Genomic DNA, 72,089 nt, shown 5'->3' on the forward strand with positions numbered 1-72,089 from the left:
GAAAAATGTTGGAAAACCACTGTCTGCAGATCTCGTTCAGTCAAAATGTATCTCGCCCAAGCGAGCATTGCATCGCTCAAACGAGAGCGCGCGGGGTTGAGGGGTATTTAAGAGATTTCCAGCATAGAAATTTTATTTCATTTCAAAACTCATGTTCCTTTATCATTTTCTCTGAACTCTCTCTTCCCTATTCTAGAGAAAAGCCTTAAAAACTCCGAAACTTCACCAAATCCGAGCTCAAACTCCAACTCTACGGAATCATGAGTAAGTATTTCAAAATTCGAACTCCTCATTTTCACTCCTATCTTCTCAGTTTCCTCTTTACTTAAAGAAAATTTTTTCTACAAGGTGTAGAACTACCTTGGTCCGTGAACCATCCTTTTCTCACCTTCTCATCACCAAACTTGTCTTTTAAGGTAAGGAGAGCTCTATCTTGTTACTAAAAAATAGTTGTGTTGTGTTTATGAAAATGTGTGATTTTGAGTATAGAATCATGGCTGGTAGAAGTAGACCCGTGGGAGTCACAAATGAAATTTTGAACCGTATGACTCAAGTACTAAAAGCTCTAGTACAGAATTAGAACGCTAAGCCGACAGAGTATCAAGGATTTTCGTCTTTTACAAAACACAACCCTCGAAGGTTTGAGGGAAAATTTGATCCTGAAGGAGCTAGAGGTGTATCGTGGACATCAAGAAGATTTTTAGTGCTATAGGTTGCCGTGAAGAGCACAAGGTGGGTTATGCCACCTACATGCTAAATGGAGAAGCTGAAAACTGGTGGAGGTTCACCAGCCAAATCTTGCCTCAAAAAGATGGGTATATATCTTGGGAGGCGTTCAAGATTTTCTTTTTGAGAAACTACTTTCCAAAAGACTTACAAAAGCAAAAAGCAAGAGAGTTTCTCGAGCTGAAATAAGGGGACATGTCTGTAGGAGAATATGTGGCCAAATTTAATGAGTTAATGAAATATTGGCCCCCCTTTCAGCATGAAGGTGGTGTGGAGGATCTATGCGCCCAATTCGAAAATGTGCTAAGAGTTGATATTCTCACTGCGGTGAGTGTATTCCAAGTGATGGACCTTCTGACGTTGGTAAGTAAATGCTGGGTCTATGAAGCAAACTCAAAAGGAAAGTCTGTAGACAACAGAATTGGGGGACCAGTGAGGTAAGATAGAAGGCCCTCAAGATTTCAGAGGAGACCCTATTCAGGCCAAGCTCAATCTCAAGCTAGTAGGTTAGGAACCATTGAAGTGTTTTCATTGTGGGGGGCCTCACATGATCCAAAACTGCTCACAGTCAACTGTTGCATGTGGTCACTATGGAAAGATAGGGCATCAGACTAGTGCTTGTTGGTTTGCAGCCAGAGGAGTGGAAGTGTCAGTGGAAGTAACAAGCCAACATTTAAGGGTATTGCGGGATCACAGTCCAATGTGTAAGGCAAGGTGTTTGCCATGACTAGTTCTGAAGTAGCAAAATCTGATGATCTTATCAGAGGTAAATGCATTCTGAAAGATAAGCTTGTAGATGTTCTATTCGACTCTGGTGCTACCCATTCTTTTGTCTCTTTAGACTATGTGAGTTGTCTTGAAATATTTGTTTCTTCCTTGCCATATACTATCGTAGTATCTACTCCTATAAATCAACCTGTGGTGACTTTGCATGCATGTTTGGGTTGTTCTGTGATAATTCATGGTAGAAATTTCTTGGTAGATTTGATTTGTCTACCCCTTTCTCAGTTGGATGTTGTATTGGGAATGAAATGGTTGTCATCCAATCATGTCTTTCTTGATTATAAAGAAAAAACACTAATATTCGGTGATAGTGTACCGAGAACTCCTAGGCTCCTATGTGAGGATGACTCAAGGAACATGGTCAATGTCAAAGCCTTTATGATACTATTTTCTACTGAGGTAGAAAGAAGTGTGAAGGCAGAGCATATATTGGTGGTGAATGAATTCTTAGAAATTTTTCCGAAGGATGTAACCGAACTACCACTAAAGAGGGAGATTGAGTTTACGATCGACCTTATACCAGGAGTAAGCCTAGTCTCCATTGTACCTTATCGGATGTTGCTAATGGAGTTGGCCAAAGTGAAAAGCAAGTTGAGAATCTGTTGGAAAAACAATTTGTGAGGCCAAGCGTATCGCCATGGGGAGCTCCTATACTTTTAGCAAAGAAGAAGGATGGAAGCATGAGAATGTGCATGGATTATCGCCAATTAAGCAAAGTGACGATTAAGAACAAGTACCCTCTTCCCAAAATAGATGACTTGATGGATCAACTGCAAGGAGCCTCGATATTCTCAAAGATTGATCTGCGATCTGGTTACCATCAGATTTGAGCGAAGAATGAGGATATCCCAAAGACCGCATTCAGAACTCGTTACAAACATTACGAGTACTTTGTTATACCATTTGGTGTGGCTAACGCTCCAGCCATATTCATGAATTATATGAATTGAATCTTTCATAAATATTTGGATCAGTTTGTTGTGGTATTCATAGACAATATTCTGATATACTTAAACAACCATGAGGAGCATGCCGAACATTTGAAGATTGTATTACAGATTCTAAGCGAGAGACAGTAATATGCGAACTTTTCAAAATGTGAATCGTGGTTATCACAAATACAATTTCTGGGACATGTAGTATCAAGTGAAGGAATCATGGTTGACTCAGCTAAGGTTGAAGCAGTGTCTCAATGGTCAAGACCTACTACTCCGACGAAAGTTTGAAGTTTCTTAAGATTGACAGGTTATTGACAGGTCTTTAGCATTTTCTTTCATGGATTTCATATCTAGTTTGCTAAAGACCAAGCAGAATCATGATGTCATATGGGTGATTATAGACAGACTGACCAAGACTGATCATTTTCTTTCAGTCAACATGAAGTACAAAATGGAGAGGTTAGCAGAGCTGTATATCAAAGATATAGTTAGGCTACATGGAGTGCCTTCAAGCATAATGTCTGATAGAGATAGATTTACTTCTAAATTTTGGGAGAGCTTGCAAGGATCGTTGGGAACTAAGTTGAAACTTAGTTCAGCATATCATCCTCAAATTGATGGATAAACAAAGCGAACCATCCAAACCTTTGAACATTTGTTGCAAGCTTGTGTGATGAAGCAATAAGGAACTTAGGAGGAGTGTCTACCCTTGGTGGAGTTTACTTATAAGAATAGCTATCATGATAGCATCGGGATGACACTGTATGAGGCTTTATATGAAAGGAAATGGAGAACACCGTTATATTGGTACGAGTTTGAAGAGACAGTTCTGTATGCACCTGACTTAGTTCAAAAGTAGAATGATTAGATCAAGATGATTAGGGAGAAAATTAAAGTTTCTTAAGACAGACAAAAGAATTACTATAATGGCAAGAGGAAACCTTTAGAATTTCAAGTGGGAGATCATGTGTTGTTGAGAGTTTCGCCCATTACTGGAGTTGGTAGGGCTTTAAAATCCCAAAAACTATCTCCCAAATTTATTGGACCATTCGAAATCTTAAGTAGAATTGGTCCTTTAGCATATCAAATTGCATTACCTTCAAATCTATCAAATTTGCATCCTGTATTTCATGTGTCTTAACTCAGAAAATACATCCCAGATCCATCTCATTTTATCAAACTTGATCCTGTCTAAGTTCGAGAAAATCTCTCTTATGATGTATTTCTGGTGAAGATTGTCGATCGTCTAGTCAAGCAGTTAAGGGACAAAGAGATATCTTTGATGAAAGTGATGTGGAGTGCAAATGATGAAGGAGATACCACTTGGCAACCCGAGGACAAAATGAAGGAAGCCTACCCTCATCTCTTTCTGAATCAATGAATTTCAGGGACGAAATTCCTAAAAATGTGACAATATTATAACACCCTCTTTTTCATTATTCAAAAAAATAATGTTTCATTTAAGGTTAAATAGTATTAGGATGTGTTTAGGAGTGAATAATAGAGAATCTTAGAAGAAGTGGTGTAGAAAATCTCGCTCAAGTGAGACTAAGCGTTCAGAAACACCTTATTTCAAGATAATCTCGCTTAGGCGAGATAAGTGATGATCGAAAGATTTGTCGTGAATTCTCATCAAAATATAAATAGAAATTAATGTAATACTGAGAGAAATCTCGCTCAAGTGAGACTAAGTGTCTAGAAACACCTTATTTCAAGATAATCTCACTTAGGCGAGATAAGTGATGATCGAAAGATTTGTTGCGAATCCTCATCAAAATATAAACAGAAATTAATGTAATACTAGGGTGCTAACCCCTATCGTCTCTCATGAATCATTGGATGAGTAACCAAATATCAAACATGTAGTGTGCAATGTATTTAGAAAGCAAGTAGAAAGGGAGGTTTTGTGATTTCAAGTTCGATCTACTTAAGCAGAAAATTAAATTGCAAAGTTCAATTAATAAAATATAATAACCCCTAGTTCATTCATGTAGACTCTATCCTTATTCCTCTCAAGATTTAATACTCTTCCTCCCTTCCCAGAATTAGGTTAATTAAACAAGCAAAAATCAACCTTAGGTTTCCATACAAATTAAGCAATTCAATGGACTCTAATCTCTTATCCCAAGATTACGCAACCTTAGAAATAAACCCATAATTAAGTAATTCAAGTTTAGAATCTCATTAAAATTAATTAGGGTTAATTAAGTAATGTCCCCCCTTATTAAACAATTAACTCAATTCAAGAGATTAGGAAGAAGATATTCATGAAAGAAAAGGATTTGTATTAGCATTCAAAAACTAAGGAATTCAAGAATTCATATGAACTCACTAAGGATTACAAAAAAGTTTAGCCCTCCATGAGGATGGATCTCACAATCACAAAGTAAAAGTTAAGAGAAATCAACAACATCAATGTAAAAATTAAAGAGAAGTAAGAAGAAAATGAAAATCAAATCTTAGGTTGGATCCTTGGCTGTCACCTAAGGCCGACCTAGGCTCTCCCAAAAGTATCCTAAAACCCTAAAAAATCTAAAAGAAAAGGTTCTGTAAAAATTTCCTAACCCTAATTTCCAAAAATCCATTTATAGTGAAGTGGTCATCATCCATAGTAGTTATTATGGTTTCATAGTGATGCAGTACTCCCATAGTAGCTACTATGGTTTCATAGTAGTTACGAGCAGGTCACCATGCTATTTACCCTCTCTAGAGTGTCTACTATGGGTTCATAGTAGCTACACGCAAGACTAGGTGACTTTGGCCTTCTCTGGAGTGTTAATTTTGGAATCAGAGTGATCACTTTGGTCTGCCCTGGACTGTCTACTATGAAACCAAAGTAGCTACGTGCATCACCTCTTCAAACTGGGATCGCACACGGGTCAAAATACACCTAATTACTATAGTACGAGGTAAGCAACTAGAGTCGTTTCTCAAAGAATCACAAGGACGAATTAATCTATTTAGAGAGTATATAAGATGGGAGATTTGTTTATAAAAGAAAAGAAAACATAACTAATTATAATTAGGATGAAGAGTGAACAGAAATTGAAATTCCAATCTAAGAATTAAGAAGAACAATGACTACTCTATCACCGGATTTTTAAGAGAATATATCAACAAGCAATTCGGTAATTAACAATGAATCTGAATGAAACCTCAATTCAAACTCAGCATTCACACAAAAACCTTCATGCATTCGATTAACACATAATCACTTAAAGTTCATAAAACTCTAGAACCTAATTGAATTGTGCCAATTTAATTTACCAATGTCGTTAATCGTAGTTTTCAAACCTAAAAATCTAATTCATGTTCCTTAAAACTGAATTATATGCATCAATCGAATAATACGTAATCAACCAGATGCATAATCATCAATCCAAACGATTAACTTCAATTCAAAAATATAATTAGCAAAAGGAGAAAATAAGGAAGAGATAAAACCGAATTTGTTATTGAATTTATGCCAATGTGAGACCAATCCTCAAGAGTGTCACGTCCCTTTTAATCCTTGAATTAGATGGAAATCTAAGCCTCCATTAATGGAGGAAAATAACAAGTCGTAAAGGTGAGAGGGCTGAGAGAGAGAGAGAACCTAATTTTTAAAATTTAAATTTTTTTTTAGAATTTCGTTTATCCTTTTCTTTCTATCCTTTTGGCTATGAAAACGGCCTCCTTTTGATTGGTGATATGAAGGATAATTGTACCCTTGGATGTTAGCTTCAAAACGCCACTGAATTGGGCTTAATCGGATGTCTGTGGAGTGAGATATGGCCCAAATACTGCACCATGCTCAGGATCCGCGACTACACCGCTTCAGTTCACTTCTAGGCGCAGTTTCAGCTTCTTAACATCAGAATTGAGTTCTGACCTCTTTTTAAGAATTATGCACCTTTCTCTTAGCTTTCTTAAAAATCAAGAATCACAATGAAATGAGCTCTACAACTCAAGATATGGCCCAGAAACCAAAATAGTATCAGAATTTAGCAAATACTAGAAAAATTAAATAAAGCCCAAATAAAATTCAAACATCATAAAATGATCCAATTCAAACCAATTAGGCACAAAAGAGGATTAATGAGCTAGGAATGAGGGGAAATAAGGTTATAAAAATCCAATTGATCAGATCTCTGTAGTGTCTACTACGGAATTAGAGTGATCACTTTAGTCTGCCCTTCTAGATCTAGCTTGTTGTAGTGTCCACTATGGAATCTAAAGTGATCACTTTCAACTTAAACTTTCTCAAATACTAAAAATCCATGGAATAAGTTTAGAAATTCCTGCACAATTATTCAAATGATGAAAATTACAAATTATATCTATGTAAATCAATGTAATATTAGGGTGCTAACCTAGGTCGTCTCCCATGAATCATTGGATGAGAAACCAAATATCAAACATGTAGTATGCAATGTATTCAAAAAGCAAGTAAAAAAGGAAGGTTTTGTGATTTCAAGTTCAATGGAAAGAGAAAGAAACAAAATTATAAGTTTCAATCAATAAAGAGTGGTAACCCCTAGTTCATTCATGTAGACTCTATCTCTATTCCTCTTAAGATTTAATACTCTTCCTCTTCTCCCATAATTAGGTTAATTTAACAAGCGAAAATCAACCTTAGATTCCCATACAAAATTAAGCAATTCAATGGACTCCAATCTCTCATCCTAAGATTACACAACCTTAGAAATAAATCTAGAATTAAGCAATTCAAGTTTAGAATCTCATTAAAACGAATTAGGGTTAATTAAGCAATGTCTCCCTCATTCAACCATTAATTCAATTCAAGAGATTGGGAAGAAGAAATTCATGAAAGAAAATGATGTGTTTAAAAGTGAATAATAGAGAGTCTTAGAAGAAGTGGTGCAGGAAATCTCGCTCAAGCAAGAGAAATCTTGCTTAGGTGAGACTGAACGTCCAGAAACACCTTATTTCAAGATAATCTCGCTTAGGCGAGATAAGTCTGGCTTAAGCGAGATAGGATAAATTTAGCTCAACTATCACCTTGCTCAAGCAAGAGTGATTTCGCTTAGGCGAGGACTCATAGGAAAAATATCATGCTCTCTGGACGCCATCTCACTCAAGCGAGATGGAGCTCGCTCAAGCAAGCATATCAGAAAAATACTGGAAAATCACTGTCTGTAAATCTCACTTAGGCGAAATGTATCTCACCCAAGCGAGCATTGTGTCGCTCAAGCAAGTTGTTCCTCGCTTAAGTGAGAGCGTGCGTGGTTGAGGGGTATTTAAGAGATTTCCAGCATGGAAATTTCTTTTCATTTCAAAACTCACATTCCTTTATCATTTTCTCTGAACTCTCTCTTTCTTATTCTAGAGAAAAGCCTTAAAAACTTTGAAACTTCACCGAATCTGAGCTCAAACTCCAACTCTACGGAATCATTGGTGAGTATCTTAAAGCTCGAACTCCTCGTTTTCACTTCTATCTTCTCTGTTTTCTCTTTACATAAAGAAACTCTTTTCTACAAGGTGTAGAACAATCTTGGTCCGTGAACCATCCTTTTCTCACCTTCTCATCATCAAACTTGTCTTTTAAGATAAAGAGAGCTCTATCTTGTTACTGAGAAACCGTTGTGTTGTGTTTATGAAAATGTGTGATTTTAAGTATATGCTGGATGATAACATGTTTTTATTATGTTTGATGTAACACGTTAATTTAATTTTTAAATAAATAATTTTTGCAAAAATACCATTCTATCATACACATCATCCAATCGCTACCATATCATATTCCACACGAAATTTCCACTAAGGTATGCACTTTCCTACCTTCTATCTCAACCACATTTCATCATCTAACGTTACAAGCGAAATTTAAACACAAGAGATAGGGTAGAGTTCTTCCTTACCTCAAATCGAAAACCAACACAAAATCTATGATGGAAGTGTTCCCTACATGAATTTTCATCCTAAATATAGAGACAAACCCTATGAGAAATCGGAAAGAACTAAGAAAGAATGGAAAATCATAAACCCTAACTCTCAAACTTACCTCCAAATGCTCTAAACGTGATTTCAACCTTCAATCTTGCACCTAAACGACTTTGGAGGCAATTTAAACAGTGAAATAGGGTTTGGAGTTGAGAGAATCGAAGAGATTTCAAATAGGGGAATGGGAAATGAATTTTCTAAACCCTAAACCCTTCAAATACTCCTTTGGTTGCGATGCTCTCGCTACAAAGACATCCCTCGCTGCAGCGAGGGAACCCCTTTCTCTCTCCAGCAAAATATCAGAGGAAACTGCACTTTGGTTTTTGCAAAATCTCACTACAGCGAGAATGCACTTAGAAATGCACCCCTCTCTATTGCCTTTTCACTACAGCGAGGAGCCTCTGGCTATAGTGAGAATGCAACAAAATTACCCCCTTCTCCCAGGGCCCTCTCGCTACAACGAGAACGCCACATACTCATAATCTATGCCCAGGGCCCTCTGGCCAGAACTCGAACTTGGAGAACTTTGCATACAACTACCTCTCCCTCAAAATCTGCAGAACAATCCTCAAGTGTTCAGCATGCTCTTCCTAGGTCTTTGAATAAATCAGGATGTCATCAATGAACACCACTACAAATTTATCCAAAAATTCATAGGAGATCATGTTCATGTGATCCATGAACACAGTAGGCGCATTGGTCACTCCAAACGGTATCACCAAGTACTCATAGTGACCATACTACATCCTGAAAGCCGTCTTAGGTACATCTTCATCCTTCACTTTTATCTGATGGTACACAAGTTACTGCAAACTCAAGTGATCTATATCTCGGATTAGATAATGATCTTGGCTCTGATGATATCGTGATGGCACAGGGATGACTAATGTCTCTTCGATCTTTTGGTGGATAGGCTACTCATTAGGACTTGTTATATTTGTATTTTGTAAATGTTGTGAAAAAGTCCTAATGTAATTTGATGTACTTTAATGTAAATTTTACTAATGTTAAACCTTTGTAAATTCGTTAGAACAATGTATATATATATTGATGTTGTGTCAAGACTTTTATTAAATTTGTTTAAATTTTCATTACTTTATATTTAAGTTTTATAAAGTTGAGTAAAATAAGTAAAATGATTTATCATTTCACACATTATTCAAACTGAGAAATAGATTTAATTTTATTCTTCCTTCTCAACTATAAAACTATTTCTTTATTATATTTAATAAAATAAGGATGTTACAGTACCACTACATAAGCAATAAGGGCGGCATCAGGAATATTCTAGCTTCTCATTTTGTGGTATGTTGTATGGTATCCAGATAATTTACTTAAACAATGGATATTGGTAAAGTTTAAGAACAAGTATTTGATACTCGTATTGTATGTAAGTTATAATGCAAGTTATTTGAGAACACTTCATTTATTTTTAAATAATCAATAATTAAACGATTAATTTTATGAGCAAGGCTAGCGTATTAGTTATAGTCAAACCTTGAGACAATATGTTAACAAACAGGTCAGGGCAAGTCAAACTTTGAATAACTATGTCTCACTTGTTTAATACTTTTAAATGATTTAGCACCTTAAACATTTGTAATAAAATCACATGTATTTATTGATCACTTTCAAATCACAAATTTCATTTAAATAAGTAAATTACTACACATAAATCTTTAAGAAAATTCAATAGTTTAAAGTTTCACACCTTAAATCAATAAGCATAATACAACTAAATAAGTTTTACATTTTAAATTAGCATGTACAACAACAAACAAAAAATTGAAATACAAAGTTTCAAAGTAAAGTATAAAGGTATAAATGAAAAAGATGCATCAAGCCAACAAATAGAAAGAATTAAAAATATGTCATCAAATCTTCACGGTGATTTCTTCATGTTGTTCATCAACTTTCAAAGTAATATATATATATATATATATATATATATATATATATATATATATTATTGAACTAAAAATGCTTTAAAAATAGTGATTTCAAATATTTTTAAAAAATATTGTTTTAAGAAGTTATTAATTTTAATTTTCTTGTTAAGTTATACTTGTGGCAAAGCTAATGTTCACTACAAATTAATGTCTCAAAAACTTCTCACTCAACCGAGAGTGATATTCATCAATAACTTTACCCCATTCACTAAATGTAGACTCTAATGCTGCAATTAAAATTAGAATGATAAAAATATATGCTACTATCTTTGACAAAACTTTTTGTTATTGTTTTTCTATCAGTCCAAGGCATTAAAATAGTTATCTCCATCAAGAATGATAATACGTTCATCAAGATAATCCTACAACTCAAATTTTATTAGAGGAACAACTTTTTCATGTACCATGCTCAAAGTTTAGTCTACTCCCATAATGATTAAAAATTTTCTATGAATATAAGAGGATGAATTGTTACCTCCAATATTAGTTTTGATAGATAATGATTCTTCTAGACTTCCAAACACATATTCATTATATAGTTACTCTAGTGAATCCTTCAACTTCTTTATATTCTCTCTAGCAACTTCATCAAGTTTATATATCAAGAGAAAACATATATATTATCAATATGAAATTTGCACCTAGGTTTAAAATGCTAGCAATTGCCATCAACATAATACATTCCCCCAATATTATATATATACTCTACTGCATCATTAATTCTCTAAATTTGCAAGGTACAAATTGAAAATGACATATTCACTACTTGAGATTACATGAATGACTAAATTAAATACTTCCAAAACTTGACAACTTGCCTAACCTTATCATAATCTTCATCTAAAGGTGCATAGTCATAATGTTACTCTCTCTGCTTTTCAACTAGAAATGAAATTTTGAACTTCAATGTTGTTGAAAACATTTGAAATGAGGAATTTTATCATCTTTTCATATAATTAAGTATAAACTTTCTCTACTTCAACCCCTTTCGTTTAACAACATCACAAAATGTCTTTAACATTTAATCATTGTAAATGATATACTTTACACTTTCACAAATATTGTAAATCACATCCTTAATCTTACTAAGGTCATCTTGCATAAAAAGATTTAATATATATGCACAACATCTAACATGAAGTAGTACACCACCAAAAAATAACATTATTTAATCACAAATTATTCTTAAGACTTCTTAGACATGAATCACTGTGTGATGTATTATTAATTGAAATTAAAAAAATGGATTTTCCATGATTTTAAACACTGAAAAATTGTATCAACCACATCAATACCATGCATTGGAGTAGGAACTTAACAAAACTCACACTCTCTTTTGAAGTTCTCACCCTACATCAATGAAGTGTCCAATAATAATCATATACTTTACTACTGGGTGACATGATTTTCATATATTTATAATTAAACTAATTTCATTAACACTTCTCAACAAAATTTTAAAAAAATTCTTCTTTATCTCATATATTGCTAGACAATCAACTGTTACTATTTTACATCTAACTTTTTGAAAATCTAGATTAGATTTACATATTGAATAGCCAACCTCCAAACTTCATCTTCAACAATATTAGAAAGATCTACATGTACAATAATGCTAGTAGCAATTATTTCCCACATTTTCTCGTTACAATATCTAACCTATAGTTAGTAAATAAGATACTTGAATTAAGTTACATTCACATACACATAACAACAATAATAATAATAATAATAATAATAATAATAATAATAATAATAATAATAATAATAATAATAATAATAACCATCTACATAAATGACAAAGCAATAGTGACCAATTGCAACAACAAAGCACAAGCAGTAATAATTGAAGAAATTACAATCTGCAATGACCAAAGAAGTTTAAGTATACAATATTTAATTAGCATATTTCAACGAGTGAAACTAATAGTGAGCAACATATATGAAGAAACAAGTAGGGGTGCTTTCTAGGTGGTAGTAAGGGACACTCTCCAGGAAAATTTGAAAAAATATGAGAAAAGGACTAGAGTTTTAAATTTTATGATTTTTTTATTCTATAATTTAATTTATTTAATATAATTTCATATTACAAGTATTTTAAATATTATTATAAAATTAGTAAGTCTTAAATAGGTCAATTTATTAAGTCTATAAGTTTTTTATTAAATTTAAATCTAACTTATTTAATTAATTAAATCTCTTAAAAATTTTAAATTAAGTATATTACTTAAATATGTTAAGTTTTATACAAGTTAAGTCGCAAGTCCTGTCTAATAACCTAACATATTTTCATCTTTTTTATTTGAAACGAATTCATAACACAATCCAAAGAACAATATAACATTACCAATATAGTTGAGCTTCAACTATAAAATATAACATTATTCAAGTTATGTAATAATAGTAAATACATCAAAAGTACACTAACACTTAATGTATTTATCATAAGAAAACATCCTATCATCCTTAAGATGTGAGCTCTTCCATATTGATGCGAATTTGATCCAATAGGTTTGGGAGGAATATTTGGAAAGTGTTTTGTAACTAGAAAATATTAATTGATTGTCACTTTATATATTCTTTGGATAAAAAAAACTCTTGAAAATATCTAACAAATGTGTTGCCTTTAAAACTAGGTCACACTAATGACAATTTATATGTTATTTGGTAGACTAAGGTATAAGGCAACATCTTTTAATGTGATTATTGTTTTGTTTTGTGAAAAATAAAAAATATGAGTCTCTAATCTCCATCATTCAACCAAAATAATAATAAGATGATAATTGATTGGAAAGTTAAAAATCAATGATGGAAGACCAAACGCTGCTAGATTGGTTAGTATTTGAACATCATCTTCTAAATCACCCTTATACACATACTTGTGCCTCGGTTTGACTTGTCGCTCAATCTTATTCCATATCTTGTTTGAGATATGATTATGCTATAGACTTAACAAGTTTCCCATCAATTGAACTAGGTTGCAGATGCTCCATTTTTTTAATATGATTGGATACGTGAAAAGCTAGCAACAACAGTATTAATATGTGAATTATTCATGAGTGAGACTTGAAATTTATTACCTCTAATTCACTCAAATTTATATCTATGAAAAGTAGAAAAAAAATATGCCATTAGGATGTGAAGGATTAGCATGTCCATTAAGAAGGAATTAAGTTAGATATTATTACCGTGTAAGGAATTTATAAGGTGTTATTTTTAAGTTTGTTCAATAAATCTTCATTCATATGTAAAACATTTATTGCATGTTTTTAATTTGCAATTTAAATTACAATTAAGTACATAATTTTTTTTAGATGGATCTTCATGTTAATCCAAACGATAGAGACATTGTAAGTGAATTTAGCGAAAAAAATGAAGGAATATATCTCCCTAACAATGATTATATTGAAACACCGTTAGGTTCATCTTATTCATTGTACACTAATATAGCTTGCAGGAAACACAAGATTCAAAATTTCTTAATTTTTATAGAGCGAGAGTTGAAGGTGTTGAAAGTATTTTTAATGATCTTCCAGTTGGTATACAATTTGATTCTAGAATCGTTACAATTAACTGCATTAAATAATTTCACATCTAACACTCCTTAAACTATGTTGTTAAAGTCTTAAGGCTAGGTAGATTTGTCAGCAAATGTATCAATTTGGAGATGAATGTCAATGGAGGATTCAGGCATCTTTAAGCAAGCAAAGCAAAAAAATGGGATATTAAAAAATTAAATGAAAATCATACTTGCACCAATACATCTATTTCACAAGATTATCACAAATTAGATAACTCACTAATATCTAATTTATTTTTTTATAAGTAGGTGCAAACCTTGGTGTTCCAATCAAGTCATTGATTGCAGAGGTGTGAGCTCATTATGGATATAATGTGACATATAGGAAGGCATGGATTGCAAAGCAAAAGGCACTCGCATACTTCTTTGGTGATTAGGAGCAATCATAGGTATTTACCTAAATTGATGGCTGCAATCAAACAATTTGTTCCTGGTTCTGTCGTTAGATACAAATCATCTATAATGTTATTGACAATGTAGAAAATAGTCAAAGTCTAATTTTAGATCGTGTTTTTTATCCTTTAAACCATGCATATGTGGTTTTGTATTTTGTAAGCCAAATGTTCAAGTTGATGGCACATTCTTGACTAATAAATACCAAGGCACTGCACATAAAATGGGAATAGAAATACCTTGCCACTAGTTTATGCAGTTGTTGAAGGGAAAATAAAAGAAGTATAAGCATGAGTTTTATATAACTTATGCAGACATGTGACACCATAATCTAATATCTACATAATTTCTAATAGAGAAAACGGTCTTCTAGCTGCATTGCTGAACAAAGAAGTTAGATGTGTGGAACCACATACACACTCTTATGTATTACATTATACACATAGCTAGCAATTTTAATAAAGAGTTTGTAAACAATGATCTTAAGAAATATATTATCAACATAGGTCAGTTGTTATTTCTTTTAAATTTTGTAAGCTTTAGTTTTGTATTTTTTTTGTTATAATATTGAACTCTTTTTTAACTCACAACATACGAGGAGAGGCAACCAGAAATGGAGGCAAAACTTCTCGCCTTACATGTAGAATTTTGCCAAGCTGCCAAATGGCTAAAAATATTTTTGAAGGACAAGTGGACTTAAGCATTTGATGGAAGAATGTGACACAATCATATGACCACTAATCTTGTTGAGTATTTAAATTCAGTCTTAAAAGGGGGCATAATCATTGCCAATGACTACTTTAGTTCTAAAACATTTTATAGAACAAACACTTTATTTGTGGAACATGGAAAGAGAACGATGAACATGTATATTGCGAAGAGTTGGCAACTATTGTAACAGAAAATCATCACCTTTGAATCAACCATTATGTTTGTAATTATGTGTAAGAGATCGGAAATTTTGAGGTCGAAGAGCTAGTCAATGCTCAAATTGGCCAAATTGGGAAGATTTACAATATTAAGTTAAACGAATAATGGTGTAATTGTGTATAATTTCAATTCATAATATATGGATCTTGTTTGTAAATTGAAAAATATATTTAAGGTTTATCAAATATATTTTCATCAACTAAAAGTGAAAAGCATTGTCATGAGTTATTTATGTACAAATCTTTCTAAGAGACGAGATACATGTAGATAGCCAAAAACATCTCGTATTCACAATGAGATGAATATAGGGAGTCAAGGTAACATTAAAAAAATGTAAATTGTGTCTAATTGAGTCAAAATAGAAGTAATTATCCACTAAAATAACATTTAGAAAATTAAATTATCATTATATAATTTTGGTTTATGTAATCTTTACTTTGATCTTAATTAAAAGATAATCTACCTTTAATGTAATTTTAATTATTTTTTAATCATTATATATTTAAATTTAAAAATATTAATAAATTAATGTTATATAAAAATAAGAACCACATTCTGAATAAATAAAATTATATTTAAATAAAAATAAAATACTATTAATTATTTTCATAATTAATTTATTAAAATCTATTTAAGTCATTATAATAATTAAATTATAAATATTAAAATAAATAAAAATTTAGTTATATTAACGGTCAGATATCGTCTACATACGACTTTTATTTATATAAAAAATTAATATAAGTCATATGTATAATATCAAGAGTTATATTTTGTAAATACGATATACTATTTTTGTGAATAATTTAAAAGTTATATTAAAACTATAATTATCATTTTATATTATGCTATTTTTAGTTAACAAAAGGTCAGGTTTGTAGTCGATGGATGGAAGTTTTCAGACTCTCCACCCATGCTTTTTTAAGGACCGATTACGTGAGCTGAGCATTTACAAATTTAATTTTACAAAATTTTGATTTTACAAAATTCATTTTGATTTGATTGAAGTGAAATAAATAAATTTATAATAAAACTAATTAACATTTGCTACGCTGCTACCCAATCCAAAAACACAACAGCATCTTCGTTGTTCAATCTACCCTATCTATGCAGAGTTCATTGAAATTCTCACGGCCAATACCCAAACTCAGGCGCTTATAGCTTGGTCCCGCAACCGTGGTACTGGCGCCGGTAACAGACATATGATAGTGTTTTTGATTATTGCTGTTGGTCTAAGGCTAAGGATATAGATTTCAAAATCGTTATTGTAATTGCGAATTTGTTTTTTCAGGTCATCCCAAGTTCAATTGGGAATTCTTTAACTAAATAACAGACCATGTGTTTGTATTTGTGTGGATGTGATGTGATTCGGCTTTGTCTTCCCTTAAACGATCCATGAACCACTTTTCATACGTTAAAACCTATTTCTCTCGTTCACTCTTCAACTTTTGCTCTCAACACGATTTTCTTCTCTGTCAATGTCACGTTTCACAGCTCACATCAAAATCTCACAAGAATTCTAATTCCCAAGTCAATTTCAGACCACCCAAATAATTCACTCTGCATTCGGTTGAGTCATTTGATGTTCGCTTCTTATAACTCCAATATTTGCTCATCTTTCATCTATCTCTCGTTTCTATTCAGTTACAGATATAGGTTTCCTGTTTTTGTTATTGTTTTGGTTGCTGTTTAAATATAATTACTGTTTGGCTGAATCCAACGAGATACAGTTTTTTTTTTTTTTTTTTTTTTGGATATGAACAGATCAGGTTTAGAAGAGGTTCAAGTTTCCTGAGAAGTGAGAACAGTGGGAGGTTTGTTGTTGGAGTTTTCTTTTCTAGTTAACCAACTTCCCTTGGTTTTTCATTTTGATGTAACACCATGTCAGTTGCTAGGAAATAAAGTAGCCACTTTGAAATGCATATTAGGAATTATGACTATAGTAAATAACTGATATCCTCTGCTTTTTGTGTGGTATGCTTTCGGCCAGTTGAATGGAGGAAGAACCAACTGGCCCATAGTTCCTTAATTAGTTATAGGATAATTAGTAATTGCATTAACTACTTGACCGCAAAATTTAAGCTATAAAACTGGATAGAGTTTAGGAATCTGCTGGGAACCCAAGGTTTTGAAAGGAGGAGGAATAAAGTCACTAAGAAGGTAGGAGACAGAGGCACCAAAAAGGGGAATGGGAACTATCAAATTAGAGTATTTGAGGGAGAAAATTGTATTTTAGTGACGTGAGGTTAGGATTTTTAATCCTTTTTTCATATTTAATTTTCTCCAAAATAATCATTTAATTCATTCAAGGCACCACCTCCTTGACCCAAAGTAGTGACTTGGAAAGAACTTCCAACTTCAAGTTTGTTACTCCCAATATAACCAGAATAACCTGGGAGTGAAATGTCAGTGAAGCATTCAGCATCTCTATTACTATTATTATTGCATGCTCTACAATTGAATCAGTTACTAGATTACAAAATGAAACACAAGGCATTATGTGTAAATTGTAGAAAGAAATTTGATGAATTATTAGTCCTAACAAAACATGTTAATTGAAAAACAAAATCCTATATATGGTTAAAATGTGTAACTTTCTTTATAGAAAGAATCCAATTCAATACTTCAAGTTCTGTTAGTATTAGGGTAGCACAAAACTCTGAAGTAACATTATCCCAAATAAGATTTTTGCTGAAGAAAAGAATAAGAGGTATTGACAAAGAAGTTGTAAAGATAGTGAGGTATCTTGAAATATCTATCCCCCACAATATCTGAGATTATATTGCATGGAAGGAAAGTGCTGCATAGTGTTTTTGAAAACCAATTCTATTGGACCGTTTAACCTACTAACTCTGCGGATATATTGGTACACAGCTTGAGAAGCTTGCACTGATTATTTGTATGAAAACAAAAGCAAGAAATTGTTAGTTTTGTCCTTGGTGTTAAAAGTCTTGCCACTGCCTAGCTACTAGTTTTGATATTATTATATTGTTAGGTTTTCCTATAAAAGCCATCACCTATGCATGTATCAGTTGTATCAATTTACGATTAATTTGTAGTTCATTTGAGTGAAAATCTTCCTCTTTTACTCTGCTTCTGTGTGCAAGTGAAAAGAATATTTGAGTGTTACATAGTCTCACCATATAAATTCTATACACTTGATTCTTTTGTATCAGAAAACTATGACACCCTTTTGGCAAAATCTAAATACAAATCTTTCAGGTGCAGAAGTTTTAAGTTTACCATCTGAAGTGAAATCAATTTCCAATTAACAGATAAACTTTACTCACAGAAGAATTTAGTTTTATTATATAGTGACTAGTAAGAAATAGTTATTGATAGCTTAAAATATGAAATGTGATTTTATTCTTGATATTTGGTGCGTTCTTCCAAATAATGTGCCGATGATGATAATTGTTTTTTTCAAACATTAAAATCTCAAAAATCCACCACGATAAAAAAGGAAATTTACTATAAAAGAAAACAAGGCGCATTGACAAAGAGAGAGAGAGAGTACAACTTTTACTACTTGGTTAGTAAATTCAAGTGAAATTAGTTAGTGCTTTCCTAATTTTTTTGGCCAATGAAAACACCAGGTAATTTAAGAAAATTTAGGAAAGCATGTTAAAATACGGACCTAATATTTCAATAGTTATAAATTAGGCAGTTGAAGATCACAGAACAATATGACTAGTCTAGAGGAAACAAGATTATGTTTGTATTACTCTATGATAGCTACTTGAAATTTCATAACCCATAATACATGCATGACAACTTCAGTTATAGATTGTATTATATATTTATTACTATTAAGGAACTTGGGTCTAACAGACCTATTCTTAACTAATGTGGGATATCTTAAACATCCTCCACAGTCCACACGCCCAAAGCTGAACATCTAGTGCATGAAGTTTGCAAGACTGGACATTTACAGGTGGCCCAACAAGACTAGGGATCTAGATACTATGTAAAAAAAGTAGGTCTAACTAACTCGTAAAACTAGCTCGTTAGAGGAGGACAACTTAAGTTCTTATAAGGAGTATTTTGTCTCTATTCTTAGCCAATGTAGGACATCTTAATAATTACTATGATGTGATCGTGTGTTACTACTAGCAGAGAGAAAGTCAGATAGAAGTTAGATGAAATTTAATGCACCTGAACTGTTTAAATTTATAAAGTAAGCATGGGTCCAATTACTTAAGAATTGTTAATGCAGCAATGAAAATCTGAAGAAAGATGGAAAGAATTTTGGATTATTGGTTCTAACTTCTAAGGGCATGTATTTTTTACTCTTAGTTATCTACTTCCAATTAATAGAGGTTAATTTGTGATACTTTGGCCTAATGTAGTGTTGAGTTAAAATTTCTAATCCATTTCCTTTGGAATGTATTTAAATTATTATCATTATTATTAACACAGATCGGATAGTCGTTTTCATTTTTATTTTGTTTTGCTTTGTAAATTCTGAGCCATTGATCCAGGTTTGATTAGGTTGCCAAATCTGTTCCTTGTATTCGGCTGTCACTTGTCCATAAGTCAAAAAGAAGATAGCAAGGTTGCATCAAACGTTGCTTGGAGAGAGAGAGATGCAGAGGTCACTGATTCAACGCTTGGCTCCGTCACTGGCAGTGCAATTGAGGCTTAGAAGAAGGTGTTCTTCTTCTTCTGTTCTTCACCATGCCACTTCTTCTGCTGCTGCTGCTTCTGATGTGGAGCCCATTCATATGACCAAAAACTGCATTCGAGTATGTTCCTTGATCCTTGATTTTTCAATTGCTTCCCCATAATTGTTATTGTTTCAAATGTTTTCCTCCTCTCTTTTAAATTTAATCATTAATTTTGTAATCGAATCGTGTTCAGTAAGAGGTATTTCTGATGTGTAATACACTTCTAGGCACACAAACATAGTCTAGTGTCCCTTGATTGTGCGTTTGATAGATGAAAAATTGGGGTTTCAACAATTATTAAGCTGCTTTTCCTATCAATGGCAATGAACTAAATTTTTGTCTGTTTGGCACATTCCATGCTATTCTGGATATAGACATAAACTACTTCAACACACTGAAGGTGCGTTCAATTTTTTTCCATTTCATAATTACTTTTGTTTTGTTTTTCCCCCTGCAACTATTGCAGTGCATTTCCATGTTAATTAGTGCCGTTCAGCATGACTACATGGTCAGCAAATGTCATTGAATTAATTTAATGGATGGGTTGTTCTACAATATCACAATTCACCAGTTGCATGTGTTGCAACATGCATGAATGAGTTAGGTAAACTTGAAAACTTAGGCTGGTTTAAAAATGACACAACTAAAACACTCCTAAATATTCAACCGATGGTGTGGCTGCAAGTTTCTTCCCCGAATTGTAAACATCTTGTTGACACTTGTAGTTCAATTAAATTTTGCAGTATTCAAAAATCTGCTGTCTTGCTTGAGTAGTTCGTTATGGTGCATAAATTTTAAAAAATATATATATGAATTTACATGTTTGATTGATGGGCCTTCTCCCTATGCTTGTGAGTATGTTACATGTAATCAATCCCAACTTACTATGGAACAGAGAATGAAGGAACTAGAAGCTGAATCATCAGCAAACAGAAAACTACTTCGTTTGAGTGTAGAAACTGGTGGATGCTCTGGATTTCAGTATGCTTTTAATCTGGATGACCAAATCAACTCAGATGACAGGTATAACCTCTTACCAGTCAAATTTCATAGCTGAGATGCTTGCCATTTGTGTAGTGGACTTGGACATGCTAAAACTGTAGCTTTTACAAATTGCAACTTACTTTTCCTAATATATTGGCAGAGTTTTTGAGAGGGATGGAATTAAACTGGTTGTTGACAATGTTTCATACGATTTTGTGAAAGGCGCGACTGTTGATTATGTTGAGGAGCTGATCCGTTCAGCTTTTGTAGTAAGTCAAACACCCTTGTGAGCCATGTATAAACTAGTGTTTATTAAAACTTATCTTCACATTCTTGTATTGCAACACAGAAAAGTTTATTGTAATTTTAGTACGCAATAATCAAGGAAGAATGTTTCTCAGGATTTATTCTCCTTGGAAAGTTTGTTATGAACTATAGTAGTAATTCACATCCTGTTATCTGATTAATTCTTGGAACATTGGAGAACTTCTGTTTGATATAAAACCATTTATGAGTCATTACCTGTCAACTTAAAGCTTTTAAGAAAGTCAGTTCTTGACACGGCAATCAAGAGTTTGATCCTTGTTGCTCCCATGCTTCTAATAGAAAGTTGAATTTTAGCATGATTTAGAGTAGTCAAGTAGCTATGTGTATTTGTACTTGCTTCAAGCCCAAAGGAGTCTTGCATGATGGCTAATGTTAAAATATAAAACCTTTCGTGAGCCTTCACATAACTACTTTTTAAGCTTTTATGAGAGTTAGTCCTTGTATTCTTCCACATGTTACTTATGCCAATGACTGTCGTTGATTTGACTTAGAGAAAACCTTAACAATATTTGGGTTCAGATAGGAGTCTTAATGTCATTTGTAAAATTATAGAAATAATAATAATAAAAAAAACAGAAATTCATCTGAATTATATAATTTTCCTGGATGAACCTGCTCCAAATGCTTGACATAGAGGTAACTTGTTTGGGATCATCAAACAAAGCCTTTAGATAGGTGAGTTTCCTCAGATGAAAATTTTAAGAGGATTCTGTAGTGCTGTACTCATTTTAGATTGCATATTATGCTCTAAGCTATTTGGTAAATTACAGACTAACATGTTGTATTGTCTTATTATGTGAATGCTGCAGTTTCTCTCATCAGTGAGAGGGACAGCACTCCTCTATTGCAGTCCAAACAAAGTTGGAGCTGCCAGTAGATAGATGCCTTGAAAATCTGATTGACATTAGAATAAAATTGTAATAATGGCCAAGAGGAGCTACTGCAGCACTTCATCTTAAACCAAGGTCACATACCAGTTTTGTACTTTGTTAGCACCATGGAATTTAATGTGCTCCTAAATAGAGCCCCATAGAAATTTTCATTTTTAAGGATCATTACCCACGAGCTTTGGTTTGCTTATTAAACCCTGTGTAATCACGAATAGTCATAAACAGCTGTGATTCTATACTTTTGGTAATTATTTAGCAGAAAAACTACTCACATAATTTCCCTATTATGTCTAGTCTTTTATGTTTCATGGGACCCTTCTGCTAAAGAAAAAGGTCTGACCACCCACCCTTAAAACGCAGTGTGCGTGGTTTTAACCTAGTGCAAAACCTTTGTATGGTACAAATGTGTATAGAAAAGTGTTTATGTGACTATACACGCATTGAAGCAAATGTTATGGTATTGAAACGGGTATGTAACATGATGGCTATAAAGGAAAAGGGGTGTGTCGCTATTATCACTGCGCTTGTTTACAAGGTTGAATAGCATTCTTAAGCCATGTAACCGAGTACAAGTTTACATTTAATTTCTGATTTCATTTGCAGGTGACAGAAAACCCCAGTGCTGTTGGGGGTTGCAGTTGTAAAATTTCCTTCATGGTGAAACAGTAATTGGTTATCTTGCAAGTCCCTCCTGACCTTTCACCACTGCTCAGATAATTTATTTAGTCTTTGCGAACTAGATTCCGTTGTGAAACATGATTTTTGTACCACAAAAAACGATTGATTGAACTGAAGATAAAATCTATTGCTTGTATTGTGATATTAGTAAGATGAACTGTAGTGGTATTAAATTATCAGGCGTTTTTGTGTAGCCTGATTTAATATCCTGGAGCTTGTTACCCCAGGTGTAAAATAAGGCTTTGAAAATTATTTCAATAGGTAGCAATGGCAAGTTCCTTGTGTAATGCCATGTAATGACGATCACTTGGGCAGATTCACTCCTTCCGGAGGAAGGATGTCGCACAAGACTGATTAGCGTATACAGGTTTGTTGATACAAAACATAATTTTAGTGTGTTGAGTTCTACATTTAAATACATGTAGATTTATGTTGTTTTTAATGCTACTAATTATAATCTATACGCAGGATCTATGTTTATAAGTATTTTAATGTTTCCAGACACATAGTCGTGAGTAACATCTTTAAGAAATAGTACTTTCATTTTAACGTGCATGAAAATCCAAGTGAAGAAACGAGCAGTGAAAAAGTTGGACAGAATAGAAGATAGAGAAAATTGTTAAATACAGTTTTCATTAATCATTATTTATTGCTTAACTTGAAGAATTTGATGTCATCTTTGAAAGAACACATTCTTTTGAAAATAATGCCAAAAATGAACTCTTTGGCACCTAATTAACTGAAAAATGTTTTTTCAAAAATTCTTTGCTAAAATAATATTTATTTAAAATTATTTACCTGTAAGTATTTTGTTATTTCAGCAACAAGTATGCACCTATCAATGTAATATTTTATTTTTATAAACAATAATTTATTGCAAATGTAATATTTATTTTCCCTGATTTCTCTAAATACATCAGCTTGGGAAAGTCTCGCTCGTGAGACTAGTATCGCATCCACTTTGGGTGATACTTTCCCTCATGCTACCACATGGCAACTTCTCTCATTTTGTTTATCTCTTTTATTCAAAAACAAAAAAAATACCAACAAATTCCTTGCTGCTAAAATGGACTAATATAAATCTTCTAATTAACCTAAAAATATAAGCTCATTCAAGTTAAAAGAAATTCTTATTATGAATTTCAACATGTATAAAGAAATAAAATACCTACAAATTAAAATATAAATTCAATTAAATGCACCTAATTCAGCTTCAAGTTGCTCTTTACAAATGCCTAAGAAATTACTTTCTCTAGAGTTGTAATATGTAGCAGTTTTCTTTTCTTATACATCCAAATTTAAATGTAAAATTTTAAATTAGAGTGTTTCATCCTTGTAACCTGTAGCACACTAAAAGCACAATATGAGTTAAAAACAAAGTGTGCATCATACTTGCAATATGCAAAAATTTTAGAAAATCACCTTTAACAGAGTGATACTTGCTGTTGAGCTGACAAAAACCACCCCAAAAGGGAAATTAGTTTTATAAAATTATTATTTTGATAAATATTTTTTTAAAAAAAACTTTTTGGCTTGATTTGCCTGGGCATTTTTTTTTTTTCATTTGGTGAATTTCTTATCAATTCCATTTACACATTCCTTTTCTTGTGAATCCCATTAGATCCACTCTTTCTTGTGAAACTCCCGTATAATTGAACCAACATTTTCTTTTTTTTGAAATATCTAATTAATAAGTTTAGCTGTAACTGTAGCAAATGAACTTTAAATGGGGTGAAAGGTATGTGGTCAACAGTTACAATATGATTGATTCTCAATATACTAGTAAAAGATTAAATGAAGAAATATTTTCGAATAGAAAGAGACATCGGTGAAATTATTACTGATTTTGTTTATTCTAATGGATTTTTCTTTTCCTGTTAATATTCCCTACTCATTTATTGTTCCGATCAATTCTAATTACATCAAATAAGATTTTATTTTATTTCCCCTTTGCAATTCAATTTCTCTTGATTCTTTCTGGAAGTATACGAAGTGCTTCACAATTCAAAGCTTTTAGCATGGAAGACCCATCCAAACCAGATAGCCACGAAAGCCAAGATCGTAAGCGTATTTAACTCGGCCTTTTCTAACTAGCTTGATTTCAAGGTTTAGCGTCATAGAAAATTGACGGTACAAATGGCTACACGGGCAACTACAGCAGTCATAAAGCCACTCAGGTATGCGTGTCTTACCACATTATTTTCAAAGAAGAATAGCCAAATGAAGACCAAATACAGAGGTACTTGTAATTCTTTAAAAGTTATCAATTGCACCAGATTGAGCAAAAATATCACATCACACAATATTGATATCAAAAGAATATGAAGAAAGTCAAAAGGGCATCCACCGAGGTCTTGCTTACATGTCCATAAGAGGCTTCGCCCATGCTAAGTATACCTATATCTGAATCGAAGATATATGAATTTAAAATATGGAAAAACAGAATTAAAGATATTAATAGCTGAAAAATAAATCTGAACAAAATAAACAAAATGGTTCCCAAATATAGATAAGTTTCAAGAATATTATTTTTGCAACCTCAAGCATCATATTGGTCAATCCAATGGTCACTTCATTCTGTAGTTTTATGCCAAATTGAAGGATATTTTAAAGAAACTGTCACAAACAAAAGCTTTAACCTACTACTATAATATGCAGAACCCTCCCTAAATCAGTTTAACATATCCCAACATGCCGATATGAATAGTTGCTAAGGCCTCTTTTGATCATATTTGGCAGCACTAGAACATTTTCAAATATGCTCCTGCTAACTACTAAATAGGTCAAGCTGATCCGCTGAGATAAATACACACCACCAAACCATGATTCATTGCCTTACATGCATGGTCTCTTTAGAGCGAATGGAATAAAGGTAAAGTTAGACCGTTTACATATCTTAATGGGATAATTTGGACTCCTAAGACTTCGGTACTCAAACAATTAGAAGTATAATACAAGCTCAAGATTTCCCAAATTACATTTGACTAGTTTTTCTTCAATAATGAAACCAAGGGGTACATTATGTAATATTTGCTTCTCCATTTGCAATTTCCAACAACACCACCCATACAAAGAACTTTCTTAAGTTGAAACTTCACAATTACCTTTGTTTCATTAACTCCTGATAATAAGTTACTAATGTTAGAAATTTACGTGCATTCATGTGCTCATACAGTCGTATACATAAACACAACAGTATAAATTCGAAACTACAAGGACTCAGGTTTCAACCATCGCAGCCATGTTGATAGGGAACCTTTGTAACAAATTAAAATGCAAAAACGAATAAGCATATTTAAAAACTTATTAAAATCACATTAAATTGCGTTTCATCTTATAACTTGTACCGTTAGAATAAATCTAAATTCCAATATGTTTATCCTCAATCCAAACACACGGTAATTCTTCAAGTACAGTGAATTTTTATTTTAGTTTCAGCTCACACGATTAGATTCATGAACATCTGTCATATTTATTGTTTGGAAGAACTTAATAGATTATTTAAAAAAAGAAAAGTGATTAAAAAAGTATCGCAAAACAAGCTACTGAAAAGTAAAATCCCACGCTAAAAGCTGGAAAAAACGAAAGTAAAGGAGTAACTGAAATAAGTTTGCATTAGAATTAAGAGAATAGGGAAACTGAGGAAAAACCCTGGTGTTCAAACAAAATACATAGCCATCTGAACAGATTTCTGCTGGAAGCCACATTTCTCGTAGAACGCCTTGTTCTCAATGCTGCAATCGAGAATCACCTTATAGCATCCCATCGACCGAGCATGCTCTGTGAGGAAGTTGACAACTCTCTTTCCCAATTGCTTCCCGCGAGCGTTGGAATCCACAACAACATCCTCAATATGCCCAACTTTGCCGCAATTTCTCAAAAATTTCTTCTCAATAAACACACTCCCTGTGGCAATGATCTTTCCGGAACCCTCATCTTCGATGACGCAGATAATGTGATCATCTCCCAGAGAACTTAGTTCTCGAAATCGATCCCCGAATTCCTTGTCGGTGACGGAATCGCAAATGCTAAGTTGTTGCAGTAACTCAATGAAACCTTTGGCCTTGTCAGTTATCTCCAATTTCCTGACGCTAAACTTTTGCTCCTCTCTGTTTTCCATCTTTGCCGCAGCAACTCCTAAATTTGTCAAAGTGATTCAACAATCCGAATCAGAAAAGGAAACGAAACAGAAAACTGAAACAATTTTGAGATTTTCACATTCTTACAATTTGATTTGAATAGTGGAGGATCTGCAGCTCGACAACTGCACTGTAAATCTAATCTTCCAGAGTCCCTGCTTATTCTGAGGAAACAGCTTGTGTTTTATTACAATAATAAATAAAATAATAATGACTCGTTTTAATTTTTTTTATTTTGAATAGTTTGGTAAATTTTGAACCGTTGATTCTGGTTTGACGAGGTGGCCAAATCTGGTCTGTGTATTGGGCTGAAACATACGGATGTGCATAGATTTAAACCAAACCAACCTGATTTTAAACCTGGTAAATTTAAATTTATTTCGAATTATTTTAATTTTTTAACTTTTTTAAAATACTTTTTATTAAAAATATTAATTCTGTCAATATTTTTTATTTCTTTTATCATATATATTATTATTATTGTTTTGTGAATAATATTTGTTGAGTTAAACTTTTAACTTGTAATATTGGTCATTTCTTTTTCTTAAAAGCTTTTCTCTCTTTCTCTCTCTTCTCATAAGAATTTTTTATAGAATACATTTATTTTTTATCTGTTTATGGTAAAAATTGTAAGTAGTAAATAAATAAATTCAAGAAGAATATGAGATTGAATTTACTTTTAAATGTGTTTCTGAACGTAACAATCAAATCAGCATCGTAAAGCAAGAGATTAAATAGAAATAGTAGAAGAATAGCGAAATAGTATTGAACTACATGTAAACGTACATAAGCAAACTGAAATAGAATCTAAATGACTGAAAATAACATTCTACTTTAACTTATAATATAATTAGTCACTTTTTTTTTTAAAGTGTTTCTCTCTCTTCCTCCTTTCTCATATAAATTTCTTATACAATATTCATTTATTTTCTATTATAAGTCACTTTTTTTATCTATTATCATTTGATATTATTTTATCTTCTTCTCTTATAAATACAATATAATAATTATGACTTTATTAATAGTAATAGTTGCAGTTCTCTTTTTTTTAGCTTAAGAGAAAAAGCAATATAGACAACTTTCTTTTCTCCAAATGTATTTTTTAATCTTAACATAGTATTTTACTATTTTTCATTTTCAACAATTTTAACATTATTTTATGCATTACTCTTGTACTTTTTCAATGATGATAAACATTTTTCTATCTTCCACTGTTAACTTTTGATTCATTAAATTCATAGCTATAAAATATCTTGTCATCCAAATCATAGTTAGTTTGGACATTATCAATGTTCATGTACAGCAAAATACAACAAGTTAAAAGTAATATTTAAGTATACATGAAATAATAAAAATATAAAAAATATGTGTTCAAAATGAGTATATACAAGATTCAATTTCTAACCCTTTGAAAGTCTTAAAAATCATTATTATCATCATAAAATGAACTAAGTATCAATTTTGATAGCCCTATCTACTATGTAAAACTAAATCTTGTAATAACAAAAAGTGACAAACCGCATATTACAATAATAAAAAGAACCTTCTAAAAATCTTGTAAATTTCAGAAGACGAATAACAATGCATAGACATTAAGATAATATATATATATATATTAATAGAGCTTATATTTTTAACAAAAAAATGACTTATTTAAAAATATTTTTAAAAAATTAAATAAATAAAATGAATTATAATAAAGTTGAAAAATCAAATTTAAGACAAAAATATGAATTTTATTTTTTATTTTTATCAAAACTATTTTAAATTAGTTTTAAAATGTGATTTTAGTTTAAAATCAGTCTTTTTCTAAAATTGGTTTTAAATCTATGTTTTTTAGGCTAAACCAATTTTAAATTAAGATTTTTTAGCAAATACGAGTTTAAATTTGTTATTTTTAACAAAAATCAATTTTAAATACTTAAGTTTTATAAAAATTAATTTTAAATCTAACTTTTAGTAGAAACAAGTTTTAAATCTAATTTTGTAACATAAACTACTTTTGAATAATTAAAAGATATCTGCTTTAAATTGACCGTTTGATGACTCCATTAAGCATATCCTGGAGAGCACATTGAAAAAATCGGATTCAAACTTTATGTTCCCAAAATAAGGGACCTGGATCGTCTGCAGTTTTGGCAGGAACTGCAAGCTGTAGTTTTCCGCTCACTTAAGCGACTGACAAAAGGGCTTGAACACTCAGAAACGTGCCTAAGCGAGCCAGAAGAGATTTGAAAGCGAAATTCACTTAAGCGACCAAATTTGGCTTAAGCTAATTTAAAATCGCTTAAGCTCTCTCAAGCGAAAAAAAATTGAAGCAAAAATGGATCAGAGAAGCATGTTTTTCAGTCACCTATTTCGCTTAAGTGAATCATTAATTGCTTAAGCTATTATCGCCTCGCTCAAGCCAAGACCAGCAAATTTAATTATTATCAAGCGAATGTAAAATAGAAAACACATGTTTCAGGTAGTGTAATTAGTTTGAGCAAATTTTGGTAGGGCTTAAGCGAGTTTCATCCGCTTAAGCAAATTTATCAAAAAATGCATTAACCTGTACAACTTGATATAATTGCTTAAGCGAAGATCTGTAGCCTAAGCGAAATATATACGCGCTTGGGCCACGTTCAAAAGAAATCAAGCCAGAATAGATAAGCTTAAGTGAATTAGGTTGATCATTGCTTGAATCCTTTAGGTTGTGTACCCTAATTAGTGACGTTATTTACACCATCATCCCTATTCTTGTCATTATCTTGTGTTTATAAGCAAAGCTTTGCAATGTGGCCTACTAAAGTGTTAATACTGTCATCCACTAATTGACAATATTCTTCTAAACTAGAAACCTCAGAGGCCAAACCTAATTATTTTACATGTTAACTGTCGGTATCTCTATGTAATAGAAAGTATAGGATATTCTTTCACTTGTATGCCTTTTACATTGTGAATAATCCCAAAACAGGCTTTTATTGTTCATTTCTTTAGTATGTATTTGTCAGAAACAACCTTTATATCATTGGCTTCAAACACTTTCAAAGCATAACAGTAAAGTATCCCCATTGTTTCAAACTTTTTACAAGAGCAATTGATAGTAGTTGAGAAACTATCAAATGTAATTGTCCACGACCTTTGTTGATTGACTTTAGTAATTACATTTTCAATCAAAGGAGGAGTTTCAATCCTTAATGATATGCAACATGCCAAATATTGAGCAAATTCTTGTTAAAATAAATTATACACTGTATGTGTGTAAACCTTGACCATTTGTATTAGGATTGGTGACACCTCATATCGCAACATGGCTAGCTTATGACGGGAGTCATACTCACACTTAAGCTTGTTGTAACGCTTGTCTTCAACAACCCGTTCAAAGTGAGCAAAGAATTGCTTGATGTCAACACCAAGTTTCATACAAGCCTTGAAATCAGAATTTAAGCTTTCACTTAGTTGAGTACTTTGCATTCCAAGGGTTAAATAATCCTTCAGATAACATGATGTCCATTTCTCCTCTATGGAATATAGTAAAGTAACCCCCAGTATTTTGTTCAACATTATATTTTGTAATGAACTTTTTCCAATCATCTTCAAAGTCATACATGCTTCTTTTCAAATCTCTTAAAAAATGACTTCCTCCCTTCATCAAATTGCCAAAGTGTTTTATTCCATTTTTCATTAAGTGCCATGTGCATAATGTATGATGTGTCTCTGGCATTACATAGACAAGTGCTTTGGTCATAACTTGATCTTGATCTATAAAGATTGTTTGAGGTTTTTTTGTTGTTGTGTGCTTCTAAAAAAGTCTCAAACAACCATTGAAATGATTCAACTGTTTAATCATATAACAAGGCTACCCCAAAGATAATAACACCTTTGTAATGGTTAAAGCTAAAAAATAATGCTAGAGGCCTATTAGCCTTATTGGTACAATATGTAGTGTCTAATGATACAACTTCACCAAAAAAACCCAAATCAATTACCATCTTTGCATCCGTCCAAAAAACATTTGTGATTTGCTTCTTTGTATCCATCTGGTATGAATGAAAAAAAGTTGGGTGGTCTAGTAATTGCCGTTAAAAGTATTGCATTAGACAACTGACCTTACTGTATACCATTCCTCCTTGTCTTTTTGCTCTCAAATAATTTTTTGCGTCCAGTCGAGTATATGAAACATTAGCTCGGTGTCCTGCAAGTTTGGTCATTAGTTGAAATGATGCCTTTTATCGTATTTCGGAGGTCTCAGCCAAATCAATTTCATAAGCTTGGACTTTTGTTATATTACAATGTGAAGCAAACACGTGTATTGTTTCTGGAAGTTGTGATAGATTATGTTCTTCAACAAACTGATGAATGACATATTTGGTCTTGTTTGCCAAAGATAATGATATCCTTGCAAGAAATTCAGTTCTAGTTTCTGGTCGATATTTTGTGACTTGGGATTTTCTTTTATCTTCTTTTCGATGTCCCTCTTTACAACAAACATGTCTACAACCTGTAATACACCATCTACCTTTCACTTATTAAAATATTGTTTTCTGACTCCAAATCCTGCTAGCTTGCCATATTTACACTAAAATTGCCATGCTTGTTCAAGACTCTCAAACTCTTGCCCAACATTTAGTTTCCTTGCGACATCTATTCTTCAATCAAATAAGATAACAGTAAACATGATAAGTATTTATTCCAATAATGTTAAATAACAGATGTAATGGTAAAATGTGCACCTTTAGTATGTTTAAAGACTTTTTTTGTCACAATCTAACCCGAAATGGACTTTAATGCTACGAACTTGTGTGTTTTATCCTTACCGTGTTCTTGAATGTATTCTTCACCAATGATAATATCATGTACTTCAATGTTTCACCAAGATCAAAAATAGAAGAAACCTCTTTCTTTAGAAATAAGTAACCTAATATATCCTTGGCGCCAAAAATCCTGTGTAAATCACTTAAGCCATACAGAAATTGCTTAAGCCTACACAGTCAACTAAAGCGAAAAGTTTCGCTTAAGTGATTTTTTGCTTAAGTGATAGAAACATGCTTAAGCGAAATATGAGGTTGTTGGTTTTAAAAAAGTGGAATCACAATGTCTCATTTCCATTCCAAGCCTTCTCTATCCTTATCTCAAAGTTCAGAACTTTAATCTTCCCTAAACGTCTCTATTCTCACATTCAGTTCAAGGGCAAGCTTCCATTTTTAACTCAGGTATATAACACATGCTTAAGGCATGCTTGTTCAATGTTGTTATTGGTTGCTATAAACTCACTTTCTTTGTCGCTTAAGCATCTAATGATGCTATTATTCTTAGCTTTTGCATGAGATTATAAGGCTTTCATGTGTTGAATACTGTGATATATTCATGAGATTAGTATTATTGTGTTCATGTTGGACTGATTCATTTGTATTAAGTTTAGGGTCCTATAGTTTTATTGCCTCTGTTGGAAGCCTCTGTATTTTTTGCTTAAGCGGGTTAAGGTTGCTTAAGCGAAAATTGAATCATGGGGAAAGCTAAAGGTCAAAACTTTCACTTAAGCAATAAATTCCAGCTTAAGCTAAACGTACAGAGGCTTAAGCAACAAAACAGAGCTTAAGCGATTTTACCTTAATCTTGTAATTTGTTTTTTGTTTCAGAATGGCACCAAAGAAGTCTATTCCTCAAAGAAAGAGGCAAAGACCTGAAGTTGGGCAAGCTTCACAGCAATATCATGAACCTACTGAACAATATCAACAATCACAAGCTCAAATGGAAACAGAAATCATATCATGAGATTTAGGTTCAAAACTAGGGCCAAGGCTCAGAGATTTCTTGACTTACAGTGTAGGGAATTGCTACCTTAGAGCAATGTCTTTTTAGAAGAAGGACAATATGAAGAGTTTTTGCAAGAGATTACAAGAAGAAAATGACAATTCTTGGCAAATCTCCCTAACCAAATTCATGAGGTAATTTTCAAAGAATTTTATGCAAATACATGGCCATTGGTCCCACACAAGTCAGATCAAAAGTCTTGGGTTCGAAGACACACTGTTGCTTATGATAAAGATGCAATTTCAGCCTTATTTGGCAACCCTCTAACCTTAAGGAAGGGGAGCTATGCCAATACCAACAACATCGAGGCTCTTTGTCAAGTTTTTCAGATGATACGGTAGCTAACACTTTATGCATTCCTGGAAAATCTTATGAAACAAATGTAGTGAAGAAGTCAATGCGCTTCAAAAGGTAGTCTTTGACTACTTTGGCCTAAATATGGGTATCCTTTCTCTTTGCCAACATAGCCCCAACAACATACACCTCAGATGTCTGAATGCCCCGAGTATATCTGATATACAACATCATGGAAGGGATGTTTGTTGACATAGCAGCCATAATTTCAGATAAGTTGCACCAGCTTGTAATGTCCAATACCTCCAGTACTGCATCAACAACAAAACTTTTGGGATTTCCATCACTAATCACTGCTTTGTGCGCTTCCCAAGGTGTTACAATTCCAAACACCTCCAATTAAACAATCAGCTTGAAGAAACCAATCAATTATCAGTTCATAAAAAATTATTGCATCAATCCAATGGAACAACTGGTAGGAGATTCTTCTCAATCATCTTCATTTGTATCACTTGCATTACAACCAACACAACCACGAACACAACCATCTATGCCTGATGTGTCACAAACAAATCAAACTCTTATATGCTATTTGACTCATATAGAGCAACAATTGGTAGCAAACAATCGTGCTTACACTCACCTAAACGAGTCCTTCTACAAGTAAATGTTCTCTCCTTTATTATTTTAATTACTTTTGTAATTTTTTATTTTACCATTACCCTCATTACCTTTATCATATCTTTCCACAGGTTCACTCTACACCAACATAATGGTCAGGAATATGCTTTTCCATAGCTCACACCCGAGGCTTTTGCAGCAGCTGTATCATGGCCTGAAGATAACCCTACCTTCACATTTCAAGATGAAATTACACAGGATCCAAATCGACAGCCCGAGAAATGACCCAACGAGGACATTCAAGACATTGAGGAAAATGATGGGGGAGATGTATAAGAAGGTCAACAATTAGAGGAAGAAGGGGGACATGATGAGGGAGATGAACCAGAAGCCATGCAAGAGGATGACAATATTGGAGCCATATGATTACAATTAGGGTATTATTGTAATAGATTTTAATGAGTCAACATTTTGTGTTATGTTATGTAATGGATTTCATTTGTAGTTCTTGAATGCTTATTCCTATAGTTCTCGTTAATGGATGTCATTTGTAGTTCTTGAATACTTATTCCTATAGTTCTCATTAATGGATTTTAATATTTATCCAAATTGGTAACCTATATTATATTTCATTATTTTGTGTAAGATGTAAGTTGAAAAATTTATATGTAATCAAGAGTATTTTGACCCCCTTAAATGCTGTCTATATTAGGATTAGGTTAGATTTTTTGTAACTTTTGCTTAAGCGATCCCAATTCGCTTAAACTTATCTATTCTTGCTTGATTTCTTTTGAACGTGGCCCAAGCGCGTATATATTTTGCTTAAGTTACAGATCTTCGTTTAAGCGATTATATTAGATTGTACAGGTTAATGCATTTTCTGATAAATTCGCTTAAGCGGATAAAACTCGCTTAAGCCCTACCAAAATTCGCTCAAGCTAATTACACTGCCTGAAACATGTACTCTTTGTTTTACATTCGCTTGATAATAATTAAATTTGCTGGTCTTGACTTGAGCGAGGCGAGAATAGCTTAAGCTATTAATGATTTGCTTAAATGAATTAGGTGACTGAAAAACATGCTTCTCTAGTCCATTTTTGCTTCAATTTTTTTTTTTTTGCTTGAAAGGGCTTAAGCAATTTTAAATTAGCTTAAGCCAAATTTGGTTGCTTAAGCAAATTTCACTTTCAAATCTCTTCTGACTCATTTAAGCGTGTTTCTGAGTGTTCAAGCCCTTTTGTCGGTCACTTACGTGAAAAAAACTCGCTTAAGCAACCAGGAAACTGTAACCTGCAGTTCACGCCAAAACTGCAGGCTATCAGGGTCCCAAAATAATATAAATATAAGTCAAACTTTTCTCTTTCAAAATAAGAATTCTAGCAACTCTTGTTGTATCAAGATTTGTTTATCAAATGGAGTGATGTACATTAAACATCATGCAATAACGATCACTAGTAAAACTTTGGATTAAATCTAACCAAATTACCTGCTGGCTGCCAAAAAGCACCACATAAAACACTGCAAAATAGCAACTAGCCTCTTGGAAAATGGTGACATAAATCACCAAGTAATCAAATAGCATCCATAAAATCAAAATACCAAATCTTCAAGATAGTTTATAAAATCAAAATTGAAACAAGTTACACAAAAGTCTACAATGATACTACTTATAGTAACTATAAGCATAGAAAAGGTCCTTCATCCTTGGCAATAACCACAGATTAAGTCCATTAAAATAGTTACTACTAGCTTCTAAATAGTGTGTGAATAATGATAATGTTTGATTTTTAAATATTAAAATCTTAAAATTGCAGCCATAATATAAAAAAGAAATTTTGTGGCAAAAATTGAGCTAAAAAACAGATTTTTGAGTTTGAAAAAATAGTTTTGGAGATAATAAATCATTTTTAAGTTCAGAACCGGTTTTAAAAACCAGTTTTATATTGAAAACTAGTTTCAAAACTAATTTTATGTTCAAAATGAGTTTTGATTGAAGCCAAACCAAGAAACCGGTTAATAAACTAATTTTAAAAGGGTTTTATTAAGGATTGAGATTAATTTTAAGAAAAAAAATTAAATATAAAACAATAATTAATTTTAACTTAAATGGTTTGTAGAAAAACTTTACCTTCTCTCATCCATTAGATAGTGCAATTTTTTTTTTCTATTGGATAGTACTATAAATTCTGCAAGAATATTAAAATGTTTATAAGCGTTTACAATTATTGTAATAGTAATGTTAAGTAAGATATGTTTATTTTCTCTTTTTAAATATAATTTTTTATTGTTAAAATTAAAAAACAAAAAAGCTTATTTATTAATGTAAATTTTGAAAACTGTTTTTAAAAATATTTTTTTTCACTATTAAGGTATTTTTTTATTTTTCTTTTTAAAACTAATGAAAGTCCAACTAAAAATAATTTTAAAAAATAAATTATTAAACAAATTTTATTTTTTAAAAATTATTTTATAAAATTATTTTAAAATATAATTTTTAAAAATTAAAACTAAATCAAACAAGCAGAATCGGACAATTTTAAAATTTGGTTTGGTCGGGCTTTGTTTATGCAAATTCGAAACCATGCTTACCCTTACGCCTGGCTCCCGCAACCAAGCTACTGCCGCTGCGCAATCATGTGCCGCCACCGGTAACAGAGATCTGATAGTGGCTTTGATTTTTGTTCTTGGTCCAAGCATATAAATTTATGTATATATATCTGAAAATCGTTGTTCCAGGAATTGACACTTGTTCATTTTTGTTCGGGTTGCATCGTTAACCTCTGTTCCAGTTCGCACGCCTTTTCTTGCCGTTCTTCGTCTAAGCCTGTGGTGTGTGTTTGTGCTATTTATCACCATGTTTTTTGGTTTGTCTATATAAATATATATAATTGAGTCCTTTCAAACAGAAGAAGAGAGCTTTTCAAGTTAAGATATCTCATGTCTGGTAGGTAAATTGTGTAAAAAGGGATCAAGGAGAAGCTTTATCTTGTAGCTATGCATGCCTTATTCTGAGCTAATTGTAGCGTAGTGAAATCATTGTACATTCTTCTCATTTTACCCACCTAGTAGTTGAATAAGATCGTGATTACAAATTACCGAAAAAAGAATCATGATTGCACCAATTGAATTTGGAGTTCAACTTTGATATACTATTAGTATGTAATTTTTTTTATATCATTGTTTAATGGAGATCAGCTTATTATTTTTATTCCAGTCGATAACTGAATGTAAATATAGTTTTTATTGATTGATTTGATTTTGATGTGTTTGTGGAATCTTTTATTCTAACAATCTATCACGTAAATAATTTCAACTTTCTTAACATTGTCAATTTGTTTATTATATTTGCGTATGCTTGTTTCGGTCTGTGTAGAAGAGTGTTTTGTCCTTAAACTTGTACAAAATAATAGTAGATTTCTGGTTTTGAATTTGAATTGGATCTGTTCATATGGAAAGAACAATAGTGAAGAAGCTGGTCATCTTTGTTGTCAAAAAGGTTAAGCAACTTCTAATTTTTGGCATAGTGGATAGTGTATGGATTTAAGTAATTTGGTCTAAGATGCTAATATATCCCCTCCCTTTGTTAATTTTGACATGCCGGAAAGGTAACTAGTCCAAAAGAACGCTCTAATTGTTAAAACAAGAAATCATCGCAAAATGATTAGGAGAACAAGTGACCATAGCTTAGCTGCAAGGATCCACAACATCAACATCCCAGTTATTAATACTAGTGACCTTATAACCAGCACTCCTAGTCACCTTCACAGTTAACCCCTTTAGGAACAACCAGTACCATTCCCATTTGCTGGCAAGCTAAACTTGCAGTGCCAGTCACTGCCCCCCTTGTGTTAGACTTGAATGAGAACCAAGACTAAAATGAGAAATAGTATGCTTGCCAATGGTATAACCTCTTTCTAGATAATATGATTGAAAAAGAGAACTCCTTCAATCATGCATTGGTCTGACTCTGACCTACCTTTTTAATATAGAAAGTTCTCGTGAACCATCCTTCAATCATCCATGGGATTGTCGAGTTTTCCCAATGGAGCTTAATCAGAAATTAACTGCGTAGGGCAGTGGGTTTTGCTGCTAACAACTAGGAGAGAGAGAGAGAAAATAACACAAGTTGATCACTTTAGATTTGTAAAGTGCCTTATTGAGAAGACTTTTTTGAAGTCACAATTTAGTTTTGTTTTGAAGTTTCCAATTCCATAATCTACCAATGCTGCTCATGCATTTGAGGATAGTTGGATAACCTTTGGTTAAATGTAGCATGGACCTAAAATATACAACTAACAAGACAAAAATGCACAATAGTCTAGCATGGACAATTTTGTGAGTGCTTTGATTAGTTTCTGTCCTTGGTGATGTAATGTAGCTACAAGGACAACTTCACTGTTATTCTTAATCATTTGTCACTGTATACTTAAATTATGTCTGATTCTGTTTTGCATGTGACAGATATTTCATTGCTATACGATACTTCATGAGTGATTGCATTTCCAATTGCTAGAAAATTTCCTTCAATAAAATTGCTTTCATATAGTTAAGGCCTAATGAACTTCTGCAAGATTTTATTAAGCTCCTTGGATTCGTTTTATTTTTGCTAACAGAAAAACCTCCCTCAAGTTATGAACAAATTGCTGGTGCTATGACTGTGTTTATTCTGAAATTTGATTTATAGTACATTGCAGTTTTGATTCACTAAAATTCGAAGATGAATAATTGACTGAGCATTTACCTTATCACATTAAAGTTTAAGCAAATTCACCTTAGGAAAAAAAATATATTTCAAAACACATTATGGTTTTTATCTTCATTTGAAATTGATTGGATTAGGTTTGATTTGATGCGATTGAATGTGTTCCACATTTAAGAAGCTTGTGGAAGTTTTAGATTTTATAAGGGATTAATATAGGTTCACACATCATTGAATACCATGGAGTGGTTTGACTTTGTGAATTTTGTATTATGTTTTGAAGTGGGTTGCTTCTAATTGTCTTGAAAGAAGGTGAGGTATGCTCTAGTTGTGGAGTATGTTTGGGTTGTGTGTTAAATTTTAACATGGAAAATGGAACTCTATTTGTTTTGGTATGCAAGATCAAGGCCTCATTACTTTGCTAAAAAGGAACTTTCCACAGCAGCTCCCCTAATATCGATGACCTGATGATATACTATCTGGTACTCTAATTAAGGATGTTTTACCTTTTTGAGTAAGAATAATTGAAGTTGTAACATGTGTTCTTTAACTGTGTGAACTGAGTTAAAGCATAGAGGCAAGATTTCCTTAGTCCTGACTCCTGACTAATAATTTGTCCACGTGATAGTTGATAGCGGTAAAATTAGTATTGAATATATTTTTGCATGAAATGAGACAACCAGAATTGAATTTCTTTAAATTGATTTATGGACCTATTTGTAATTATTGTGAGGGGTTGAACAGCCTTCTATTTGCTTACTATTATTACTATGAGTAGTATCATTGGAGATTTTTGTGTACTTGTTTCAATTCTAATTTTGTAGATTATCATGAAGGGATGGTTATTCTTATTTTATGGATCCTATCTGATTACTGGCTGATTTATGTCTTTTTTCTAGAGGCAAGTTGCTACTTTGTTTGGTTTCGTAGTAGATAGCCAAACAATTGTTTTTTGTGTGTTCTATGGTGGTATTTGGCAAGTAAATTGGTTAGACCTCCAAAGTTTTACCTGAGGACTGAGGCAATGTTGATGCAGAATTTACTACATGGTTGTGAAATACTTCAATTACAGAGCAAATGATTCTCAGCAAATTTGTTTTTGTTCACTAAAAGCGTTTTGCTGTAGTTTACCCTATCAAACTTCATTTGGTGCTCATTTATCTTTCTTGAGAATGGTTGGTCAACACACTTTTTGCAGCATTTGATATCTTATGATTCTTTTCATACCTTCAATTTTTTTTTTTATAATGCTGAAGGATTCCTTGCCTAGAAGAAGGCAACAAGAGTTGATAGAAATGTTATATTGCAACAGTTGTCTCAGGAACTGAAATTGACTTAGATTTGTTTTATTTTGGGAACAGAAGAAGGTTTGAGTCTGATTGCTGTTACAATTCACAATATCTAAACAGGAAACAAGTGCAAAAAGCTCTACATGCTTAGCTTGGTGAGGTCACCAAAAATGGTCAACTTGCAGCGGGTATGTTTTAATTCTTCAAAAGTGGATTTGGTTAAAAATTTGGTTTCAAAACTAGTTTTGGCTTAAAAATTAGATTTTAAACTAGTGTTTATAAAATACATAGATTTAAAAATGAAACAATTTTGAGATTTTCACACTCTCACAGTTTGATTTGGACAGTGGAGGACCTGCAAGCTCAACATGTCTGTTTTGAACAGTAGCTCTGGATTTCAGTATGCTTTTAATCAGGGTGACAGAATCAGCTCAGATGGCAAGCATTACCTCATACCAAAATCACTTCCTTCAGAACCACCACTTTCACCGATCCCCAACCCCCCTCTTCCATCCCCACCACCAGATCCCCCTGTGTCCACTCTTCACTATAACCGCTTCCTCCACTTCCTCAAGACCCACTTGTCCCCACCCTTGACCTCTGACACACTCCTTCATTTCCTCAAATCCAAGCTCCACCGCCACCCTTCCTTCTCCCACTTTGACTTCCACCTCTTCAACTGGGCCTCCTCCATTGATTCCTTCCGCCACACCCATTCCACCTTCCACTGGATGGCTCACACCCTCACTACCACTCACCGCCTCCCACAACTCCGCTCCCTCCTTCGGTTTATCGCCTCCAACCCTTGTCCTTGCTCCAACGGCATCTTCTCTTGCCCTCAAACAGAACCCATTTTCTGCATTGCCATTCACGCTTTCTCCAAAGCCTCCAAACTTGACGATGCTGTTTTTGCCTTTCACACCATGCGTAGGTTGATTGATGGAAAGCCTGGCATCACTGTTTGCAATATCTTGATTCATGGGTTTGTCAAATGTGGTCAGCATGATAGGGCTCTTCAGTTTTATCATGAGATGATGGTCAGGGATAGAGTGAAGCCTGATGTTTTCACCTTTAACATTTTGATTAGTAGTTATTGTCGGCATTCGCAGTTTGGTTTAGCACTGGACATGTTTAACAAGATGAGGGAAATGGGGTGCTATCCGAATGTTGTTACTTTTAATACATTGATTAAGGGGATGTTTAGGGATGGGAAGATTGAAGAAGGGATTGGGATGGCTCATGAAATGGTTGAATTGGGGTGTCAATTTTCATGTGTCACTTGTGAGATTTTGGTTCAGGGACTTTGTGAGGGAGGGAGGTTTTTGCAGGCATGTGAGCTTTTGGTGGAATTCTCCAAAAGGATGATTTTGCCTAAAGGGTATGATTATTTTGAGTTGGTGGAGGTTTTGTGTGGGAAAGGGAATGCTGTTAGGGCATTGCAGCTCATTTATGAGTTGTGGGACAGAGGAAGTGCTCCGAGCTTGATTGCGTGTGCTGTCATGATTGATGGTTTAAGAAGATTGAGGAAGATGGAAGAAGCTTGGAGGTTGGTGGAAAGAATGCTTCAAGAGTGTATGGTGCTGGATGTGGTGACTTTCAATTGTGTCCTTCAAGATATTTGCAATTTGCAAAGAACTGAAGAAGCAAATAAATTGAGATTGCTTGCTTCAAGTAAGGGTTTAAAACCAGACGGCATGACATTTAAAATTTTGGTTATGGGGTATATGGGAGAGGGAAATCGAGAGGAAGGAGAGTCAGTGGTAAATGAAATGTTGGACAGGGGGTTTATATCTGATCTTGCCTCATATAATAAATTGATGGATGGGTTATTGCTTCGCCAACGTTCTATATGCCATCAAGTGAACAAATTTGATCGCTGACATTGCAAATATTTAAGAATCAACTCGAATTTTTATTGAACTTGTGAACGGGCAGAGGTGATTGTGGAATGATTAAGAACTGAACCGATAAGGGAATTGGAAATGGGGATGTGGAGGATTGAACCCCCTGTAATCACAGGTCTGCAGCTGCTTGAAAAAACCCGGGAACAATATCATTTGAGCTATGCTCCATCCACTGTGTTATAAGGGAATGTCGAAGTTAACAGTCTAACCTAGTTAGGCAGCAGTGTTGTTCAGTACTTGGATAATTGCAGAACCTTTGTTGAGATTGAAGGCATCCGTATTTGTGTTATGTTTATTCTTTTGTATGGTCAATTTAATGGCTACTGTACTGTGTCAAATTTTGAAGGTATATAGTTTCATAAATACTTGATAGTTCTTAGTTGCTTTTTCCCCTTACATATTGTTATTCTTTTGCTTTTGGTCGTCATGAAAAAAACAGCTTTATTATCTTACTATGTTATGGGCTACGAAAGAAATTGTTTGATTTTCAATCTTCCTTGTTTGTAGATCCCATAGTCGGTATACAAGCTCAAGTAAAGGAGGAGATTTGTATTAGGCCTTCAATAGTCAAAGTAAAACTTGCTGAAAATCATGCATGTATCACTAGTTCACTACTTCTTATTTGTAGGTCTCCTTTACACATTTTGACATGTTTTGATATCACAACTCAAAAGTGTTGTATAATTTTTCATTTTTCAATAAATAATGAGATGTATTAGAGGTTCGAAGAAAGGCACTGTTCACATTTACAGATTTGATAAGTCAGATATATTGGATGAAGGAAAAGAGAAAGCATAGACGGTTTGTGTGATGACAATATTTTATTACTGAAACCACGAGGTATCATCAGAGACCTCAGGTTCAGCCAATTTTATGCCATACGTTGGTTTTACAGTTAAATCTCTATTCCCAGGAACTTAGCACCTCAAAATTACTCAACAAAATGCGTGACAGTTTGTTTTGATGGTTTTATCTTTATTGTCAGAAACTGAAGCATTTGAAAGTAAGGTAATAGTTTGACACTGTTATAAACAGGACATATCCTTATATATATGAGTAGTTTTGTGAGCGTAGGTTTTCTGTGAACAAATTTTTTTTAATGCAAATGAACTCTGGCGTCTATGAACCTTGTGTTGTTGTTTTGTTTGGTTGATAGTCCATAATTACCTGTTTTTAAACAATGTTACCTTCAATTACTTTCTTAGGCTTGATCTTCATGTCTCCTCCTTTATGCATTTAGATACGTGTGAATTTCTATCCATACTTCAAAATTGGCAATATGTGTAGATCAAATTGTGATGTCATTTCACTGCTTGATTTGTAATGGTATTGGTATTGCAGATTTTACTCCTCTGAAGAGGAATGTGCTTTTTTGGAGGATAATGATTGAGGAGATATGATTGTTGGTTAGATACTTAATAAATGAAATTGTAATAAGATACGTGCACATATATAACAAAGGATAAAGTTCCCTGTTTTAATTTGTATTATATAACTTCGTATTTTACCTTTTGAAGTACTTCTTTTACTTTAGCGGGGAATTAATTAAATCAATTCCTTGAAGTTAAATTATAATTTAAAAAAATTTACTTATTTTGTGTGATTCGAATAATTTATTTCATCTTGTGATTAATGGATTTTTTCTCATTGAGTAAATAAATTATTCTCCTCTAGTCAATTTTAATGAAAGTAGCTCCGCTACCATTATATTAATGAGAAATTTAGGGGAAAGAAATACATTCAATGCTAACTACACGTCGACAACTCCAATACAATATCAACACCACACTTGCTCTCTCCTCTCTCCTAAAGTTGAAACTCTTTCCTCTTTTTCCTCCTCTTGATCGACCCTTCCACCGCCAAAAAGCCACCATTATTGCTCCCTCAGACCGACATGCAATCATATATAGAATCTCCTTCCCCTCATTCTCCTTTTTACGTATCAATACCACTTGATCATCAAAACTCAATGAAGAGTTCCCCTTGGAGTTCTTGTAGATTTTTGGCTTTCTACTCTCAAGTGGTGAAGCTTGGCACTCTTCCCTCTCCAAAAGTGTGACTTAAGGTGTTGGGGGAGTAGGAATTTTTTTTTCTTTCAAGTTTTCTTGAGCTTCCAAGTGGCAAGTTCAAGCTCTTCCTTGAGTCTCTATGAAGAGTTTTTCTAAAAACAAGCTTGAAGCAAGGAGACAAGGAGTGAAACTCTTGGAGCTGCAACCTTATATCATTACCAAAGTAAGAACATCAAGTAATGGGAAGAAGAGTTTTCCATCTATAGTTGGTTGTTGAGTTCATTGAGCTGCCCTTGACGCTTGACCCCATTGCACGCGTGTTTGTTGTGGCTGAAATCTGAGTCTCCAATGACAGCGAAAGCCCTTAGGATTAGGATTCATGATTTGATTGCTTGATGTTTCTCTATGCTATAACAACGAGTTTTTAACTTGTTTGATGTTTAGAAAATTCGTTTTGAGTACATGCAAGCTCTTTGCTGGTGTGTTGTTTTAAAATTGTGACTTTGCATGATGTTTTGACTCATCAAAAGTTGATTTGACATGTGTTTACTTGTTGTCTACAAAACTTTGTGATCTTAGATATTTTCTGTGAATTTATATAATTTTTGCGAGCAAGTCTTGACCTGGCCATTATATTTTACGCCCTTGTTATGTTGTTTTTGGAATGGGTGCTAACCCAAAGAAAATTTGTTATATCATGCCAACATGTTAAAGTTATGAAAGTTATGATATGGTGCTTTTGAGAATTTTATTCTATAAATTTAGTACTTGATGTACACATTGGTTTTAAGTCATCAATCATAGCAACATTGCCACACATAAGCTACTAAATCCTTATTGCAGGTCTTAGTGACTAATTTTCTCGCTAATCTTAACAAGTTGTGCCCTTGTTGGGTTGCTGCCACCGATCTTGTGGCCATGTTCCTCACTTGATGTGTTGGGTTGATCTGATCTTGAGCCCACATGCACAGCATTCCATGTAATAAAGATAAATTTTATTAAAATTGAGTTAAAAGGCAAATTCTGTGCATCTCGTTTGCATGGATTAATCTGCTTATTTGGTAATATACATGTGGATATATTTATATTCATGTATAATTGTTATGATGTTACTCTAGCCGCCTTCATATATTTATTTACATACCACGACCATGACCATCTTGGAAGATTATCCAGATGGACTTTTGAGCGAGTTACTAGTACTGAGGTTACAACTGATTCAGGTGATCTTTATCTTGGATCAGACGATTATCTCGATTCTGAAGACTTGACAGAGATAGAAAGCTAGCATGGAATCAACTAGTACTGGATTCTTAGTGTTGGAATATATTTTGGGATTTCTGGGACTTAAATTGCCTTTGAGATGTAATTATTTTGGTCATGTATATATTATTGAGTCCCACTTGTTTTACTAAATAGTTTGTAAATTATTGTATGAAATATGTATTATTGCAGCTTTTGTACCAATGTTGTAAAAATTTATTTCGGGTAATTGTGATTTATGTTTACTGTTATTTATTTAATATTTCCTGTATTGGTAAACATTGTAACAACCTTAATTACGAATAGGTATTTTATCTATTTATACTTACAATATTTTCTATACATGAAAATTTTATACAATATACTTAGTGTATAAATAGAATAAGCATCTTTAAAAATTTAAAAATTTAGGACGTTACAACATATTTATCATTTTCAGACATATCTCAGCAATAATGTTCTATCGCATCCAGTATATTCATCAAACTTATTCAACTATAATATTATACTTTTTCATTATATATTTCATATTTGCATAGTATAATCAATTAACCAAACCATCAAATATATGTATATTAGCAATCTTTCTTCATTAATATTCATTTCTCATACATACCTTATCAAAATTGCTACATAAACATGCTCTCACGAACTCAACATATAACTTATCATATAATGATAGAATAGAGTTCTCCTTACCTTATAATGAAGATCTAAATGGAGGTTGTTGATCAAGAACGTCCTAAAATAGCACTTTTACCTAGATAACATGAATTTATTCCTTAAAAATAAGATTCAAAGAAAACGAATGATAAAAACACAATTAAACTTAAGGAAATTTACCTAGGATCGCTTAGAATGAACGTATTTGGAGAATAATTGGTATTTGGAGATACTTTATTTGAGAAGATGTAGAGAGAGTTAAGAAAAAAATGAAGTCTGGACATGAAAGGGAATGAAGAAATGAAGTTTTCATGCATGAAACTCTTAAATACCCTCAGAATCGCGACATTCTTGCTACAGCGGGCTTTTCTCGCCACAACGAGAGACTATCACTACAATGATGCTCTCTTTCGCTACAGAAAAAATATCAAACAAAATTACACCATGTTTTCTACATTTTTTGCTATAGCGAGGTCATTCTTGCTACAACAAGACATCCTCACTACAATAAGAATGCTCTAGAATATTCCAAATTTCACCGCTCTCTTGCTACAGCGAGAGACTTACAATTCTAACACTTCAAACTTCTCTTAACATACTCTCACATGTATATTTATCATAACTATATAATTTTAATTGATATAAAAATAGGAATGTTACAATTTATGCAAAGCCTAGCCTAGCATATTTCCATCCCTAGTGCCAACAACCAAAAAATAGTTTATTTATCAAGAAAACTCAAAAGAAAAAGGTTAAAATATACAATTATTTCTTCAAAATGAAACTATTATAGCCTTAAAGGTGAGGCATTTGGGAAACATAGAACAAACCATGAAATTCTTCATTTATTGCTTCAATAAAATAATGTAACCTTTCCTCGTCTCCCCATCTTTCAACCCATTACCTTCCCTATGAAATCCCTCCAACACTTCTTAAACCATCTCACTAAAGTTTGGCGCCATTCTAAGCATGACAAGAAGCTTTATTTGAACCCTAATCCTATCCTTAAAATAGTTGTTAACATAATTCCTCAACCCTATACCATCCATTTTTCACACAAAACACTTAACTCATACTTAGGCACAACTGAGACCAAAACGATGCTCGCTCATTTGAGAGTTTGGTCTGTTGGGTCAAGAACTGGGATTGGGATTTTGGTTTGGGATTGAGAATGTGATTGTTCAAGGGATTGGAAAAGGTTGAAGCATTAGGTGAGGGGTTGATGGAGCGAGGCGAACTGTGAATCTAGGTCAGACTATGAGAGAAAGGATAATAGGTTTGACAAATTTCAAATGCTTTCTTCATATTCTCTTTCTTCCGTCAACAAGGTCAATGACGTTGGGATAGTCTTTAGCGTAGCCCTTGTTAGGAACTAAAATGTTTGACAAATAAAAATCTCAAGGAATAAAATGAAATAAAAAACACACATATATTGAATCAGATACGATGTCATTTTGGCAACGTAATAAATTATACATGTCATACTTAATATGATATGTCAATATTCTATTATTGTTTATTGACAATATTTGAGTCTAAGGATGAGCATGGTCAATGAAGATGAAAGGTAAAGACTAACATGACATTTTTAAAATTTCAAGGACTAAAATATTCAACACTTACTATCTCCGAGACCAAAATGAGAGTTGAGTCAAAATACTATATTTTGTTTTTTCTTTTAAAATATCATTTTTTAATATTTCATCCCCATATGTAATTTGTATATTATTATTATTATTATTATTATTATTATTATTATTATTATTACTACTACATGACAAAAGTTACTCAAAACAAGTGATTTATTTCTTTTGTACATTTTTTAGATAAAAAAAAAATCATAAGAAAACTAACAACACAAATGAACATTTGAAAATAGAAGCTTCAAATTCAGTAATAAATTTTCAATTTTGAATTCAAATATTCGACATCTCTCATAAATCACCCAAAATGATAGTTCAAAAATAGAATAATATCATGATAAATTCATTCTTTCTGAAAATTTACAATTAGATTTTAGGATATTTTTGTGTGAATTAGTACTTAGGAAAATAAAAATCATATTAAATAAATAACTTTTCGTGAAACTTTTAATTTGTTCTTAGTAAGTCAATTTGTTTGTAATAAATAAAGTTTTTATTCAATTTTGGTGTGTATTGGTTGTTGCAGGAATTCAAGATAAGAATTGATGAGTTGAGGCTTAAACAATCAAGAAGAACTTTAGCATCATTACTTTTGTCTCAAAAAGTAACTAGGAGTAGAAAAAAAAACACTTATGTGTAACCCCTTTGAGAGTAAAAAAGAGCCACGCGCAAGGTACGTAATATTTACTAATACACATAAACACTCAGGAAAACAATATTCAATCCAAAAGTCCGGAACACTTATAAATAGCGCATGTTTTAGATTTTAAAGTGGTCACTCATTTTTGTTCATGCCAATTCATGGAAAGTGGCATAGAGAGAGATCAAAGACTCAATTCTTGTAGAAACAAACTTAGATCTTCAAATTGGATAGAGTTCCTCTTCTATTCTTTCTTTTTCTCTTTCTTTCATCATGTCTTGCTAATTTCCTTTGTTAGGGATTGATGAATTTTTTTATGAAGTTGTAATTTGATTGTTATTTTGGATTCTTGGTTACTGATTGTATTGAACATTCATCTATTTTCTTGATGTAATTCTTAAACTAGCTACTCAATTGAATTGATCTTAAAGTGTCTACATCAGGAAAATTAAGTGAATAATTCTAATATAATATGAATGTCAAAATTATTGAAATCTTATAAATAAATATTGATAATCTTGTGATCTTCATATAATATTTGATTAATTTACACTTAAGAAATCACAATAATTAGCTAGATATTAGAATCATTGAGGCAAAAAATTAAAATTTGATTAAATTAAAAAATTTGATCATCAATCAGTCATAGAACCTCAAAATATAATCAATTTTACGATTGAAGATTAAGTAAAATTAACCTTTAAGTCTTTTTGATTAGTGAAATTCATTTTAGTTACTTGCATTGAGTTACTTTCGACTTTGTATTATTTGTTACATTTTATGTCCTAGTTTTTTAATTTTCCTATCTCTACAACTTTTGATTAGCTCAAATAGGTTACAAATCCCTGCAAACGATACTCAAAACTGACACTTTCATCTTTTATTACTTCCTACGATTACTTAGTTTGCTTGTTAGTTTGGATTAACACCACACCGTGCTCACAAATAGAAACTAATCACATTTAAAATAGCATTACACATATCAGAATCAGGATGACATACTGTGTACGATACCTAAAATCTTCTAATAACTCAAAAGCAATCGAACATATAAAGGGGGCAAGTAAAATTGAACAAATGTAAGTATTAATTTTAAGAGGGACAAGATAATCAACCTGAGCCACTAAATATTACAAATTACAACTACAAAAATCGGATCCTAACTGAGTTTCGCATGCTTCTCTATCATACAACAAATTCTACTAATGGATATGAAGCCTCATATTAGTTCAATGAAGCACCAAGGACAAACCAATTTTGTCCTCCCCAAGAATTTCGAAGAATTTAATGCTATTTATATAAGAATGAATTTAGACAGTTGTCACAAAAATCAATTGTAGACTTTATTCTTTTCATCATTGTCTTCATTGCAAAACCATTCCCCCAAAAGTTGCGTGGTCAGCTATGTCAATAAGATTAACTATCAACTCCAGCGGTAAATTTCTTCATTTCAAATCCAAACCTTTTTTCATATACTCATAAACCACGTAAGTGATACTTGCCGAAGGTACAACTTTGAGCATGTTAGGAAATATTCCTTTGTAAAATCCCCTAAAGCCTTCATGTTCCATGGTTTTCCTGAATACATCAGCCATTCCTTTATAGAAGCGTTGAGCCTGCATTCTGAAATCAACATTTATTTTACTTACGAATTTCCATAGAAAGCCAAAATGGTTGAAGTAACTAGGGCTCTGTTTGGTAAAATTAGTTGAAAGTTTATAACTCAGCTTATAGCTAAAAAGTAAGTTGAAATCTTATAGCTTAATTGAAAATTTTTAGCTTATAAGTAGCTGATTGACTAAGAGTTATTTAATAAAGTAGTTAAAATATATTAAATGACTAAACAGGACATGTAATATTATATTTGAATGAAATGACGAGAGTGATTTAGAGTTTGTACCTACGTCTAATTTGTTTCGGGATAAAAATGAGATAAAATTATTATTAGCTATAAGTCGAATGCTACTTTAAAAAGTTTTTCAAAAGCTAACTTTTAAAAGCTGAGCTCCTTTTGTTATGTGATTACCAAATGACTTTACTAGTTTATTTAAAAAAAATAAATCTATAAGCTATTGTTACCAAGCGCAATCTAGATATTTGAGCAACAACTTTAGGCATTTACCACCAAACTTTACCTTGTTCTAACCACCTGCAACGGGTAAACACATGTTGCTCCAAGAGCTCCAGATACAGTTCCACATCCTAATTGTACTAGAGGGCCAGGTTCTACAGAAGATCACAGAATTTAAATACTCAACAGAAAGCAGTATCTGGTATGGAACCTTACAAACAAATAAGATTTTTTTACCTGAATCATGAAGAATATACTTCTTGGACACATCCTTCAAGGTCTCATATGCAGCAAGATCTATCCCAGCATATGGGATAATCCCAAGAAGAGAAGGGATCAGTCCCCTATAAAATGCCCGGGGTCCTTCTTTAACCCATATATCTTTTGAAAGAGTTCCAAGATTAGGAATTCTTCCACTGTCACAAGCATAGGTTTGTAGTCGTGTTTTAACTAGGTCCATGGGATATATTGCAGTTTGAGCTACAGCACCAGCAATACCACCGGCTAGCAGCCGCCCCATTGCTCCTATATCAGCCTTTCCCTCTTCTCCTTTAGCATTCCCAATGAAAGTCTTCAGCATCTCAAAGGTATAAAATTTAATGGCACTCTCTGGGGCCACCTTGAGAACATTTAAGCCATTGCCTCGAAAAAATCCTAAAAGACCACCTTCTTTCCATATATCTTTTACTGCAGGCATTATATGAGCTCGTGCTGTTTGGACTTGCAAGACAACCTTTAAACGGTCAAGGGGTGCAGTTGCTGTGCGTGATGTTGCACCTGCTACTCCTCCTGCAATCAGATAACTGCTTGCATGAATGTGCTTGCTAATGCCAGCCGGAATAACAGTTTGCTCCCCAATATCAACCATGCATATCCGCTCCAAATAATGGTAAATGTTCTCAATGGTTGCCTCATGAGGGTAAAGCAGCAGAAAATCCCTCCATTCTTCAAATGTTATAACACCATTATTATCCTTATCAACACGCTCAACAAAACGAGCAAGTTCTTCATCATCAATCTTAATCCCTACAGAAGAGAGACTAGTGTGGCTTATTGAATGAATCAACCACCAAAGTACATCACAAAATCAAGATAAAAATCAAAGGGCTAGGGCATATATTGTGTATGTTGTCCATTGTTTACTGAGGGAAGATGAGACAAAATGGTAAACATGGTAATTCGTCAATCAGACAGAACGGGCAGATGGAGCTAGAAATAAAATTAGAGCAATCGATTAATTTTTTATGTGCACTATGAAATTTAACAACAATTTATCTTAATGTATCTAGTTATAGCTACTGATTACAGAACCACAAAATAGATAAATTTAACAGGTGGTTTTCACTTTCCTTTTCCCTTTTACTTTCCATAATGCAACTGGAGCATTTACAGTTAAGCAAATCTTACATATAAATTTTCTTAACAGGAAAAAATATGCCAAAATGTGAATGTTCTCCTGCCTCAACAAATGTAATCAGGATTTGAAATTAACACATATTACAGGGTATATTTTATCCTAGTGCCAAATTTTGGCAAGGGAATGTACATAACACTCATATTTCTAAATTCTAACCTCCAGTTGGTCTTGTGACTTGATGAATAGGTGATGTGAGGTTGGTACTGGAGATGAACATTTGATATCAAGTTGACATGTAAGTGCACTTTATACCACTATCACTAGTATAGCCAGTCATATAACTTGAGCAAGGGTTATTATTACTATAATTAAACTTCTCTGAATTTAACACAAATTTCTCCAAGGATACACTTAGCCAGTGCCAAAGTTTGACAAGGGAATGTACAGAACACAATCACATTTTTTGTTGAGAATATATCATAATTACTATTATTTATTGTAAATATTTATTGTCATTATCTCTAATTATTCCATTATCTTTATGATTATTAGGAGATGTTCTATGATATCTAGGACATTCTCTAATGTAAATATTAGGATTAGACTCCTATATATACATGTAAATTGTAATGTAATTTACATATAATAGAATTTCAGAATTTACAAGTTTTGTGAATGCCATTTTTTTTCTAGGGACAAACTAGGCAAAAATACCAACCATGTCAAGAGCACAGATTGCTTTGAAGGGTCATGCTAAGAAATACCTCAAGGACATTAATTAAGGAAGATTAAATATATCATTCATTTAATTACTTAAAGATTATTAAGTAATTTTTTATGTTCTCAATAAAATATTCATTTAATAAACCTTGCTTTGGTTCTTTGACTGGTTCAATAAAAATACTTTTTCTACTTTAATTCCCTTTAACCATTATGTAAGAAAACCAATAGCACACAATTCATTTGCTAGCTAGCTGATCCTGAAGAGGAAGCAATAATGCAGGGATGTGGAGAAAGCTCAAGATTCCCTATTCTGTGGGGAAGATTATTCATTTGGCTTGGTTCACAGATTAGAAAGGTATTTTTGCATGAAAGGGGCAAATGAGGAAGAAAGAATGCAATAATAGAGAGGGTTCAGCCACTCATGGCACAAAATGGTTTGCTCTCTTTTAGGGCTGAAGCAAACAGATTCAGTGGCAAAGTGGAAAATTTTGAAAGATATGCAGGCACTGTGAATGGATTAGAGAAAGATCATTTGATGGATGTAATTTTGAAAGGGATAAGGGAAAATATTGCGGCTGAAATCAATTTCTATGAGCAGAAGTCACTATCTGCAATGGTCAAGAAGGCTCTCATGGTGGAAGAAAAGAATAAAACAATAGCCAAAGCGGACACTTTCAGAGGAGGAAGGACAGGTAGCTCTTATAGGCCACATACAGGCTCAGGAGCATTGATAGTTGAATAAAACCCAAGAAGTGGGGTGTGTTAGTGTATGGCTTGAATAGCTCTTTGTGTAGCTAGCTTTCTGTTGTAAAGGTAGTTTTCCATTGTAACTGTTTATAGATCTGACAACTGTCAGTACCAGCCATAGCAGCTTGCTTAACTCTATAAATAATATATTTGTACACTTTTTGATATTCATTCGATAACAATTTAGCTTTCCAACCTTTCTGGTCTCTTCTCTCAAATATTAATATGGCACCATGAGCTTCTAAATCTGGGATTTATGGCTGAAGTTCGCACTCCTGCTTTCACTCTTATCACCTTCTCTCATCAACTCTCCATTAAATGGATGAATCTAATTTCCTCCAATGGAGACAAAAAGTTGAACGAGTTATTCATGACCATCTGTTGCATCATTCTTTAGTGAATCCAATGATTCCTTCAAAATTCTCACCAAAACTAATCCAATGAGGACAATGTCAATTCTCTGTATTCCGATAGGGAGTAACAGGATTTGCTGCTCACAACATGGCTTCTATCTCTAACTCTTCTTCGAAGATTGATTGGTAGTGTTCATTGTTCACTTGTGGTAGATTTGGGAACAAATTCATAACTTCTTTCATGTGCACACTCACGCCAAGTCACACCAATTATTTTTGGAATTGTGCACAAGCAAGAAAGGATCTAACTTTATTGCTGAATTAGGTTGGTTGTTGATTCGCTTTTGTCAATCAGTTATTCTGTTCCTTTTCATGATCAACTTAACATAATCCTTAAAGGACTTCCTGAGGAGTAGGATCCATTTGTGGCTACAATTAGTAACACTATTGAATAGTTTTGGTGAATAGAGAAAAATGAGATCACTCTCACTGAAACGCATTTGGTGAATCTTGCTCAATCCTCTCTGGTTGGTAATGCAACTCTGCAGAATTCAGCACCTACATTGTCAAATCAGTTTCCACAAAATTCATCCTCTGTGAAAGGGATTCAAGACAGTCGTTTCGGTAGTCACTTTTGTGGCAAAGGCAGTCATTACGGTGGTCAATATTTTGTTATTCAGATCTATAGCAAGCTAAGACATGATGCATCTATTTGCTACTACCAAGCCTGTACTTATCATCCATCAACTATGTTTTCTTACCAATTTCCACCTAGGAAAAACACTTTGCAAGTCCCGGGCAAAACACCTGGCAAGCTCTATCTGTGATTCTGTCACCACTCATCCTCAGAATCCAACTCATTTTTCATCATATTATGATTCAAATGCTGCCTGTTGAGCTCCTTATCCTATTCCAGGTTCTCAGTTTCTACCAACGACCTCTTCTCATGTTTTGTTAACTAGATCTGCAAACACTACCTCACAAGCTTGGTCTCCTGATTCTGGTGCTACTCATCATATTACTGCTGTTGTCTCTAATTTGGCTCAATAAATGTCTCTGTGGTACTAATCACATCTATATGGGTAATGATCAAGGTTTGTCTATTGATTCTGTAGGTTCTGCATCATTTTCCTCTCCTTTACAACCTAAATCCAACCTTGTTGTCAAAAACCTACTTCTTGTGCCCTCTACAACTAAAAATCTTATTAGTGTTAGCAGACTTGCCAAAAATAACTCAGTTTATTTTGAGTTTCATCCAACCTATTGTTTGGTTAAACCTCAGGCTTCCTCTAAAACACTCCTTTGAGATTCAGTTGGTGCTGATGGACTTTACCTATTATTTCAATGAGGTTCTGCAACCATTCAAAGCACCCAATATTCCCTCTGCACACAATAATGTCTAGTATTACTATGCGTAATCCAAATGTACCTTCATTTTCTAGTACTAGTATAAATAACATTGTAACCTCCACTCCCACTACTTACACCACTTAGCACTATAGACTAGGTCATCAACACTTTGATGTTGTAAAACAAATACTGCAACTATGTGAGTTCCTAATAAAAATGGAAGTTAGTCTCTGTTCAGTCTGTTGCCTTGGAAAGGCTCATTGTTTACCTTCTCACTCCTCAGATACCAAATATACACAACCACTTGAGCTTGTATTTAGTGATATATAGGGATCTGCCCCAGTGGAATCATCCTGGGGTTTTATTTTTTACACAGAAACCAAGGGGTTCCACCAACAAGCTGGTTCTAATTACAAAAAAACCTTCTCACCTGTGGTCAAGCCTAAAACTCTTAGAAAAGCTCTTACTCTAGCCTTAAAAATCACTGGTAAATTTAACAAATTAATGAAAATAACGCATTTCTTGATGGACTGGTAATGGAGAAAGTAGTTATGCACCAAGCCCTAGGATTTGAAGTTGATAATAAATCTTAGTCTGCAAGTTAAATAAAGTTCTTTATGGACTTAAGCAAGCCTGTTGAGCATGGTTTGAAAGACTAACCTCCTACACTTTTCAATTTGGGATTTATATCTAGCAAATGTGATCTGTGATTACCCTACATAGTTCTTCTCACGCATCTATGTATTAGCATAAGTTGATGATATTATTGTAATTCAGCAGGTTATCACTCTCCTAAACTTTTAAAGCAACTTGGAGACTTGATTTTTTCTTGAGGATTGAAGTCAAACATTTGAAAGATGGATCTCTTCTACTCTCAATCCAAATTAATCAAGGATCTTCTTCACAAAGCTTAATTGACAGAAGCAAAGGGTATCTCTAACCCATGGTGGATGGGAGGTGTAAACCCTATAAAATTGATTTTGACTACATGGAGAATCCTTCTTTGTACAGATCAGTTGTTTCGGCTCTACAATATGCTACAATAACCAGACCTGAAATTAGTTATGCAGTCAACAATGTGTGTCAATTCCTATCTCAACCTTTAGCAGAACATTGAAAATTGGTCAAGTGCATACTGAGGTACTTGAAAGGATCACTATATCATGGTCTCCTAGTAAGACCTACCTTACCTGATCATATCAACCCATCATCTAACAGCCTACTGTTATGCTGATAGGGAATCAGACCCAGATGACAAGGGCTCTACCTCAAGCTGCTGCATCTTTTTGGGACCCAATCTCATTTCTGGTGATCAAGAGAGCAACAATTTATCGCTAGGTTCAGTGCTAAATCAGAATTCAAAATGTGGCCTCAACTGCTGAACTAATCTAGATTTGACCTCTGTTAACAGAACTCAGAGTTCCTGTTGTTGTTCCTTGCATCCTTTGTGATAATATTAGTACAGTGGCTCTAGCCCATAATCCTATCCTACACTCCCGAACAAGGCACATGGAGCTGGACATTTTCTATGTTAGGGAAAAAGTTATCAACAAAATCCTAGTTATCTACCTGAATCCAATAGAAGATCAAACTACTGATGTTCTAACCAAGGCTCTCTCAGCTTAATGGTTCACTGCATTATGAGAAAAATTTTGGGGCTGTTTGGTTTAGAAATTGTTTTCTGTTTTTATTTTGTTTCCACTTTTAATTACAAAATTGTCACTTTATTTTTATTTTATTTTATTTCCTAATTTTAAATATTTGTACACGAAACACTGAAAATGGAAAAAAGTTGCTTTCAGTGTTTCCCATATAAATCTTTAGAAACAGAATGAAAACAATGTGACATTTTTGTAATAAAAGTGAAAATAGAAAATGAAAACAGCCTCTTTGAGTGTTTGATCCTCATGATAGTGCTTAGTTACCCACCCAAAGTTTATAGGGGAAAGTCTTAGTATATGGCTTGAATAGTTCTTTGTGTTTAGCTAGCTCTCTGTTGTAATGATAGTTTTCTGTGGTAACTGCTAGTAGATACGACAGCTGTCCATACCAGCCTTAGCTAGCTGCTTAACTCTATCAATAGTATTGCATTAGGTGCTTTGAACAATTTGATATACATTGAATAGCAATTTTAGCCTTCTGATCTCTCTGCTCTCTTCTCTAAAATATTAATAGAATGCAAGGGGCAGTTTCAGGGGGCATCTCATCAATGGGTTCATCTAATAACAGACCCATCACCACTGGTGGAGTAACAAAGGATAAATCAATAGGATATAAGAGGTTATCAGACCCAGAAATGCAGGAAAAGTTGAAGAAAGGGGAGTGGTTCCAGTGTGAAGATAAGTACAGGTCAGACCATGTTTGCAAGAATAGGCAGTATCAAGTGATGATATTGGAGGAAGGTGAAGAAAATAACAATTTGTATCCAGCAAGAAGAGGAGAATTGTGTGCAACTTTTTATGCAAACCATTGCAACTTTTTATGCAAACCATTGTTGGGTTGACTACAAGGGGTGATCACTATCCCTTATTTGGAAGTTAATTAAATATGAGGGAAAGGGTTAGAGGATTTTTCTAAACTCTCTTAACCTTGTATTTTTCAGTTCCCCCATTTTTGGGGATTTTTTAGTGACTCATATAGTGGGGTTTATCATTTATATTTCTATTCATTAAATTAATATTTAGCATAGTTTAGAGTTAGAATAGTAAGAAAATTAAAAAAAAAATTCAAAAAATGTTAGTTTTTAGAATGAGAATATTTTTAAAATTATAAAAAAATAGAAATAGAAATTTTAAAAATATTAATTTTTAGAGAGAAAAGTATTTAATTTATGTATTTTTTTGAAAAAGACAAAAAATACATATGAATAAAAAATATAAAAGGAAAATTAAGTAATTTACATGTTAAATATTTCATTACCGTTCCTTCTCAATATTAAACATCCAAATAAGGGAAGGGTTTACCTCTCCTCTCCTTCTCCTCCCTTCCTAAGCCCTTTAAACCCTTTCCTTCCTCTCCCTCCAAACTCCCAAACAAAGCCTAAAGGTGTGGGGCACTTTACCCAACTAAAGACTGGTAGTGTTAGATTGTGGGGCCTCACACGACTTCATAGCAGCCCAATTGATGCATGAGTTGTGTTTGCAAATCACCAACACAACCACTTACTTTGTGGTTGTGGCCAGCACCTAAAGATTTTAAGGGCTTGAAAGGATTCTTAGGGTTGACCCGTTACTATCAGCATTTTGTTGAGGACTATGGAAAGTTAACCAAGCCCCTAAGTCCATTGTTGAAAAAGGATAGTTTTCAGTGGAATAAGGAGACACAAGATGCATTTGAGGAAGTAAAGCAAGCCATTTCAACCTTACTTATTTTAGCAGTCCCTAATTTTTCTAAGCCCCTTGTACTTGAAACTCATGCTTCCAGTAAGGTTTGGGGGCTGTCCAATGCAAGGCAAACCTTTGGAATTTTGGAGCAAGGCACTATCAGAGAGAGCCCAAAACAAGTCTGTTTATGAAAGGGAGTTGATGGCAGTGGTACTAGCAGTTCAAAAGTAGTGCCCTTATTTGTTATGGAGGGAGACATTTTATTATTCTAACAGGTGAAAAGTTTATAAAATTTTTTACCAAACAATGATTGATGACTACTGAGCAATTTAAATGGGTAACAAGTTGATTGGTCAAGATTTTGAAATTTAGTATAGACTGGGGAGAGAAAATACTGCTGCTCATGCACTATCTAGAAAAGTTACATTTGCAGTGACTTCAATGTTGAAATCTCATGATATAGTAGAGGGACATGGAGGTTCAGCAAGATGATCGCCTCCAGAACATTATTCATGATTAGATTGCAGATCCAGCCTCTCATACAGGGTACTGGGTACGAAATGAAAGGGGGCAGGTTGTATTACAAGAGCAGACTAGTACTTCCAAAGCAATCAACCCACATTCCAACTCCTTTGAGAGAGTTTCATAGCTCCCCTACAGGAGGCCACTGTGTGTATTTCAGAACTTTTAAAAGAATTGCTGCAGTGGTATAATGGGAAGACTACCTAAGGTGAAAGGCAAGGATATTCTGATGGTTGTTGATACATTAACAAAGTTTGCTCACTTCAATGCCCTTAATCACCCATGAGGTGGCTACTGTATTTCTCAAGGAAAAGTAAGGCTGCATGGCTTCCCTTCTTCTATAGTTTCAGATAGAGATCAAATTTTTTAGTCAGTTTTGGAAGGAGCTTTTTCCAAGGGCAGGAACACAGCTGAAGTATAGTACTACTTACCATCCTCAAATGGATGGTCAAACATAGGTGGTGAACCTTTGTTTGGAGACATAGCTGCACCGCCTAACAGGCACTCATCTCAAGCAATGGCCTGATTGTTTGAGCTGAGAAGAGTTTTGGTTCAACACTGATTATAGCGAATCCACCAGATGACCTCCTTTGAAGCTTTGTGTGGCCAAGACCAACACTAAAGGTCACTACTATTCCATCTAAGGTGGAAGAGGTGAATCATTTAACACAGCAATGAGATGAATAGTTAGCTGAATTGAGCAGCAATTTGTTGAAAGCACAAGCTAACAAGCATATGACAGAAGTAGAGTTTCAAGTGGGAAATTGGGTTTTCCTAAAGCTGCAACTTTATAAGATGAGATCACTAGCTACAAAGCCCAGTAAAAAACATAGTCCAAGATTTTAGGGGCCATTCAAGGTGCTGGATAGAATTGAAAGCAGTGGCCACTCAGCAAGCTCAGCCCCTTCCCATCATGCTATCTGATGACCACGAGCTGCAAGTGCAGCCTGAACAGGTTCTGAGTACAACCATGATTCCTTAGGCAATTTAAAATTTCTTATCCAACTTGCCACAATATGAAAGTAGTTGGGAGTCCGCATGCATGTATTTGAGGATGGTTAGTAGGTCTCTCGGAGAAGTGATTGAAGAGGGATGTTGAAAATAACAACCTTTGTAATGAAAGCAGTGAAAACAAACAGTTATCACTGTTAATTAGGAAACTTGTTAGTTAGTTAGTTAGGAACTGTCAGTTTGTTAAGAATACAAAGTTCTGGAACTCTCAAACATCCAAGTTTACATTTTGTATTAAACTCTCTGCTCATATTGGGTCAGTGTCAGAATTAAGTTTCATCAATAAAGATTCTTCTATAACCATGTGTATCAGTGTTATACATAATTCCATCTCAAGCTAACCAACGTGGAAATATAATCAAAACCAAGGAAAACGAAACACAAAGACAACTAGGAAACTGAAGACTGAATTGCAAAATGAAGAAAACAACAGAAAACGAGACATGCCTGCTCTCACTAGTGCCTCCCATAGCTCCTCCGGCAAAATGCATCCATTATGCGCAACATCAATGGCCTGAAATATGCGATAAAGCTCGAGCTCCTTGTCATCCATGTACCTCTTGAACTCTTGGTAATCCACTCTTCCATCCTTGTTTGCATCACAAGCGTTCAACAAATCCTTCGCGTACTTATACTCTGACGGAATCTGAAGCGCCGAGAGACCTTCCTGAATGTGCACGTAATCCAAGTAACCTCGATTCTCCTTATCGAAGAAACCGAAGAGGCTTCGAATTCTCGTTTCTCTCTCTTCCTTCGTTTCCTGCAATGCCAGCAACACGTGATCCATCGTCGCCGGCAACGCCTTCTTCGACGCCTTGCCACGCTCCTCATTCTCCTTCATACCCATTGAAAAGCTTTCCAATTCTGAAAAAATGGAAATAAAATAAAATATTGAAGTGCGAGGGTTGAAGTGGCATTTATATTACTGGGATCCAAAAAGTGTGGCGTGTCTGATCCTTTACTTTCAGCGATTCCGAGGGGTTCGATTTTTCCGTCAACGGGGAGAATTGGGGAATTCAACCAAACGCGGAAACGACCGGGAACGAGGGAGGACGTAAACGACGGGAAGAGACTCTTGCCGTTTCAAGAAGGTGCCAATGGGGACGTGGAAGCGAGATTATTGCCAGCGCCGATGAGGGTGATCGCCGGCGATACCCGATGCGTTGGAGAACGAGCACGTCATCATTGCGGAAAAGAACTTTTGCTTCTTCACAAATAGCTTTTACTCTGCTAAGCACACGAAATAAAATAATAAAGAATGTGATTGTGATGAATCGGACAGTTTGATATGCACAAGAGCTAAGCTTCGACTTTCGAAGCCTTTTTTTATTTTTTATATTTTTTGTTTTTGAGGTCTTTTTTGAAAGAAAAAGTTTCTGTTTTCTTTTGTTTTTTCGCATTGGTTTTTGGCACGTGGTAAGCATGCTCTTTTTCGTGATTTTTGCGGCTTCATAAAATGTTACCTTATTTTTATATGTATTTGGTTAGAGAACAAAATTATTTGTGTTAGAAATCCAAATTAATATTAATCGTCAACTTTCTATTAATGCTCATTTGCCAATATAAAAATTGTACGATATACTGTAAACGAAGTTGCATTGTTTCAATAGTTCAAAGGTTAAGTTTGCTTGAAGAAAGAGGAAATAGAACGAACGACTAGAAGACTCTCGGAAACAAAACATAAATGAGTGAAAACTCTCTGAAGGGGAACATCTTGATTCTCAAAGTTTAAATCTATTATAAAGAGAAAATAGTGAAATTCTATTTTGCGAAGCCATATTTATAGAGACGAGATCGTGCTCACGGAACGGTAAACAAATTTTTTTGGGTCAAGCATAAACAAAAATATACTGAGAGCTTGTTCATTTTTTTATTTTTAAAAATATAAAAATTAAATTAAATTTATTTATGAACATAAAATCTATTTTTATTTTATTTTAAACATATTTTTTAAATTGTTTTAAAATATATTTTTAAAATTAAAAACCAAAATTTCTCAAATTTGAGAAGCCGTTCTCAAATTTTGGTAGCACGTTTTCAAACAAAAGTTCCACGTCAGTTTTTGTATTTCCAAAATCGAGGAAATTTTATAGGAACAAACGAGAGGGAAAGCGATGGCTACTTAAAGAAGATAATAAAGTAATAAAATAAATGAAGGGAAAACAAGGAAATTAATCATTTCATTTTGATAAAATAATCAAATTCTTTACAAGTCATTTTTTTAATATGATTTTTTCATAAAATTACCAAAATATGACTTTTTAAAAATATTACTTCAATATGATTTTTTCATAAAATTACCAAAATATGACTTTTTAAAAATATTACTTCAATATAATTTTTTTATAAAAATGTAACTAACACTTCAAGTATGAAAGTTAGTTAGAAAGAAATTTTGTCTGGTGACCATTTTTGTTATTGATGAATATTTTGAGGCTTTTTTTTTAAATAATATTTTTTTTAAATATAATTTAAAAAATTAATCTTCTGTTTGAAACTTTTTTTTTCTGTTAAATCAATACCAGTGTTAGACGAATATGAATGATAATAATTTTTTAGAAGTTTATTGTTCCAAAACCTTCAATACTGGCTTCACATTAACAACACAAATCCATAAAACTTCAGCAATGAAGAGTGAGATACTTGTCGTAATTGCCAATGTATCATCTGAGATGCGACGATAGATTTATCAATGGTCATAGTATGTCAGCACTGTCAGTTAAAATGGAATGATACTCCAAAAAATTTGTTAAACTTATAAGAAGCGGAAAGAATTTATATAGGTTAGATATATTTTTATTTAGTTTTGTATTTTTATTTATTTAATTTTTTATTATTATTATCAATTTATAAATATTAGTAAAAAGTCAATTATTTATTTATGCATATTTAGGAAATTTGTTTTTTATTATTGAGTAAATTTTTTTATGGGTAAAATTTATTTTGAAATTATAAATTTATTGTTTAATTTTATAAAAAATAGTAAAAAAATATATTAGATATAATATTAATAGTTTATGAACAATATGTGATAGTTTACTGCAACAATATTGAATAAAAAGAGTGAGAAGAGAAGCCCTATGTGTAGATAGAAACTGTAGAAAACAAATTAGAAGTTAAGAAATTACTCACCTCTACTACCAGTCAAATTACACACTAACCTCTACTATGAGCAAAATTTTACTTCCACTTCATTACCACCACCTACAAAATTTGGAAACAAAACTTTTATCTATTTTTTTCAAATCAACAAAATATAAATTATTTCACAAATGAATGATTACCTTATGATTTTTCTAATAGTAATACAGCAGATTTACAATTTTTTAGAAGAAAAACCCCCAAACCACTGCAAGAAATTTTTCTCGCTACATTAATGGAAGAAACGCAGAGGAGACAAGAGGAAGAAGAAAGGTTTGTTATGCCCATTTCCATGATGCAAGTGACAAAATCACAATGTATATCGTCCAAGATGCAACGATAGGGATGTCAACTTATTAGTCTCGGTAGCTTCTAAAATATGACACGTCGCCTACTTTCTCCCCAACAATAGATTTCAAATGTCTATCATCCCTATTTAGTCGATACAAGTGTAGCAATAACATGTGTCCACTGTAACACATTACTTTATAAACCCTCAATTAGAAAATTAGTGATTTTTTATTTTTTTTATATACTAATAATCTTCCTCTCATATATAATATCGATGTATTAAACTATTAATCTCAAAAATAAACTTTAATAAGCAAATTTTTAATAATACATTTCAAAATTTTGTCGTTGCATAAAGTACTTAAGGTAAACTTTTATAAGTGTTTAGATATCTTTTTACAGTAATACAAAGGGCAAAACGTTCAATAAGTTCCCTACATTACACAACACTGTATACTGAAGAACTCAATTACCATTTCACCTAGCAGCATAATTACATACAGATAAAATATTAGTTACAGTTCTTCAAAATAATAAGGGCAACACCGGAGATGACTTCCTACAAAGCAGCACAACTAAACGAAAAGAGTAGCTTTTACACGATACCATAAAGGCCAATGTACAACAAAAGAATGCCTATGACTAACCTTTACCACTATACAAAAAAAAGTAGTATCAGTCTTACTCCGAATCTATATCTTCAGACTAAGGAGATGAATCTCCCTCATCTGAGTCCATCTCCGAGTCGCTGGACTCATCGGTGCTTAAAGGATCATAATCCTCCGTAATATCAATATTCATTTTCTCCTCCTCAGCTGGAGGGAGAATTGGTGGTGGTATGGACTGAAAAAGATTATTATTATCTAAGTCAAGGGTTAGTCTAGTCCTTATAGTAATAGGGACACCACCTTCGGGTCCTAGTGTCGCTCTCCTTAAAAATATAGTAAGTATGCCCACAAAAGTATGGGTGTGTTTATCCCAATCATGCTGCCATCGATGTGGCTTCGGGCTAATGAGCCTGATCGTCATATTCATTTGGTGTGGAATCTGGGCCATCTCCCTCTGCTATAGCTAGTAATCGATCAAGTCCAATGAGTACCGCAGGTACAGAGAAAATAAAGAAAATAGAAAAACGATAAGGTGAGTCATAGTTCATACATCACCTTAAAATCAAACATCATTCCAAACGAATAATGATGATGGTGCATGATCCTAGTTTGTTTTTCTAAAATGTCCATGCATATGGGCTCGAATCATTTCTTAAATCAGTGATGGACTAGCCAGGAGTTGACACTACTAGGTATGAAAATCCACCCATGGAATTGTTGAGACCCACGCTCAAATACGAACCTAGTAGCTCACTAACTATGATATACGGCAAGAGCACAGTTGGGTACATGAGAGTTTGTACAGTAGGATCCCTGATGACAGGTAGCAAGCCTAAGTCTTTTAGGGATTTCAACCACTACCCTTCCTATCCTTAAATCCTCCCTCAGGGCCTCCCTATCGTATTTCCAAAGTCCATAGTCTCTAATTCCCCATTTTGCACAAAATACCATTTTCGGATGGGTAATGTATGAGTTCCTAAGTGGTTTTCTTAGAAAAGTCTCATATTCCCAAATTCCTAAATTTGTTCGAGAATGATTGAAAAATTTTCTAAGTCTGAATATTTTTCAAAATTTTGATAGAGTTTCCTCTGTAATACGGACTTTCCAAAATTTTTCAAATACCTATTACAATTAGAAAACTTTCCAATACAATTTATAAGGGTTCTTAATCCATCATTCAATTATTTCAATTTATTTTCATTAAACTTTCTCATGAAAAACCACCGTGCACATAAATACTCACTCAAAGGCAATTCATATCATATAACACAATTTATGTCTTAATGAAGTATCAAACATATATTTCCACCACCAAACACATAAGCAAACTATTATTAAAATTAAGTATATAAGAAAATCACAATCATCAATCATAACAAAATTTAGACAATTTCAACAAATAAGATTAAATAAGTTTATGATGTAATCCTTACTACATAGCACACCCCTTACCTGTTACGTCCACTTTTGTTTTCTCCAACGCTTGAAGTTGATTTCTGATAAAATCTATACACGTAATAAAACGCTAGTTAAAACCTTATAGTTCTCTGATTTTATCTCGTGGAAATTTAAACTCATTTTGTTTTGTTAATCCATTTTTGGTAATATGTTAAGTTCACATTCACCTTACACTTAACTTAAAAAAAAAAATCATCTTAGTGGGTACACACTTAGAGTAGGAAGAATCCTAATGGCAAACATGAATAAGGTTCAGTATTTTGGAATTTTCTAGAGTTATATAGACTATTTTAGCATGAGGTCAAAGCCCAAATTTCAATAACATAATTATCTACAATATTGATGAGAGGTCAAAGTCTAATTCGAGATAAGGAGTGAGAGAACTAAGAGTAAGATGAGAATGGTTATTTTCCTTGTAATCTAAGTTTTAAAATGATAAAATCACTTAAATACCCTTTGTGAGAGTGTGACTCAAAATTGGTTAGTGTTTGTTTTAACCAATAGATAACCACCTACTCTGTATTTTCACTATTTTATCCTTGCACATTGTATTTTATTTTTCTTTTATCTTTTACACATTGCCACAGCAGAGCATATATATGATAGCTAATTAGATATTTTTGCACGGTGAAAAAAGGTGTGTTGTTATTAACAAAAGAAAAACAAAAAGGAAAGTAAGATCAAAGTTCATCATATATACATATATATATATATATATATATATATAGAGAGAGAGAGAGAGAGAGAGAGAACTTGGGTTTTCTCTTATAGAGAAAGGTTGGGTTTGGAGAGAGAGGTTGGTGAGGTTTCGAGATGAAACCTAGATTGATCAACAAGTCTGTAGCTACCTTGATGCACTTGTAATCACTATGATGAATAAGAAATTAACTTGTAATCACTATGATGAATAAGAAATTAATTGGCTGCTCTTTCCCATTGATGTAGGCCAAATTGGCTAAACCACATAAATCTTGTGATTCTTATTCTCCTTTTCTCTATTTTGTTCTTAATTTTGTTGATATACTATAGATTTATGTAATTTGTGATTTTCTAGTTTATAAATTGTTATAGAAGTGGCTAGTCTTTTTGTTTCTGGTTTTAGATTTGTTGCATGTTGGGTTAGTTTCTTATTTTGTTTCTCTGTTTCAAGTTCATAGAGATAAACTTCTTCAAAGATCAATTCTAACACCCTTTTTCTCTAAAATTCTTGTTTGAGTAAGAAAACAAAATAAAATTTTCTACACATTTGTTAATATTTTTGCTTAAGTGAGCGAAAACCTACCAGAGAACTCCTATTTTTATCGTCTATTCTCCCTTAAATAAGTGCATTTATAAGGCAACTATTTACATGCATTTGGAATATTCAAACATGTTGTAAAATGTTATATATTTCATATATATATATGTGTGTGTGTGTGTGTGTTTGTGTTTGACATTATTGATAACTAACAAGATCGTAGTAGACTCATTGCCTCAAAATAAAAAAATTATTAATTAATCACTAAACTATGAAATAAATAATTTAAAAAAACTAATTAAAAATATAGAAAAAATAAATAAACAATTCAAAAACACCAATTATACTTTTTATTAATACAATTTCTTATTTAAAAATATTTATTCAAAAAATCAATTATTTTACTTAATTATATATAATGTTACAAATTTAATAAATTAATTATTCATTTCTTTTCATTAAGTGCAATTAGTAGTAAAATGGTAAATTTTAATTACTGCTTATAAGTTTTGCTTTAAATAATTTTACCAAAAAACATTAAATAATACAATTGATTATATTAATTTTTAATAACAATAATTAACAAAATCAAAAACTGTTTTATACTTATTATTTTATAGTAAATTATAGCTACTGTTTATTAGTTTGAATATAAATTTCATAATTTTACATAAAAGACCTGATTAAAAAATATGCCAACAATTATTCATAAATTAAAATTAATCCACTATTTAATTTTTATATTATTAAATTACTAAATACCTAACTGTTTAGGGTAAGAAAATTTTTTTAAGTTATAAAACTGTGTTGAAGATTTACGTTTTGAAAAGCTTTAGAAGGTTTAGAAAAGAGCCTTCGCACAATAAAAATTGCAGGAATCATGAAAAAAGTCCCAAGAAAAGAACCACATTTCGAGTAGTTTTTCACAAAACATGAAAAGGCCCAAAATTGCTCGAAAATAGCACTGACAGAAAAATATTCTAAGTCCATAAGATTGAAGGTTTTTTGAGGAGTTTTTCAAGAGTTTCCTAATAGAAAAATATTCTAAGTCCGCAAAACTTGAGGTTTTTTTTCGAGGAGTTTTTAAGACTTTGACATCTAAAATTACTTGAGAACAGGACTGAAAAAAAAAATCCTAAGTCTACAAACCTTGTTGAGCTCCAAATTCCCTTCAAAAAATATTCTAAGGTCATGAGACCAAAAGAAGCTCTCAGTTTCCCCAAAATTATTCGAAAAGTAGAAATTAAGGGAAAAATTATTCTAAGTCTATAATGCTAAATGAACTTCTTAAATTTCTCTCAGAACTACTCGAAAAAAAGAAAACAAAAAGAAAAGATTTTAAAGAGTCATGAAAGGACTCGAAAGTTATCAGAACGGTTACCAGTGGTTATTAGCAATTACCACCAGACGAAGGCACAACAACATGAAGAAAGATCGTGGACAATAACAGTTACGGAAAGAGCCTCAATCGACAACACGATCATGAGTAATCGTAGATAATGGGCAGCAGCGGTTGAAGGCAAGCACATATGGAAGACAGGTACTGAGAAAGTGCTCACTAAAGAAGGAGAATGGTAGTGATCCTCCTGCCTATAAATACTCCAAAATTGCATTCTACAAGGGACAATTTTTTCCACCCAGACACCGCACCTAAATTCTTTGCACGCAGAAAACCTGCACCACGTTAGACACCAGCTACTAGGAGACTCACAGTGGTCATTGTTCGTTATTGTGAGGAGTCGTACGTTACATTTCTACACATTTACGTTTCTGCATTTTAGTTTCAATTCATTTTTGTTTATTTCTATTCCAGCAATTTGGTTCTCGTTTAGCACATTTCTATAAAAATCTCTACGTTTGATTAAGTTCTGTGTAATCATCATTTGCTATTTCTGTTTAATCCTCTACTTTACAACACCAATTTAAGCATCATATTAACAACATACATAAAAGAACCCAAAAGGACCTAAATCCAGTCCCTAGATTGCTCTTGGATTATTTGTTTACAAACTGTCATTTTTCATTATAAACAAATTGGCACGCCTGGTAGGACCTTATTTTGTGTGTTTTATTAAATGATTGATTGCTTTGTTGCATGATATTACGTAACAAACGTTGTATTATGACAAATAGAGGAGGGAATAGTGATTCTAGTTTTGGAAATGGTAATTCTAAAAATGAGGGGAGCACTACAAACCCAGAAAATGTAAATGGCGGTGCTAATACTGCTACACAACCAACACCGATAATGATGTTACCTACGCCATCATCCCCCGTAGTTAGCTAGTTTATGGCCACTGTGCTAAGTAACCCCGACTAAATTCGGGTTTGAGGCCAAGGCTGAGTGATCAGCCATTCGGCCTACCTCCTGTGTTTATGCCGCCTATTTTTGGAGTACAAACCTACTCCAACTCTGTGGTGGCAACCGTGTCACCCCAGAGCCACACCATTCCGCCGAAAATGACTGCAGTTCATACCATTCCACTGAATGTCGCCTTACGTTCCATTGCATTTGGAGCTCTGAGCGGGTAACCACTTCCTGATAGCTCTTTCTTGAATGTCGCCTTACGTTCCATGAGACAACAAATGGATAAAAGTAATCACGAGATGGTCAACTTGTTAACTCATCAGATGACCACTATGTTGAATCCCATAGTAGAAACTACTAACACCAGCTATCAAGTTTTGGCTAAACAAATGCGTCGAATTGCTGACGTCTTTGGGGCACCTCAAGTCCCTATGAGGCAAGGGCGAAAGTCACTCGAACGCTTATCAAAAAGCACTTAATTTTGCTCGAAATGGCCCAGTTTTCGAGCAAAATGGTTAGAATCTTGACCAAAACCTTCCGAGACAAATTGAGAGAAATTTCTAGGTAGACCAACCTCCAATTTTTGCTTGAAATCAAAATGCTCCAGTTGAGCAAAATGGTCAAAATTTTGACTAAAATCTTCCGAACCCTTGATTATTACTCAAAATAAGAATGTCGATGAAGTCCTCGAGCAAGTAAGACAAAATCTAGGGGGTATCAACTTCATCACCAAAATAACCTGAATCCCTAAAACATTGCTAATGTAGTCGAACAAGTGTTGAACTAACATGGCTTTGAGTAGAGTATGCTAATAGACCCTACTTTGTCTTAACATTTTCTAAGACAATTTTGTAGGTTGAACTGCCTCAGGGCTAGAAAGTCCCAAAGTTCTCTAAATTTGCTAGAGAATCCAGTGAATCCACTATTGAACATATAGCTAGGTATGTTATAGAATGAGGGGATTTAGCTCAAAATGAAGATTTAAAGTTGAAATACTTTCCTAGTTTTTTGACTAAGGGGGCTTTCACTTGGTTCACAATCTTGCCCCCAAATTCAATTCATAATTGGAATCAACTAGAAATGAGATTTCATGAACAATTATTTCGTGGTGAAGCGGAAGTTAGTTTAATGGATTTAGTCAATATGAAAAGAAGGCATAATGAATCCATTGATGATTATCTGAGTAGATTTCAACAAATGAGGTCAAGATGCTTCACTCAAATCCCAGAATATGAATTAGTCCAAATAGTTGTGGGTGGGTTAGAATATTCAATCAAAAAGAAACTAATTAATCAACAGCTAAGAGAAATAACACACTTAGCGACAAAAGTAAGGCAAATCGAGCAACTTAAGGCTGAGAAGTATGCTCCACGAAAAATCAAGAAATTACCTCGAAAAGATAAAGTGGCTTACATAGATCTCGCTAAAGGAGAGTTAGGAAGCAAGAATGACCTTGACGAAAATGACGTCGATTTAAGGGGTAAAGGAGCTGAATGTAGCTGAACTAAAGCCAGGACCCCCTTATGTTTGCCAATCTTTAAAACCACTCAAAAATAAAGATAAAACTTGGCCTAATAAAAGTTATGCTTTGATGTTTCTAAAGTTGTTCATATTTTTTATATTTTGCTGAAAGATGTGTAAATTGTGTTATCTGATGATCATTAAAATCCCTACTTTAGAACAAAGAAAGGGTAAAAAAATATTGCAAATTGCATCATGTATATGGTCATTGGACTAATAATTGTGTTTATTTCAGGGATCTAATTCAGAATGCTATTAAACAAGGAAGGTTAAAATTTGAGTAAAACCCCAAGATGCCAATGAAAATTGACTCTGATCCAATGCAAGTTGAGGCCAACTTCGTGGAACCTATCGACATACTAATGGTTGATGTTGCTGAAGAAAAGAGAGATTTTGACTCGACTGTAGAGGAGTTCGGCAAGACAGGAGATTTGGATGAAGCTCTTGAAAATTTTGGGAAAGAAAATGCTAAAATTTTCCCAAAAGCAAGGCACGCATTGTTGGATTTTCTAAGTCAGAAAAAAGAAGCCAACAGCGAAGTCATGCTTTGCCCCAGGTGCAGCGCTCTCTTTGACAAAGTAGTAGTCAAAGCTTTTGAGCAAACTGAAATGAATAAGGACTATCAGGTGACCACTAACCAGGTGATCACTAAGAACAAAGGAGTACAGACCCAGAATGCTTCGATCACCATACGAGACCCCCAAATTGTTCAGAACAGGCCTTTGTGCCTGCTCAAAATGTCCCGAGCAACAAATGGGTCCAGCATTACACCCATCACTATTTCGACAAAAATGGCAATTGGTTGAAATGAAGGGCCTTCATAACCAGCAGTTGTGCCCCAGCTTAAGGTTTTCTCACCATCTCAAATTTTTGCTGAATTTGGGTTCCATAACCCATCAAGGAGCCATTTTCAATCGAAAAAACCTTACTATAGGGCCCCGATGACTAAGACTCAATGTAGGAGAGCTCAAAGAGTCAGGAAAACTGAGCATGAAGCTCAAGCCTTAGCTCAAGCTCAAGCTCAAATTCGTGCTCAGACTCGGGCCCAAGCTCAAATTCAAAGCACAAACGCAAAATCAGGTGGCACAAGAAAGTGCCATTAGGAATACACAACAAATTCCAATAAGGTCCAAGGCAAGACAGCTTAGCAGAAAGCACCCGTTATGAAAGAAAAGCTGAAAAATCTTGCTCCTATGATCGAGTACGACCCAGATGATGAATTGATAACCGATGTTTTTGAGTTAGGATTCGATGATGATCTCGAAGACATACTAGGAGTCGTATCAATGTTACCTGCTAAATATGCCGAAAGGATCGACGAAGGAGATGAAGAGGATTTTTATGCTGACGACGAACCCGACAATAATCCCTGGGGTTATTGTTATTTGGCGGAGGATGGTTCTCTTGCCAAATCATTGGCTACTTTCGAGAAGCCAACACAAGAGATAAAGAGCCATATGAAGCCACTGTACATCGTGGCTCGAATTGATGAGAAATTTTGAGTAAACAAGGTTCTCACCGATTCTTGGGAAGCTATCAACATCATGCTCAGTTTCTTGTTGAAAAAGATTGGGAAGTTTGAAAAGGATTTACTACTCCATAACTTGGTACTAGCAGACTATGAGGGGAAATCCTCAAGTTTTAAAGGGGCTATAATCGTTAACCTAAGAGTCAGATCTGTGTCTCAAGCAACCATTTTTGTTATGGTAACTTCTAAAGCAAGCTATAATTTATTGCTCAGAAGAGAATGGATCCATGGGGTTGGAGCAGTACCATCATTGCTACACCAGAAATTGTGCCTTTGGGACAATGATGGGTATTGGAGTACGTCGACAGGGATTAGAGCTATTTCAAGGCCGAGGTGCATGTTAGCAACCCCGATAGCAAGACATTTGATAAGTCTTTCGCTAATATTTCACCACTTTGTATAGAAGATGTGGGTGAACCCCACATTTTGGTCGAAATCCTCACTTACCAACACCTCATGATGCCACACCAGATTTGACTAGACCCTTCAATAGGTTTTTACGGCTTCCAAAAAATATTGGAGGCCAAAAACAATGAAAAAAATGAAGCTTGAAGAGAGTCTTTTGGCTCAAATTTTGGCTTACGTAACCGAAAACAAAATAAAGATGACTCTTAAAGCTGTTGAAACTTTAGAGGTCGATCAATCGAGTTTGGCCATAGAAGAAAAACTACAAAAAAAAAATCAAAGGAACAAAGGCACATGAAGTCGTTGACTCGAAACAAGCAACGTGGTTGAAAGTTCGACTTATTTAGCCGAGAGAAGAGAAGCGGCCCTGAAAGTGGCTGAAGAATT

At 33.4% G+C, this 72,089-nt stretch overlaps 4 protein-coding genes across 21 annotated transcripts; 2 read left to right on the forward strand and 2 right to left on the reverse strand.

Annotated features, from left to right (window-relative positions):
• The first annotated feature begins 1,449 nt into the window (after nt 1-1,449).
• Nucleotides 1,450-2,130, forward strand: LOC113862252. The gene has a single exon (XM_027495347.1). It carries the CDS (start codon nt 1,450-1,452, stop codon nt 2,128-2,130), a length of 681 nt encoding a protein of 226 aa, XP_027351148.1.
• Nucleotides 2,131-16,254: 14,124 nt separating this feature from the next.
• Nucleotides 16,255-41,923, forward strand: LOC113860936 (iron-sulfur assembly protein IscA-like 2, mitochondrial). 17 transcript variants are annotated; one of them, XM_027493516.1, is made up of 6 exons: nt 16,255-16,433; nt 17,007-17,056; nt 19,724-19,987; nt 20,805-20,932; nt 21,054-21,162; nt 22,714-23,285. In XM_027493516.1, the coding sequence occupies exons 3-6, from the start codon at nt 19,829-19,831 to the stop codon at nt 22,777-22,779; spliced, it is 462 nt and encodes a 153-aa protein (XP_027349317.1). In that variant the 5' UTR covers nt 16,255-16,433; nt 17,007-17,056; nt 19,724-19,828; the 3' UTR covers nt 22,780-23,285. The 17 variants fall into 17 exon arrangements, with proteins under 17 accessions (XP_027349317.1, XP_027349315.1, XP_027349314.1 ...); XM_027493514.1 differs by having other exon boundaries at nt 19,734-19,987; XM_027493513.1 differs by having other exon boundaries at nt 17,012-17,056; nt 19,734-19,987.
• On the reverse strand, nt 24,985-27,102 carry LOC113860938 (glucosamine 6-phosphate N-acetyltransferase). Its single transcript, XM_027493520.1, has 2 exons — nt 26,440-27,102; nt 24,985-25,191 (listed from the first exon to the last, which is right to left on the reverse strand). The coding sequence occupies exon 1, from the start codon at nt 26,906-26,908 to the stop codon at nt 26,447-26,449; it is 462 nt and encodes a 153-aa protein (XP_027349321.1). The 5' UTR covers nt 26,909-27,102; the 3' UTR covers nt 24,985-25,191; nt 26,440-26,446.
• A 6,873-nt stretch (nt 41,924-48,796) lies between the features above and the next one.
• Nucleotides 48,797-60,474, reverse strand: LOC113861901 (calcium-binding mitochondrial carrier protein SCaMC-1-like). Of its 2 annotated transcripts, XM_027495004.1 has the most exons (5): nt 60,168-60,474; nt 59,653-60,069; nt 50,057-50,845; nt 49,884-49,974; nt 48,812-49,371 (listed from the first exon to the last, which is right to left on the reverse strand). In XM_027495004.1, exons 2-5 carry the CDS (start codon nt 60,050-60,052, stop codon nt 49,194-49,196), a joined length of 1,458 nt encoding a protein of 485 aa, XP_027350805.1. In that variant the 5' UTR covers nt 60,053-60,069; nt 60,168-60,474; the 3' UTR covers nt 48,812-49,193. The 2 variants fall into 2 exon arrangements, with proteins under 2 accessions (XP_027350804.1, XP_027350805.1); XM_027495003.1 differs by having other exon boundaries at nt 48,797-49,371; nt 59,653-60,474.
• Between the last annotated feature and the right edge of the window lie 11,615 nt (nt 60,475-72,089).

Source organism: Abrus precatorius, unplaced genomic scaffold (genome assembly GCF_003935025.1).
Source record: "Abrus precatorius isolate BTA unplaced genomic scaffold, Abrus_2018 Scaffold3, whole genome shotgun sequence".
In the NCBI taxonomy this organism is placed as follows: Eukaryota; Viridiplantae; Streptophyta; class Magnoliopsida; order Fabales; family Fabaceae; genus Abrus; species Abrus precatorius.

Coding starts and splice junctions, on each gene's coding strand:
- LOC113862252 (XM_027495347.1), top strand. CDS start 1,450: ATGACTAGTTCTGAAGTAGCAAAATCTGATGATCTTATCAGAGGTAAA.
- LOC113860938 (XM_027493520.1), bottom strand. CDS start 26,908: ATGGAAAACAGAGAGGAGCAAAAGTTTAGCGTCAGGAAATTGGAGATA.
- LOC113860936 (XM_027493503.1), top strand. CDS start 39,770: ATGCTTAGCTTGGTGAGGTCACCAAAAATGGTCAACTTGCAGCGG. Junction 39,815..39,973: donor AAATGGTCAACTTGCAGCGG/GTATGTTTTAAT, acceptor TGATTTGGACAG/TGGAGGACCTGCAAGCTCAA.
- LOC113861901 (XM_027495003.1), bottom strand. CDS start 60,052: ATGGGTATGAAGGAGAATGAGGAGCGTGGCAAGGCGTCGAAGAAGGCG. Junction 49,975..50,056: donor GTATATTCTTCATGATTCAG/GTAAAAAAATCT, acceptor GATCTTCTGTAG/AACCTGGCCCTCTAGTACAA. Junction 49,372..49,883: donor TTGCAGGTGGTTAGAACAAG/GTAAAGTTTGGT, acceptor TGTTGATTTCAG/AATGCAGGCTCAACGCTTCT.